At 36.8% G+C, this 70,422-nt stretch overlaps 6 protein-coding genes across 14 annotated transcripts; 2 read left to right on the top strand and 4 right to left on the bottom strand.

Moving 5' to 3' along the window:
- The first annotated feature begins 28,147 nt into the window (after positions 1–28,147).
- LOC112723376 (protein FAR1-RELATED SEQUENCE 5) lies at positions 28,148–35,661 on the top strand. 6 transcript variants are annotated; one of them, XM_025774719.2, is made up of 8 exons: positions 28,148–28,614; positions 29,380–29,461; positions 29,584–29,666; positions 29,781–29,857; positions 31,116–31,254; positions 32,249–34,627; positions 34,715–34,763; positions 35,358–35,661. In XM_025774719.2, exons 6-7 carry the CDS (start codon positions 32,255–32,257, stop codon positions 34,757–34,759), a joined length of 2,418 nt encoding a protein of 805 aa, XP_025630504.1. In that variant the 5' UTR covers positions 28,148–28,614; positions 29,380–29,461; positions 29,584–29,666; positions 29,781–29,857; positions 31,116–31,254; positions 32,249–32,254; the 3' UTR covers positions 34,760–34,763; positions 35,358–35,661. The 6 variants fall into 6 exon arrangements, 2 of the variants coding, with proteins under 2 accessions (XP_025630504.1, XP_025630505.1); XM_025774720.2 differs by lacking the exon at positions 35,358–35,661 and adding an exon at positions 34,870–34,911; XR_011868064.1 differs by lacking the exons at positions 32,249–34,627; positions 34,715–34,763; positions 35,358–35,661 and adding an exon at positions 31,835–32,185.
- A 3,560-nt stretch (positions 35,662–39,221) lies between these two features.
- On the bottom strand, positions 39,222–42,255 carry LOC112723374 (protein NPGR2-like). Its single transcript, XM_072207743.1, has 5 exons — positions 41,823–42,255; positions 40,976–41,057; positions 40,771–40,853; positions 39,636–40,656; positions 39,222–39,544 (listed from the first exon to the last, which is right to left on the bottom strand). Exons 4-5 carry the CDS (start codon positions 40,530–40,532, stop codon positions 39,386–39,388), a joined length of 1,056 nt encoding a protein of 351 aa, XP_072063844.1. The 5' UTR covers positions 40,533–40,656; positions 40,771–40,853; positions 40,976–41,057; positions 41,823–42,255; the 3' UTR covers positions 39,222–39,385.
- Positions 42,256–44,403: 2,148 nt separating this feature from the next.
- LOC112723373 (homeobox protein knotted-1-like 2) lies at positions 44,404–49,083 on the top strand. 2 transcript variants are annotated; one of them, XM_025774716.3, is made up of 5 exons: positions 44,404–45,320; positions 46,689–46,809; positions 47,851–48,194; positions 48,279–48,415; positions 48,825–49,083. In XM_025774716.3, exons 1-5 carry the CDS (start codon positions 44,844–44,846, stop codon positions 48,856–48,858), a joined length of 1,113 nt encoding a protein of 370 aa, XP_025630501.1. In that variant the 5' UTR covers positions 44,404–44,843; the 3' UTR covers positions 48,859–49,083. The 2 variants fall into 2 exon arrangements, with proteins under 2 accessions (XP_025630501.1, XP_025630500.1); XM_025774715.3 differs by having other exon boundaries at positions 48,822–49,083.
- A 945-nt stretch (positions 49,084–50,028) lies between these two features.
- On the bottom strand, positions 50,029–51,434 carry LOC112723371 (uncharacterized). The gene has a single exon (XM_025774714.3). The coding sequence runs from the start codon at positions 50,653–50,655 to the stop codon at positions 50,212–50,214; it is 444 nt and encodes a 147-aa protein (XP_025630499.1). The 5' UTR covers positions 50,656–51,434; the 3' UTR covers positions 50,029–50,211.
- Positions 51,435–51,590: 156 nt separating this feature from the next.
- LOC112723370 (uncharacterized) lies at positions 51,591–57,666 on the bottom strand. 3 transcript variants are annotated; one of them, XM_025774713.3, is made up of 11 exons: positions 57,362–57,666; positions 54,264–57,119; positions 54,078–54,176; positions 53,774–53,943; positions 53,543–53,611; positions 53,311–53,463; positions 53,048–53,211; positions 52,786–52,933; positions 52,432–52,554; positions 52,244–52,331; positions 51,591–52,150 (listed from the first exon to the last, which is right to left on the bottom strand). In XM_025774713.3, the coding sequence occupies exons 2-11, from the start codon at positions 57,115–57,117 to the stop codon at positions 51,930–51,932; spliced, it is 4,089 nt and encodes a 1,362-aa protein (XP_025630498.1). In that variant the 5' UTR covers positions 57,118–57,119; positions 57,362–57,666; the 3' UTR covers positions 51,591–51,929. The 3 variants fall into 3 exon arrangements, with proteins under 3 accessions (XP_025630498.1, XP_025630496.1, XP_025630497.1); XM_025774711.3 differs by having other exon boundaries at positions 54,078–57,119; XM_025774712.3 differs by having other exon boundaries at positions 54,078–57,532.
- Positions 57,667–68,369: 10,703 nt separating this feature from the next.
- On the bottom strand, positions 68,370–70,246 carry LOC140176283 (uncharacterized). The gene is made up of 3 exons (XM_072206228.1): positions 69,824–70,246; positions 68,852–69,748; positions 68,370–68,768 (listed from the first exon to the last, which is right to left on the bottom strand). Exons 1-3 carry the CDS (start codon positions 70,244–70,246, stop codon positions 68,370–68,372), a joined length of 1,719 nt encoding a protein of 572 aa, XP_072062329.1.
- Between the last annotated feature and the right edge of the window lie 176 nt (positions 70,247–70,422).

Here is a 70,422-nt window from a genome sequence, read left to right as displayed (position 1 = left end):
TATACGAGATCTTTATTTCTATCTACATTTTAAATGATTTGTGCATTTAATTTAGATATATCTGAAAAGGATCTCGCTAGGGAGACAATGGATTATTTATACATACTATCTAGAATAACCATCCAAGTACTAGCGATAATAAACATCTTCCGCTCTAATACCATGTCATGATACCACTCATCCCAAAAACTTCAACTGATGAAAAAAGGTAACACTAATAATTATATCTCTAATACTCCCTAAACTTCCATTGTACACATTGTATAAATATTCCATTGGCTCCTCATACTTTCCCATCTGAAAATTGTAATTCTTCGCCAACTTACTTTACCGCTTGATTCTTATACAAAATGACATTGCTATAATATGTTATATCTCAATAAAGAGAACCACCCACATTATTGCATTGTGCGTCAACTACTTGTTTTGTACCAAACTGAAAACAAGAGTGTTATTTTTACCCTTTCAATGTATAACATCATGTTGTGAGTTACATACCCATAATCTAGTTATTAGAGGCTACATATTCCATCAGTAAGTCCTAAAGTAATCTTTTGAGATTGATCACATATTCTAAGATAGTTTCTGAGATTTTAGTTATATTAACTACATATCTAAAATTGACAAAAGTAACCCACATTTATCTCTAGTATTGTGATGAGTCTCTATTAGTTTTTTTAACTATGTTACGTGTATACTAAAATCAATTATTAGTATAAAATATATATTAGAATCAAATACACATTGTAAATAAATTAAAGAGTAAAAGACATATCGGTCCTTGACCTTTTTAAAATTGGACATTTTCGTCCCTTAAGATTTGAAAATACTTTTAAGCCCCTCACCTTGTAAAATCTGGGACAATTGAACCCCTCCGTCGATTTGGGTTGAAAAACGTCACCGGAGAAGGCTGATGTGGCTGGGGGAGTGTGACCTGTCCGTTTAGGTTGCTGAGCTGGAGGGGATACTAAAAATCGAAGGACAGATCGATCCCTCACCCACAAAACGATGTCGTCCCCTTCCCTGAGCCCTATTTGATCGAAAACCTTGGAGGAAGACATGGGTGTTGATGCTGCGATCGTCCATGATGAGTGAAGGGAGCTCTTCATGCACAAGACCTGGAGAGGAATCTTCATGGGCTGTGCCAGGAGGATGTGAGCGAGTTGGGATTGCGCCCAAGTGCTACTGTGGCGTCTACGCCATTATGTACAAGTCAAGAACGACCAGTAACCCTAATAGAGTGTTTCTTGGGTGTCCACTGTTCAAGGTAAGTGAGCGATTTTTACAATAGTTGGATTATAGTGTGCTGGGTGTTAATGGGTGATTCACTGAAATTTTGTTCCAGGCTAAAGAACCGTATTGCCGGTACTTTATCTGGCTGGATGAACATTTGAAAAAAATTAGGGCCGTCGAGTTTGAAGCCTTGGGTGCGGTGGATGAAGCTGATAGAGTAGCCATTGAAGAACAGCTGCTCCGAAATAAGGATATTGAGAAAAAAGTAGAAGAGTTGGAGAGGAAGCTGTTGTCTATGGAAAGCCAAAAAAAAATTGAGTTTGTGGCATATAATTGTGATTGGTGTAGTAGTTGTTGTTGTAGCTGTATGTATGTTTAGGGTGTAAAAATGATTGATGTTCATGGAATTGGTTGTAATGGTTGATGTAAAAATGGTTGATGTACATGGAATTGATGTAAAAATGATTGACGTACATGGAATTTGTTTTGGTTGCTGTATGTATGTTTTTTTGGAATTTCTTGTTGCTGCATGCATATAATTTAGAACATTCAGACATTATTCCAGGCATTAAACAAGATAGTAATTTCGGATAGATTAAAAGCAAAACGTTAGAATGACATTGTATCTGATTTAATCCAAAACATAGCTAAACAGCATGAGTTAACTCCAAAATATCATAATTTCTGGTTGGCATGTAAACAAGTTTGCCAAGATTACTTTGCTAATAAGCATTGTCTAATGTCATGCTAATAACTAGCCAAAAACAAAACACAGAAATCATGCTGCTTTGTTCACTTCTTCTGAGGCTTGAGAATTCTCTTTGTGGCACTGGTAGCTGCTTTCATGGTCTCCTTCGAGGGTCCCCCGCTGGTTGGAGTTTTTTTTGTGTGTGGTGTTGGATTTGTTGGTGGATTTGCACTTGTTGGTGGTCGAACAATTGGTTGCTTGGGTCTGAAAGTATGTGCAGCAGCATTGAAGTCTGGTTGGTCCATTCTTGGTACCTGGGATGGAGGTCTGAATGGAGTCTGTGCTGGAGCTGAAGGTTGGGCCATAAATGGTGCAGGAACTGGTGCAGACCCAGCTGCCTCCCCAGCACTAGGTTCACCCAATGTTTCACCCTGTGATTGATTTTGATCCTATGTAAGAAAGACACAGCAATGTAACCAAATGGGGTAATTAGTGCTTAAGCAGTATCAATTATGTATTACTGACTAATAATAAGAAGCATAAAATGGAGGGGCTGATTAGTGCTTAACCAACTGAGGTCTAAAGCATTTTTGGGTGCCGGCTTACCTCTGGTGGAGGGGCTGATTGTGAAAGGGGAAGCAGCACCAGAGCTTGTGAGTTGTCAACTGTCTTCTTGGGTTTCTTCTTCTTTGGTTTCTAGTTCGGGTTGCTTGGAGCTCCTTTACAAGTTTTATAATTATGCCCTTTCTCGTTGCACTTGCTACATGTAACCTGGAAGCTTCTTTTCAGCTTTTCTCCTTGCATATGAGCCTCAGCAGGGTCCTTGTTGCGGTTGTGCACCTTTGGCCGCCCAATAGGCCGTTTGATAGGTGGCGGGGCAGGCCTCAACTGCTCCGTTGTGGTCCAGAATTCTTCACTAGGAACGGGCTTGATGCAATGTGCATACGTCTTGTGAATGGACTCCATACACAACCATGGATGCACGTAATCCTCAACCTGGTCATGCCTCTTTCTGATAGCAGCAATAGCATGTATGCATGGCATGCCTGCATAAGCAGCAAAAGTTACATGTAAAGCAGCATAATTTTACATACGAGGAAAACATATTAGTTAGGGTTAAACTCTTTACCAGTCAATTGCCAGGTGTTGCATGAACAGGTGTGCTTGATTAGATCCACGTCCACTTTCGTCTTCTTTCTGGTTACCTCAAACCTTTTTCTTTCATTGTCCCCCACCCACTCAGCTATCCACCTACTGCTTGGTTTTATTTTCATCTGCAACCTTTTCTCTTGAACTGGTGCTAACTTACCCCTATGGTGTTCTAACAATCTAATGTGCTTGGTCATCATTCTCATTAAGTAGCACCTAATCTCCTCACACATTGTCAAAACTGGTTTTACTCTGTATTTTACTACCTTTGCATTGAACACTTCACACATATTATTAGTCAGGTTATCCACCTTGGGTCCATGACTAAAATAGGCTTTAACCCAGATGGTAGGTTCAAACTTCATCAAATATTCCCATGCCGCATTGTTAACCCCCTTCAGCCTATCCATTTTCTCCTTGAATTCTGGTTCAGTTGTACACCTAGCACACTCCCACACAATGTCTCTAATGTGCATGTCTTTGAACCTATTAATAAAGTTCTTCCATATATGCATGACACAGTTTCTATGATGTGCCCTTGGCATTACCTCTTTTAAGGCTGGCAGCAGGCCCTACTCATTTCCACCAACAATTAAACAGCATTATAGGCTAACCTAACAAACTATACAACTAAGCACATTATAAGCTAAGTCAATAAACACCAAAAAATAAACAGCAAATAGGTTAACTCAATAAACACCAACATCTAGACATGTTATATGCTAATTCAATATACAACAAGATATAAACAGATTATAGACTATTACCCTAAACATCAGCAACTAAGCAGATTATAGGCTAATTCTATCAACAACAACAACTAAGCAGGTTATAGGCTAATTCTATCAACACCAACAACTAAACACATAAAGGAGAGTAAGAATGTTACCTTTTGCTGGTCGGACATAAAGTTCCAACCGAATTGGGAGGCATCACCCAGGTCTTCCTGAAGTTGTGTAAGGAACCATTTCCATGATTCCTTTGTCTCAGATCTTGCAACAGCAAATGCCACAACATAGAACTGATTGTTGGCATCCTGTGCCACTGCTGATAGTAACTGGCCTCCATGGTATGTCTTAAGAAAGGCCCCGTCTAGATGGATGAAAGGCCTACATCCACTCTTGAAGCCTTGCTTACAGCCCTCGAAGTAGATATATATCTTGTCAAAGACAGGAAGGGACTGAGGGATAGGCTTCACATCAATTCTTGCTGTTGACCCAGGATTACTCTTGAGAATCTCCATCCCATACTCCCTGAGCTTTCCATACTGTTCTTTTTTGTTTCCCACTAGCCTTTCCTTGGCTTCCTTTACTGCCCTATATACCATCTTCGGATGCACAACTAAGTTAAACTCTTCTCTGAGAAAATCAGTTGCCTCATTAGTTGTCATATGAGGTTGACTTCCCATTCGCTTTTCCACCTTCTTACTGATCCAGTGTTGATCAGCAGCATTACTACCCAGATCTCTTGCACATGTGTGCTCAGACTTGTAAGTCTTAACCTGGAAGCATAGCAGTGTCTTGTTGTAAGATAGATGTGCCAGCCATGGACAGTTTTCACCTCTGCATGCAACTCTCACCCTTTCCTTATCATTCTTTATCCACAACAATTCTCTCCCCTCAGCTATGAACATATCTTTCACAACCTCTTTGAAGCCATCTATGGTTGCAAACTTGGTACCCACCTCAAACCTCCCCTCTCCAAATCCATAGTCTTCATTAAACACTGGAAATTCATGCTTGTCTCCCTCATCCTCTGATGACACTGGTGTGTGAAGGTCCTCATATGCATACTCATAAACCAGGTCATCATCATCTGATTCCTCTTCATTCACATAGAGCCCTATTGGAGGCCTGTCATTGGGCTGCACAGATGGAACATCTTCTTCAGCATGCACAGCAGCACCAGTTTTTTTGGGCTTGTGATGAGGAACACTTCCTTTGGTCTTGGCTGTAGGCCTGGTTCTTTTGGGCCTCGCACTAGGCCCAGCTCCTTTCGGCTTGGCAGCTGGCATGGTACCTTTGCCACTAGGCACAGCTGCAGTCTTTCTCCCAGCACCTCTCTTGTTCCCACTTGACTCTGCAGTCTTTTTTGGCATCACTTTCTCTTTTTCTTTCACAGTGCTTCTTTTCTTCATAAGATCATTCTCCTCATCACAACTACAGGAGTCATCATCAGAACCAGTTTCAGTGCCATTCGGAGGAGGTTCATACAACTCGTCCTCCCCACTACCATTCCCATCCCCTGCTGTCGATGGTGATGACTGAAGCTCCCGCATGATACTGTCCACATCAACTGCATCATCAAATTCTTCCGGCCCCTGTTCTGTAGCAGCTTCTTCTTCCACAATCTGTGGCTCATCAACAGGGTGATCGAAGTAAATATAGAACTCGTTGATATTTGAATTCTTCAACTTGTTCTCTCGCATTTCATTGATTCCAGCATCCCCCCTCAGTATGTGCAGTCCAGACTCAAGATCATTACTGGTTGGGTCATACCAATAGACTGCCCTGTATGTTGCATACCTCAGACCCTTGAATAGTGTAACCAAATCCCCAAAATTCACAAAGTCCAAATCCATCTCTGGAAATTTCTCAACCTTCCCACCAATATACTCAAGAGTGCCACCGGGTCCTCTACCAAAATGACCTCCATGGTGAAAAACAGGTACAGCATATATATCAACCATCTGCATTATGCACAGATATAGCAATCACACATTAAACCTTAGATCAAGTGCCTGAGAATTTGAAATCAGTTAAATCCCTATAGAATTTTTTCCAGTCTTTTCCCCGAAACAGAGCAAGCGATCATCACTAACCCCAACCCCATGCATTATATTCTACCAAATACTTAAACAAGAACGAACAGTGTGATTCGACTAATACCCTTACCTCTGTAGCAGAAGGCACCTTCTTGCAAGACGAAGCCTGTCAAATCCTTCGCCACCCGCAACGTCCACTGAGCACACAACACCTTCTCAACGAGTTGAAGACGTTCTTTTTTTTTGGAGGGAGAAAGAAACTGTTTGTCTTCAGGTAGGGTTTTCAGTAATTACAGGCATGGTTTCTGGGTGTTATGGGAATAACAATATGTGAAATGGGCTCAGGGATCGATCTGTCCTTCGATTTTTAGTACCCCCTCCAGCTTAGCAACCTAAACGGACAGGTCACACTCCCCCCAGCCACATCAGCCTTCTCCGGTGACGTTTTTCAACCCAAATCGACGGAGAGGTTCAATTGTCCTAGATTTTACAAGGTGAGGGGCTTAAAAGTATTTTCAAATCTTAAGGGACGAAAATGTCCAATTTTAAAAAGGTCAGGGACCGATATGTCTTTTACTCTAAATTAAATCACATATATATTTATATACAAATACATTAATAGCTAATTTTAATAACTGATTTTGGTATATAAATAGTATTTTTATAATTTTTTATACGGACATTGTGATTTTAAAATGTGTGTGCCATAAAGTTTGAATGAGTATTATTACACATGGAGAATATAATGATAATATATAGTATCCCAACTGCAGAATGGATCTATCTTAGAGTGATAACGTTAAAGGTTCATAGAATACTAATTTCCACATAGAAGAAACCACCCCTTCAGTGTTAAAGTTAAACCTTCACTTCGGGGAATTCCATGCGAAGCAAAACCACATATATAGTTGCAATGCTAGTCACATAAAATAGCAAAGACGCGTTAATGTGATATACAACACAAAGTGACAAAGCAACATATATACGAACAATAAATATTTACTATTTTTTACTAGTATACCAGTATTTAGTTGGTAATAATTTGCATATATATTTACAGAAATTTAAACATAAAAAGTATATAATTTATACACATAAATCAATACAGTTTGTATTTATATTTTTTAAAATTTAAAATTAATAAAATTTATTTATTAAAAATAATTTAGTGTTTGGACTAGACATATAACGATAAAAAATATATATATATATGCTCAAATCTCCAGTGTTCTTTTCACTGAGAAAAATTAGAGAGACTTGTATTGTTCTCCCTTGTGATCTATGTCTCCTTATGATTAACCTTCCACTTATATGCTAGAACCCTCAACACTAAATTTAATTTCTCTCGAAATTTACGTGCTCGGAATAAAACCAAAATCTGAATTTATTTTAATTTCCCTCCTCTTGATTTCTTCTTCATCTCTCTCTCTATATATATATCACATTAACTAACTTCCCTGACAAAGATTTTGGTTGTAATACAAGTTTGAGAGGAAGAAAGAATAATAATGGCGACTGGAGCGTCTCAAATGATGATGGTTCGGGGGGTTATGGAAGGAAGCATATCAACGAAGGACAGGAATGTTGAGCGCAGGCCATACCATAAAAACTGTGGCTGTGAATTGCACAACTCTAACCCAGAGAATGGTGTTTGCCCTCAGCAGAGATATCGATCCATCTCTTTCAACAACAAAATTTCATGCAAACACTCTGGTTCCTTGCGTGCCAAGTCTTCCAATTTCTCTTCCAAAACCGAGGCAATGACAATGAAAATAGCTACAGCTATGTTGCTTAACTAGTGTTACTCCTCATCATTATAATAAAAGCAAGGAGTAATGCTTGCAACTTAAGTTGTTCTTTCTAGCAATTAACATTTCTAATGACACGTAATAAACCTAAGGAAACAACTTTGTTTCTACGTAAATGAGCATAAAAATAAGAAAAAGGAGAGGCCTGATAAAAATATTCTTGGTTCTGTTCTGTTTCCACTTTAATTTGCTCTCCACCATTTTGTGCTTTTATGATTTCAGCCCTATTCACATGTCATAATAATTAATCATATTCCCCAACCTCAAACTCAAAATAATCAATTAAAAGTAAATAATTAAATTAGCATTTGAAAGATCCCATCATTTCTATTTTAATCTCCAAATTTTTTTTTAATTAAACTCGTTTTAAAAATATTTTTAATTAGAGGAGTGCTAGGGGCAGCACTTTTGTTAAATTTTGGTCAGTATTTAATCATCAAAAGAAAATTGAATGATTCTACACCATTAGATGCAATCTCACACCATTAAAAACATAATTGATAGCTAATTGATGGCTAAAAACTACAAAATCTACTGGCCCTAGACTTTCTCTTTTAATTAATCACGTTAGTTTTTCTATCTATTTTAACTAACACAGTTAAACAAAATTTATGTGATCTGTTAAGTATCATCTGAACAACACTTGACAATTTTATTTAACAGTCCCAATTAAAACTTTTAAAATCAAATCAAATTAATCTCCAAAATTCTATAATCTTCTGCATCCAGCCATGGAGACAACAATGCAGCTACTCCAAAATCAACAAACAAGCATATATTATAAAAAAATTCATCACGTAATGGAATGAATAGTGAGACTCGTAGAAAGCTAATAATAATTCCTAGGGCCCAAGGGATTGTTCTCCAAATCTTAAAAGCAAGTTTTTGAGAAGCAAAAGAGGGATAACCAACAATTTGTAGTGTCTTCTAACTACAATTTCAATAGATACAAAAAATCTGGATCGCATAGCTCTAGCAAGAGCAACTATTACAAATAGGATAAAGTATATTTTTTGTCTTTTTTGTCTTTGAAATTTGATAAAAATTTTAAAAATATTCTTAAGTTTTATTTTATTTTAATTTTATTCCAAAAATTTTCGATTTGCATCAAATATACCCCTGACGACTAATTTTTCAAAAAATTTAAGACTAATTCAATAACAAGTTCATAAGAACAACCCTCAACACAGGCAAATTAAGCATAATTTTCATACATTATTGTTAGATTAATCTAAAATTTTTTAAAATTTAGCCGTCAAGAATATTTTTTATGCAAGTCAAAAATTTAAGGGACAAAATAAAACTTAAAGGTATTTTTAAAATTTTTACCAAATTTCAAACACAAAAAATATACTTTACCCTTATAAATATTACAAATTCTATTTCAAAATTTTTCCTATTAAACTCAAAACAATTGAAAATATGCCAAATTTAATATCTGTTTTTGAAATCAAAACCTCTAATCAAAATCAAAATTAATACATTGCACGAGTAAAACGGTGAACCAACCCAAACAAAAATATGTCAAATTCAATATAAGCTTTTGACTTAGAAAATCAACAACCACCAATCAGCGAGAAGCCTAACAAAAATATGGCTTTGCTTGACGATTACAAGAACGATGAGCTCGACTTGAAATTTGGCCCTAATCACCAAAAATTTATTTACGATCATTCCCATCATCACTGTATGCCAAGCCAGACCTAGACCTCATCCGTGAACTTACAAACAAATCCGACAAACTACAACAAACAATGAGGATCGAAGCTTCTTTGTCTTCTCTTAAACGCTAAGATAGAGAGTGATGGTTTTCAGTGGCTAAGAGAAGGGGGTTAAATCTTAGCCCTTTTTTTACTCAATAATACTTGCTGGTCTTTGAAACAGTTTCTGGAGATTTTTGCCTTTTTGTCTCGTACCCAGCCACGAGACTTTTTTTTTGTCTCGTACTTAACTACGAGACTTTTCTTTTTGTCTCGTCGATCAGCACGAGATATTTTCAGTTTTATCTCCTGGGCAGCAGAAACAGAAGTGGAGTAGAAAAGAGAGAGAATTACACCAAGATATATCCTGGTTCAGCTGCTAAGTGCAAGGCAGCCTACATCCAGTCTCCATCATAACAATGATGGAATTTCACTATAATCATTCTTGATTACAAACACCAATTCTCCCTAGGAACTACCCTTCCTATCCGGGACAAGTCCAGAATCTAAACTCAATCCTGAACTTGACTTGGTCACTGCCAAGCTTTCCAATTGCTAAGTGCTGACCCAACTTGCAAGGGGATTCCCACAGAATCATGAAACACAACACAGATGTACAAAGGATCTCTAAGGACATCTATGGCTTTTTCTTTTAATTTTACACTCTCTGCCTTTTTCCGCTCTATGGCTTTTTCATACAAACCTCACTGTTTGCCTTTTTCCATGAGACTCAAGACAGACAAAATTAAATAGAAAAATTACAAAATGAAGAACATTAAAGGAGAAGAACTTCTGTTAGTTTAGGTAGCTATGTGAACTCTGTGCCTTGCACTCTCACTCCTTCTCCTTGAATCAAACCCTGACTGTTCACCCTTACTTATAGGGAGAAGCCTCCAAAGTTGATTCCAAACAAACCAAGCTAATCTTCTTCTTCTTCAAACAGAACCGGTTCGGCCAGAGAGAGAGAGAAGAGATAACTCATGCAAAACCCAACATGCAATTACCTCTAGTCATTCTTTGGTCACCAATCTTCATCAATCCGAGCCCTCCATCTTTTCCTTGCTCTCCAAGATGAACCCCTGTCCCTTGATGCTTCATGATGATGATAGCTTTATCTGCTCCAATCTCTGCCTCCTCCATCACGTAGCCACTGTAGCTACCTCCTGTGGTGGTTGAGCAGAATCAGAGATAAGTCATCCCTCCAAGGATCTTCTTTCTCTGACCGAGATCTTCTTCAATCATTTTTGGTATGGAGAAGCCAATATCTCTTCACCAAATCTTACCACAAGTGAATGAGAATCTTAGCCAAAGCATACTTTTAGTTTGCTTTTTTCTTGCCATCATTGTGATGGTCTTGTAGCGTGCATCTCCTTCTCTTCGGTGGCTAGCTTTGGCTTCCATGGTTTGCTGTGTAATGACCGAAAGAGAAAAAAGAAAAAAGAGAGAGAAGAAAAGAAAAGCACTTAAGTAATCTTGACAAATTAATTAAAAAATGATTTGCTTTTAGTGAAGCTAGGAAAGAGAGTGAAATGAATTAATTTGTTTCGAAACCCAAGCCTAGAAGCGTGTAGAGCACTTAAGGTTATCACATCATTTCTTCACTTTCTCTTTCCATTTTCCAATGTCTGCATTAAGTGAAATAAAACAAAATTTGAAATCCATCCAAAAATAAGTTTGATTTCCGTGGAAGCATGCATGGATCTCCTTCTCTCTTTTTATCAATTTTGGACCAAGTTAATGGATCTTTCCATCAAGGTTGCTTTGGGCTAATTAAAATCAATTCTGGCCCAATAACAAGAATAATAATTCAGCCATACTTCATTGACTATTTTTGAACCAATGCTAGATAAAAATTTCACACTTGAACTTGCAACATTTTTTCTTTTATTTTCGGCCCAATATAAAATCTGCATCACGAAATTATTAATTAAATAAGTATGAATTAAAATCAATTTAATAATTTTGTAAATAATTATATTAATAATGTTTAGTCATCATAAAAATTAGTTTAGAGTTTTCCAAACTCATCAATCTCCCCCTTGATAACAAACATTATTAAAATTGAAATGGAAAGAAATTAAAGATTAAAGTATAGAATACTCCCTTTGAATATTTGAATTTCTCCCCCTTTTTAATTGTCACATGGCTCCCCTTTAATGTATACTATTTTATCAAGGGAAGCTTTATACCTGTAACAATTTTGATCAAGCCTAAGGCAACAATGTTATTCAACATATTCATTATGTAATGTTGAATGACTTGATTTATGAGCAGAATTGAATGATAATCAAAACTCATTTGTTATCAATAATTTGATTTTATGTTCAATCACTTACAAAACATTTGATGCAAGCAAACATTGATATTTCCTAAAGTTGCTTTTCAAGTTATTTTGAAAGTAATTTCCAAAGAATAAATCAGAGCAACTTAATCATAAGGAAAAATTTTCTAATCAAGCACGATCATCTCAAACCATAGCAACTATCAAACTTCATATATCACAACTTAAAGAAACTGCCAAAAATAAAACAACAATTATTTTATCAAGGTAAGACAAATGCATCACAATTATAATCAAACAAGCATTTTACCAAGATAAACATCAGGCAGCAGCAACAATCAAGATAGAACTAATGAATTATCAACATGCATTATCAACATCAAATGTATCATCTCAACAAGACATTGAAACAAGGGTGATCATGAATCCTCAAAAGGATTTTATCCCTGTTTTATTGATTTCAATTTTTCTGCACCATTTCTCTCCCCTTTTGGCATCAAGGGGCACCTGCAAAAAAAAAAGACACAGAGAGCAAAATATCCAATATACCCAAAATGTTAAAGATATGTCACCAAGTCATAGGTCCAACAGTATCCAAACAAACAAAATAGAGTATCAAATTGAGCCTAACATGCCAATATCAAATACTAAACAGATTAATCATCAGATAAATGAAGCTCAGATTCCTCAGCCCCTTCTTCACTTGCAACTCCCAACTCCTCCTCAAGGCTCTCCAGCATCAGACTTGCCCTGTCCTTGCATCTCATCCAAGCCTTTTCATTTTCATAGGCTAGCTTGCGTGCCGCCTTATGGGATTGCACCATGAGCTCCGACATGTTTGAAAATTCTGTGAGAATTTCTTTGATAGATTCGGTTGCTTTGGAAGACTCAGGCCGACTGTCATATTCACTATCCGAAGCCACATATTTCTTCCCTTTGGTTCCTTTAACAGCTCCTCCTCCTTTAATCATAGATACCTTGTTTTCTACAGTCTCATTTAGGAGATCAATTTTAAAATATTCAAAAATACTTATTAAAAACATTCCATAGAGCATATTCGCCTTTTTGGTGCTTTTAACTGATTCCCACATATGTCTGATCATAAGGAAACCAAATGATATAGGAGTTGATGTAACAAGAGCAAAAATGATGAGAGAGTCAGAGAATGTTACTCTATTATGGGAGCCGCTTTGAGGGGTCAGGATGTGGGTGATGATCCTGTGAAGTAGAGAGTTGGTGGAACCGAGAGCTTTGTGGGTAGGAGTAGTCTCATCCAAGCCAGAGAGATTTTCACAGATGTGTTGAAGAACAATCTTATAGGTAACGCCGACCTGTGAGTCCCACTTCTCGGCCATATATGCTCTCGGCCCTTCCTCTTTGTAGCCTAGAGCCATCCCAATAGTTCCAGTGTCAAGAGTTATGTGAACCCTCTTCACATATGAGTGGATGGTGCCATCAATCAGTCGCATGTTGGCATAGAATTCACAAACCAAACCGGGGTAAAACCAGTTTCTGGATGTGGAACAGTGGAGTCCATTGAAGAAGTTCAAAAAGAGAAAAAACATTTATCCCTTTGTTGGTGAGAGAGTCAAGATTGACTAGATAGGTTGCACAGAGATGACATTTTTCCAGAACCTCTTTGTGGAATTCATATGAAGCACAGGAGTTGAACCTGGCAGGATCATAGTGAGAGTGTGGTTTGTTGAATTTGTTCTTGAAATCCAAGGACTCCAGGTTTGCGGGTTCCTTGGTGTTGTGCAGCGCGAACCCTTTTGTTTTCTGAGTACTCCTTCCGGGTGTGGCTTTCTTCGGAGGAGATGGTGGTGGTGATGGAATCGGTGAGGTGTGTGATTCTTCCTCTTCCTCTACAGGAACTTTCTCTTTCTTCTTCCTTGAAGAGGTTTTAGTGGCTATGACTTTCCTTCGCATGGTGTCTGTTTGTTTTGAGGGTGGTGAGGGAGAAGATGAGGATGTAGAATGGATATGGATGTGGGTGTGAGATTGTGGTGTGGACGGTTTTTGAGAAAATAGAATCCTTTCACTTTTTCTAGGGGCAGTTTTCTTTTTCATGATAATGAAAATGGAGAAGTGGAAGATGAGGGGTTGAATAGAAACCGAAATGAGTGAGGGAGGAGGGAGGTTAGGGACGATGCGGAGTGGAGAGAGAATTAGAGGGAGTTTAATGACCATTAAGGAGCGGTTAATACCCAAGGAGTTTCTCTTTTATTTGAAATAAACTGAAAAGTGGTTTCCTATAATCAAGGGATTAGATGAAGAGAAAGATTTGATTTGACAACATCCTATTTCAATAAGATTTGATGAGGCAACAAAAGAAGATTTTGATTTTCATAGAGAGAAACTAACAAAACGGTCAGAGTGGGGTCCAGAAAATTTGGTGGGACCCATAAGAATTTATTTTGGCGCAGTCTCCCCCTTGATCACAGCCATTCCAACACACTCTGATTTTTATCTCCTCCTTTTCTATGAGACAAAACTTAGCAGAATCAAAATTTCACAAGTTATTAATAGAACTTAAATCAATTATTCCCAAACTTTTTCTCAAAGTGCAGAATCTGTCTTCACAGAGGGGTTTTGTAAAAATGTCAGCAAGTTGGTCTTCAGATTTTATAAATTGAATATCAATGGTACCATTTTGCACATGTTCTCTAATGAAATGATATTTAATTTCAATGTGCTTGGTTCTTGAGTGCAAAACATGATTTTTTGAGATGTTAATAGCACTCATATTATCATAAAATAAGGGTATACTATCGATCTTTAATTTGTAATCTTCCAACTGCATTTTTAACCAAATTAATTGTGAACAACATGCAGATGCAGAAATATATTCAGCTTCAGCTGTGGATAGAGCCACTGTGGCTTACTTTTTGCTTGACCACATGTTGAGTGAGCTTCCAAAGAAGCAACACATGCCGGATATACTCCGTCTATCCGCTCTATCTCCCGCATAATCTACATCACAAAACCCTACTGCACAAAAATTATCAGATTTAGGATACCACAAGCCATAATCACTAGTTCCCTTAATATATCTAATGATGCGCTTAACGGCTGAAAGATGGGATTCTTTTGGGTGAGATTGAAACCTTGAACATACACCCACACTTTGAACAATGTCCGGTCTAGAAGAGGTAAGGTACATGAGTGAACCTATCATTCCTCTATACCTTGTTTCATCCACATCTTTGCCATCATCATCATTTTCAAGTTTTGTGTTTGTATGCATTGGTGTACCCATTGGTTTGGAATTTTCTAGGCCAAACTTTTTGATAAGTTTTTTTGCATACTTTTCTTGGTGAATAAAGGTACCACTAGGAGTTTGTTTAATTTGGAGGCCAAGAAAGAAAGTTAGCTCTCCCATTAAACTCATCTCAAACTCACTAGTCATGAGTTTTCCAAACTCTTCACACAAAGACTCATTGGCCGAACCAAATACAATGTCATCCACATAAACTTGAACTAGGAGAATATCATCATTAGATGTTTTAATGAATAAAGTTGTGTCAGTGGTTCCCCTTTGAAAGTGATTTTCTAATAGGAAGGCACTAAGCCTTTCATACCAAGCTCTTGGAGCTTGCCTAAGGCCATAAAGGGCCTTTGAGAGTTTAAAAACATGATTTGGAAAATCTTTATGTTCAAAGCCGGGGGGTTGAGCCACATACACTTCTCTATCAATAAAGCCATTAAGAAAAGCACATTTAACATCCATTTGAAACATTTTGAAACCCTTATAGGCAGCATAGGCAAGAAGCAACATAATCGCTTCCATTCTAGCTACCGGTGCAAAAGACTCATCAAAATCTATACCCTCTTCTTGATCGTAACCTTGGGCCACTAGTCTAGCCTTGTTACGAACAACTTGTCCATCCTCACCAAGTTTATTTTTAAAGACCCACGTAGTACCCGTCACTTTCTTACCATCCGGATGAGGTACTAGTGTCCAAACCTCATTCTTGTCGAATTGAGCAAGCTCTTCTTGCATTGCTTTGACCCATGATGGATCTTCAAGAGCTTGTTTTACATTGTTGGGTTCCATTTGTGATAAGAGAGCAAAGTTGCTTGGTTCAGATTGTCTTTTGGTTGAGGATCTTGTTGTAACACTTTGAGAGGGGTCACCAATGATGAAGTCATGAGGATAACCCCTCATGGACTTCCATTCTCTAGGCTTCCGGATTGGTGTTGAGCTTTGATGAGCTTCTAGTAGTCTCACTGTTTCAGTTTCTCGTGCTGGCTCAGGAGACAGAATGAAAATGTCTCCTCCAATCTGACGAGACAAAACTGGAATGGCAGATTCTTCATTTTGAGCAGACTTGGGATTTTCTTTACTTGTTCCAGCTTCTTCACAATCTGAATCATTATCTATCATAGAACTGGGAATTAAATTAGCATCACAAAAAGTAACATGTATGGATTCCTCTATTGTTCTATGTTCCTTGAGATAAATTCTATAAGCCTTGCTAGTGGTGGAGTATCCAACAAACATCCCTTCATAGGATTTTGGATCAAACTTACCAAGGTTTTCTTTATTATTAAGTACAAAGCATTTGCATCCAAAAACATGGAAATACTTAATATTTGGAGGGGTCCCTTTCCATAGCTCATAAGGAGTTTTCTTCAACCCTTTTCTAATAATGGTCCTATTCAAAATGTAACAAGTTGTATTTACAGCTTCAGCCCATAAAAATTTTGGAATCTCATTCTCATAAAGCATGGCCCTAGTCATCTCTTGAAGGCTTCTATTCCTTCTCTCAACCACCCCATTTTGTTGAGGGGTTCTAGGGCATGAAAAGTTATGAGCAATTCCAAAGTCATAACAGAATTTTTCAAAATCTTGGTTTTCAAATTCCCTTCCGTGATCACTTCTCAAATGGGCAATTTTTTAATCTTTTTCATTTTGAATTTTCTTGCAAAGGGTTGAGAAAGCATGAAAAAGATCAATGTGTAACATCTCTAATGGCCTTTTGGTTGAGATTCAATCTTTTGATTTAAAAGAGGATTTTACTTGTTTGCCCAATTGACAAGCATCACAAGTAAGATCCTTATCAAATTTGATATTTGGAATTCCTCTAACCAGATTTTTCTTAACTAGCTTAGAAATTTGGTACATGCTAGCATGACTCAACTTTCTATGCCATAGCCATTTTTCAGATTCAAGAGAAGTAAAACATGTTACATTTTGTTCTTTCAAGTCCTCAAGAGTCAATCCATACACATTATTGCACCTTTTAGCTTCAAATAGAATATCCCCAGTTTTTTCACAAACAACCAAACACACAAACTTTCTAAAAATAACTTCAAATCCTAGATCACACAATTGGCTTACACTAAGTAAATTATGCTTCAAACCATTTACAAGAAGAACATCATTTATACAAGATGAAAAGCTTTTACCAACTTTCCCAACAGCCATTATCTTTCCTTTAGCATCATCACCAAAAGTAACAAATCCTCCATCATATTCATCAAGCTTTATGAAGAAGGTTGTCTTTCCGGTCATATGCCTAGAGCATCCGCTGTCCATATATCACATATTCTCCTTCTGTTTGGATGCTAGGCATACCTACAAAACAAGCTCAAGTGACCTTAGGTATCCAAATTTTCTTGGATCTTTTCACATTAAACCATCTCTTATGTCCTAAGCCATTGTAATCAAAAACAACTTTGTAAACTTTATCACCAATCATCCTTTCACAAAAAAAATATTGAATGGGAAAGTGTCCATTTCGGTTACATAGCCTACAAAACCTAGGAGTTGCTGTTTTGTTAAAACTTTTTGGGTTTTGAAATCTTGTATCGTTGGAAGATGAAGCAATGTTTTCAAAATAAGGTTTCTCAACAGATTTATGGAATCCCAAACCAGCTTTATCATAAAGAGGTTTTTGACTAGCCAAGATTTGATTCAGATTTTCAGAATTTTTAGTGAACTTGGCTAAGTCTTCTTTAAGTCTTTTGACCTCTTTAAGCAACTCTTCATTTTCTTTAAAACAGTTTACATATGCAACAACTGAATGGTCACTTTCACAACTTCTAAGTTGGGCTTTTAACTGCTTATTTTCTTCAACAAAATCACAGGCAGTTTTGGCCTCCCTTACTTTATCTTTGAGAAAACTATTTTCTGCTTTAAGGATGGTGATTTGTTGTTCAAGATCTTGGTTATCCAACAAGAAGCATCTTATTTTTTCAGAAAGATGATCTATCATAAGATGAAGAGATTCAGTGTCAGGGTTAGGAATGATTACATGTTCAATGTGGTCAGCCATAAGACATGGTTGAGACAAGGTTTCAGATTCCTCATCATCTTCTGAATCATTTTTCAGATCTTCCCATGATGTAATCAGACCCTTTTTCTTTCCTTTCTTTGGCCTTTCTTCCTTCTTCAACTTAGGGCAGTCGGACTTGAAGTACCTCGTTTCCTTACAGTTGTAGCAAGTCACCTTGCTGAGATCTTTCCTTTGTTTTCTTAAACTGCCTCCTTTACCTCTCTCCTTGAGCTTCACCATTTTCCTGAATTTTTTGGCAAACAACACAAATTCATTTTCAGAATCACTGGATTCATCATCCAGGGGGTTAGTCACAGATGTAAAAGCAATTCCTTTCTTTTTTGAATCTTTTTTCAAATATGTGTTTTCAAAAGCAAGAAGATTTCCTCTCAAGTCATCATATGTCATGGAATCAAGACCACTACTCTCAGAAATTATTAATGCTTTTGTTTCCCACTCTTTTGGGAGACATCTTAACACTCTTCTCACTAGCACAGATTCAGGATGCTTGATTCCTATAGCATCCAAGCCGACAATGATGGTGTTGAAGCGCTCAAACAGTTCATCAATGGATTTTCCTTCCTTCATTGCAAACATTTCATACTCTCTGTTTAACATATCTATCATGGCTTTCTTTACAATGGTGGTTCCTTCATGAGTAACTAGAAGTTTGTCCCAGATTTCCTTTGCCATTGTGCATCGTGATACCCGTCGGTATTCCTTGAAACTGATGGCACAGTTGAGTAAGTTGATGGCCTTGGCGTTGAGCTCAACCTTCTTTCTGTCTTCTTCGGTCCAGCTTGCTTCTGGTTTAGGAGAGACAACTCCTTCGGCACTTGTTACGGTTGGATACTGAGGACTTTCCAGGATAATCTTCCAAAGTCTGTAATCCACTGCTTGCACAAAGATCTTAATTCTCTCCTTCCAATAGGTGTAGTTTTTCCCATTGAGAAGAGGATGTCTGTTGCTTGACTGTCCTTCTGTCAGGTTGTAGGACACCAGATTTGAGCCACTGTTTTCTGCCATCTGGATCTTTTCTCCAAGCTGCAAAGCTTGATCTCTTTGAGACCAAGCTCTGATACCAATTGATGGTTTTCAGTGGCTAAGAGAAGGGGGGTTGAATCTTAGCCCATTTTTCACTCAATAATACTTGCTGGTCTTTGAAATAGCTTTTGGAGACTTTTTACTTTTTTGTCTCGTACACAGCCACGAGACTTTTTCTTTTGTCTCATACCCAGCCACGAGACTTTTCTTTTTGTCTCGTCGATCAGCACGAGATATTTTCAGTTTTATCTCCTGGGCAGCAGAAATAGAAGTGGAGTAGAAGAGAGAGAGAATTACACCAAGATATATCCTGGTTCAGCTGCTAAGTGCAAGGCAGCCTATATCCAGTCTCCATCACAACAGTGATGGAATTTTACTATAATCATTCTTGATTACAAACACCAATTCTCCCTAGGAACTACCCTTCCTATCCGAGACAAGTCCAGAATCTAAACCCAATCCTGAACTTGACTTGGTCACTGCCAAGCTTTCCAACTGCTAAGTGCTAACCCAACTTGCAAGGGGATTCCCACAGAATCATGAAACACAACACAGATGTACAAAGGACCTCTAAGGACATCTATGGCTTTTTCTTTTAATTTTACACTCTCTGCCTTTTTCCGCTCTATGGCTTTTTCATACAAACCTCACTGTTTGCCTTTTTCCATGAGACTCAAGACAGACAAAATTAAACAGAAAAATTACAAAATGAAGAATATTGAAGGAGAAGAACTTATGTTAGCTTAGGTAGCTATGTGAACTTTGTGCCTTGCACTCTCACTCCTTCTCCTTGAATCAAACCCTGACTGTTCACCCTTACTTATAGGGAGAATCCTCCAAAGTTGATTCCAAACAAACCACGCTAATCTTCTTCTTCTCCAAATAGAACCAGTTCGGCCAGAATGAGAGAAGAGATAACCCATGCAAAACCCAACATGCAATTACCTCTAGACCTTCTTTGGTCACCAATCTTCATCAATCTGAGCCCTCCATCCTTGCCTTGCTCTCCAAGATGAACCCCTGTCCCTTGATGCTTCATGATGATGATAGCTTCATCTGCTCCAATCTCTGCCTCATCCATCACGTAGCCACTGTAGCTACCTCCTGTGGTGGTTGAGCAGAATCAGAGACAAGCCATCCCTCCAAGGATCTTCTTTCTCTGACTGAGATCTTCTTCAACCATTTTTGGTATGGAAAAGCCAAGATCTCTTCACCAAATCTTACCACAAGTGAATGAGAATCTTAGCCACAGCATACTTTTAGTTTGCTTTTTTCTTGCCATCATTGTGATGGTCTTGTAGCGTGCATCTCATTCTCTTCGGTGGCTAGCTTTGGCTTCTATGATTTGCTGTGTAATGACCGAAAGAGAAGAAAGAAAAAGAGAGAGAAGAAAAGAAAAGTACTTAAGTGATATTGACAAATTAATTAAAAAATAATTTACTTTTAGTGAAGCTAGGAAAGAGAGTGAAATGAATTAATTTGTTTCGAAACCCAATCCTAGAAGCGTGTAGAGCACTTAAGGCTATCACATCATTTCTTCACTTTCTCTTTCTATTTTCCAATGTCTGCATTAAGTGAAATAAAACAAAATTTGAAATCCATCCAAAGATAAGTTTGATTTCCGTGGAAGCATGCATAGATCTTCTCTCTTTTTATCAATTTTGGACCAAGTTAATGGATCTTTCCATCAAGGTTGCTTTGGGCTAATTAAGATCAATTCTGGCCCAATAACAAGAATAATAATTCAGCCATACTTCATTGACTATTTTTGAACCAATGCTAGATAAAAATTTCAGACTTGGGCTTGCAACATTTTTTCTTTTATTTTCGGCCCAATATAAAATCTGTATCACAAAATTATTAATTAAAGGGGTAAGTATAGTTTTGGTCCCTAAAGTTTAACGCCAGAATCGAAACCGTCCTTCATCTAATATTCGTATTAAAATCGTCCTTAACGTTTTTTTTGTATTAAAATCGTCCTTTTTAATAAAATTTTTTATATTATTCCTAAACTACCCCTATTTTAATAAAAAAGTTATAAAATTTAAAAAAAATAAAAAAAACATGTTGGGAGGAGGGGAAACGCGTCGAGGAGGGGGGGAGGAAAAGGGTAAGGGGGAGGGGAGGGGAGGGGAGGGGAGGGAAAGGGGAAAGGGGAAGCCAGCCCCTCACCGCCGCGCACAACGCCTCACCGCCGCGCACAACGCCTCACCGCCACGCCCAGCCCCTCACCGTCTCACCGCCCAGCCCTCATCTCTTCGCCTAACCCTCACCGTCGCGCCAGTCACCCATGCCAGAGGAGGGAGATCGGACAGAGAGAGACGCGAAGAGGGAGAAGGACTCGCGTTGCTGCTTTTTGCCGCCTAGCCGCTGAGGGAAGCCAACGCCACCGTCGCCGCTGCTCCTCGCCGCCTCGCCGCTTCAGCTTCTTGCGGTTATGGGTTCTAATGATGAGTTTGTCGGTGATTCTGCTTGGCCTTTTGCATCTGCTTCTTTGTGCTTTGAATTTCTGATTTGGCTTTGTGCTTCTCTGTTGAATTTGTTGATTTGGCTGTGTTGATTTGTTGATTTGTTGCTTTCTGTTTCTACTTGTGTTAAATTTGTGCTTGAATTTATTGATTTTCTGTTTCTGCTTCTCTGTATGGAGGTGGGGTGGAGGTGGGGGTGGGGGAAGGGAAGACGAGGAGGGGGAGGGGACGCGGGGTGGGGGGAAGGGAACGGGGAGGGGGGAGGGGACGCAGGGGTGGGGGTGGAGGTTGGGGGAGGGAGAGGGGGACGGCGGCGGCGTTGGTGGTGGTGTTGGTGCTGGTGCTGGTGCTGATGGTGGTGTTGGTGGTACTGTTGGTGGAGGCTGTGGCGGTGGTGTTGGTGTTGGTGGTGGTGGTGGTGGTGGAGCATGTAATTGTGTTGGTAGTGGTGAGGGTATTTTTGTCCAAAAAAAATAAAAAGGACGATTTTAATACGAAAATTAGATAAGGGACGGTTTCGATTCTGGCGTTAAACTTTAGGGACCAAAACCATACTTACCCCTTAATTAAATAAGTATGAATTAAAATCAATTTAATAATTTTATAAATAATTATATTGATAATATTTAGTCATCATAAAAATTAGTTTAGAGTTTTCAAACTCATCAGAGAGAAACAAAAATTGTAGTTTGGCTTAGAGTGAAGTGCAGTGAGTTTGTAATATGTGTGCAATTGAATCAAGCATTGTTTCATTTCTTTAAACCACGTGGTTTAAATCTCAAATCCTCACCCTAAAAATGATGTCTTTTTATGTGATAATGTGCGAGGTCAGTTTTTGTTAACAATGTTAGTGAGGGAAGTGACAGAAAAACTAACGTGATTAATTAAAATGGTTTAGGAACGAATTTGATTAAAAAAATATTTTAAATATTAAAATAGAGATCACGTGATCTTTTAGGTAGCGTTTATTTTGAGGTACTGAGACAAAGACTGAGAGACTGAAAGACTGAGACTCAGTATCATGTTTGTTGGTTCAGAGACTGGTACTAAAATTTCTGTCTCTGTCTCCAAAATTTCAGTATTTTTAGTACCTCCAAAAAGTGAGAACACAGGAGACTAAAATTTTTAGAGATGGAGACTGAAACTTTAATAACATTTTATACCTAAAATATCCTCACTTTAATTAATTAATTTCAATTTTACTCTTTGTGCAAATTAAATTAGAGTTTCATTCTTGTTTCAATTTCTGTCTCCCATTTTGCATCAAACAGAATACTGAGATTTATTTCAATCTCTGTCTCTTAGTCTTTGTCCCTCAGTCTCAGTCTTTCTGTCTCTGTCTCTCCACCAAACGCTACCTTAAGAACTAATTTGATTATTTCCTCAATCAATTAAAAAAAAAAAACATATATGCATGTATGTATTCATAAATATATTAATCAAGCTCTATAATTAGTAGTAATAATAACTTGTAGTTTTTGAGGAAGATTCTCAATTTGTAGGAATCTAGCTTGTAGCCCTTCTAGAAATTTAGCATAATTTTAGAAGCCCTTGCTTTGTAGTTTGTAGCGGTCTATGACTCTATGTGCAAATATATCTGCATCGATAAGCCAAAATTAAATTGAAACAGAGTGTGAACTACAGTATGAACAAGCCAATAGAAAAGTGAAGTTGAATATAATATATTTATATAGGAAAAAGACAACAAATTAATACTTCCTATTTATGAACCTACAAGAGCTACCTGGGAAAAAACGTTATTACTTCATAGACGAGAGATTTTTCTTTGGGTTTCTCAGTGGAAATTATGACACTACTATTTTGCATTTTTATTCTCTTGATTACTTCAGGATCTCTCCCCCTAACCCCAACTCTCTATAAAAGCAATTAAACATTGCGATGTATCTAAATACATCATGCATACACACATACACAATTCTCCCAAACCTTACTTTTTTTTTTATTTTTATCAAAGATAGGAGACTCGAACTCGCAACCTCTTAATTGAGTATGAGAAAACTATGCCATTTGAGTTATAACTCATTGGCTCTCCCAAACCTTACTTATATGCTCGTAATTAGGTCATATTTAATATGTACTTAGAAAATATTTAAAATATAAATAATTTTAAATGTTTTAGAGTACATATTAACTGTGTTCTAATTAAAAGCTTATAATTGTTTCTGCTTAGATGCATAATAGAGAGAATATAATGTATACCACAAAATCTATGCTGACAAGAGTTGAACGAGTTAAAGCATGTGGTTACCCTTGTGATCTGCTTGGCTTTGCTCAAAGCAATTAAAGCATGATGCATGACATTGACATTCACCAAGAGAAGGTAAAAGCTTTCATTGCTCTTTCTCTCTCGATCTCTCTCTCTCTCTCTGTCTCTCTCTCTGTGACAGAGACAATGTACATAAAAGGTTTCAAAATCTTGTTGCTCGTATTAAATCAAGAAGGAAAAAAAACAAGCCCCAAAGGTCACGGATTTGTTGCATTAGAAAAGTAAGAGGTAAAACAAAAAATAAATAAATAATTATTTACTGGAAAATAATTCAATACTTACTACTATATTAGTGTTGGCTATATTTCTTGAAGTGGCTAATTAATTAAAACCTCCCGGGCCTGCTATGCTATTTCTTTTGTCTTTTTTTCCCTTATAGATTATGGTTGGAACTCTTGAAACCTTTAACAAAAATACTATTTTTTCACTAAAATCAGCTATCAAAATTAACTATAATGTATTTATATATAAATACATATATTTTATAGCTTATTTTTAATATGTATTTTATACTAATGATTGATTTGGTCGTTAATTTTAATGTACATATAGCATAGTCAAACCTTTAAACAGGTGTGGATTCATCCACATCATTCTTAAAAGCTAATAAAAAGTGTTACACTTTTTGTTAATTAAATAAATTATAATATTTATTTTATTTTATTTTATTTTATTTTATATTAATTATTTATATTTAGAAATTAGACTTTAGATATTTAGGGTTAAAAAAGTTTAGAACCCTAAAATCTATAGTTTAAGATATTTTATATTTTTTAAAAGTAAGTTAATTTTTAAAAAAATGTTTTCTTTTAAATGATTAGCATTTGTTAATTTATCTTGAACAATTAAAAAAAATAAAGCAACTATATGGAACAGTTGTTTTTCAAAGACCGATTCGTTTTTGGTTGCCTACGGTATTTTTCAGTCCGACAAGTCAAGGACTAATCCGTTTTGGTTGCCTACGGTATTTTTCAGTCCGACAAATCAAGAATTAATCCGTCGCGGATCGGAGCTCCATTTAAGGATCTGCCGCTGGCCAATTGATTGCTACATGCACAAGGCAGGATTCGAACCTCCAACACTTGTTTAAGTGGTCGAGTGAGCTGACCACTCAACTAACCCAAGTTGATTTGCATGCACAATAATACTTATTTAAGCGGACGAGTGAGTTGACCGCTCAACTAACCCAAATTGGTTACCATTGTATTGTTTTGATGCACATGTTTAACCAAAAATACGTATAATGGGCTTGGTAAATCTGGAAAGTTGGGCCCAAATTACGAACCGGTCAAGAATAAGATCCAAATCTCCAATCCCAATCTAAACTGCAACTGCATCATTCATTTTCATCAAATATCTATTTGGGACCACAAAACAATGGCGCATGAATTCTGTTCTGTGTCCACTTCAGCTGCCGGCAGTGCACTTTTTTCCTGTACCACCTCCTTACTCCATTCATTGAAAGATACAGCTTCATCAAAAGGGATGCCAAAACAACATTAGTATTTTAATCACCAAGACAAACAAAAAGAAACAAATTTTGCATCATATTTGATATTTGGAATTGAATATTAAGTAATATATTATGAGAATTTCGCAGAATTGAAGAGAGGTGGAGTTGGGATTTGGGAACTGGTTCTCTCCTCTGTAGTGTTTGAAGTTAAGAATGGCGTGTGGGGCCCACAAGGAGGGCTTGGGGGGACGTTAGGCCCGCACTCCTAAATCTTGGAAGGGAACGGTACTATGTTAGTGGTCCATGAATGGTGAGGCTGACACGTGTCACCCATGGGTGCTGAGGTCGCTTTCGGGTTGGGTAGTGGCCAGCCCAAGTTGAGGAACGCCAACGCCTCTTGTGGGCCTTGTGCCCACTCCCACTGCTCACTGCCACACCCTCCTGTCACTCTTCCTTTGGTTTTCACTCCCTTCTCACTTCTCATCCTTCTTCACTTTTTCCCTTTTTGTTTTCCCAATAATACTTCTTTTTTCCAAACACAATTACACAAATTCAAAGCTTTAGTTTATTTTCTATAGCTAAAAAATATTTTTTATTCTTAAAATTGGTTAACAATTTTAAAAATATTTTTTAAATTTTATTTTAAAATTTTTTATTTGTATTAAATATATTATTGACAATTAAATTTTTTAAAATTAAAATTTTTATTTATATTAAAAATTATTTTTTAAAATTATTATTAAATTAGTCTTAAATTTTATAAAAAATTAACTGTTAATATATATTTGATATAAATAAAAAAATTTTAAAATAAAATTAAAATAAAATAAAATTTAAAAATAATTTTAAAATTTTTAACAAATTTAAAAATAAAAAATATCTTATATCTTTTCCTAATGTATCCTTCTATATTGATTCAATCGACACCACCAGAATTCATAAGTACACAATTAGCTAGAACTTAGAAGAGTAGTAAATATATGTATTGTGGTGTAAAATATCATCTATTTTTAAGGGTGTGTTTAGCACACGCGTTGAAAGAAAAGAAAAGAAGTACGTTTAATTTTATTGAAAATTTCTATTTTTGGTTTAACAAATTTTTTATTCATGAACGTATAAGTGATAGAAGAGCACTGATTTTTTAGTTTTTCCGTTTCATCAAGAGACTTTTAGATTTTTAGCCATCAATACTCAATCTTTATTTATCTGTTACCAACTTTATTCTTTATGCATATTATTGTATTATTTATGGAAGTCTTATTATTTTTATTTATATGAACTCTTTTTTTATTATTTATACTTTTTATTAATTATTTATTTGATATTATACATTTTTATCATTATAATTTTTTGTATTATTTTTATTATTTTTTATAATATAATTTATTGATCCTATTAGGTAAAGTAAATTAAATAAAAATTAATTATAAATAATAATAATAATAATAATAATAATAAATTATAGCATACAAAAAAATAGTACTAAAAGTATTAAAAATATACTATATAAAAAATATCATAAATTTTTTTTGATTTATTTCAATTACTACTAAGGTAAATATTTAATTTTTTTATTATTCGTAGTACTCTCTAAAATTTATATTTTGTTAGTTTTAATTAAAATATATTTTATCAATTTTTATATATTATTTTTATTTTAGTGTATAAATATTAATTTTATTATAAAATTAATTAATAAGATCTATTCAAATGTCTAAATTAAAATAATAAGATAATATATAAAAATTATTTAAGTTGATGTCTATTTTAATATTTTTTTATTTAAAAATAATTTTGAGTAGTGTAATCCAAATAACATTTATTTTACTATAATCAATTTTGATATAAAAATTACCAAACATAAATTACCTTAACACAAATTTATTTCAAAATCAAATTTATAAAATCAATTTTATTCAAACTAAACGTTTGTAAACCGTAATCTAAACACACACTAAATATTTGAATACAATTGCCATTGGATGAAAGAATATTTGAATGAATAGCCATATGGTGTCAATTTATTGAAGGAAAACAAAAATTATCAATGATAGGAATATTTATCACCGAATATGATGAATACATTTTTTTTATTATTACCTTGTTCTCGTCTAAATAAAAGAGATAATTGATCCAAATCAAAATTTTAAAATATTTTTAAAATAAAATTTGAATATGAAAATTTTGATTAAAAATAATGAATATTTTTGCTTATGATACTAATCATAAAATTAATTATTTATCAACTAATATCAACCATTTTTTAATTTTATTTTTAACTCATAATTTTATTTTTAACTCATAATAGTATTCATAAATTTATTATATCTATTATATATTATTAATTTTATAACTAAAATGTGCTACATATCATTTTCTCATCACAATTAAAATCAAAGCTTTCCTTTTAAAATTAAAAAGTTCTCCTCTTTTCTTTTTTTTTCTTTTTTTTATCTCTCTCATTCCTTCATTTACTCTATCTCTCTTATAGATTATTGTCAATGATTAACTATAAATTTGACAATCAAAATATATAATATGATATTCTATTATTCTCTAATTGCATTCGAATTAAATCAAAATTAAAAATTAAAATATTAAAACTAAAATATAGCTATATTACATTTATATTTATATATATTACTAACTAATTTAATAACCAAAATATGTCACGTGATACTATCTTATTAAAATTTAGAAAAATATTTTCTTCCAAAATTAATAAATATCCTTTTACATTCTTTTATCTACCTCTCTCTCTTTTTTCTATTTCTCTCTATCCTTCCCACTTTATATATAATTTATAATTTATATTTTATATTAATAATTTGACAAGTCAAAATGTGTCATCAGATATTTTTCAGGCCAAGGATTCCTTGCTCCCACTTTTGTGTGGGAGTATGATTAACCTACAGTAAAATAATTACAAAATGTACCCCGTTTTTTTTTTTTTAAAAAATTTATTAATTAAATTTTGATCCCTTAACTTTTGTTATTTACACTTTTTCCCTTTATCTCTTAGTTTCAGATTCAGTTTCACATTCAACGAAGAAGAGAGGTCTGCTAGGGTAACGCCATTTTCTCATCTTCTTCTCTCTTCTCTCTGGTTCGCCTACCCTCGCTGCCACAACACGCATCGTCCGCCGCCCCTCCCTGCGTCCGCCGCCAAGAGAGATCTGCTAGGGTAACGCCATTTTCTGATCTTCTTCTCTCTGGTTCGCCTACCCTCGCCGCCACAACACGCATCGTCCTCCGCCGCTCCCTGCGTCCGCCGCCACTCCCTGCGTCCGCCGCCAAGAGAGGTCTGCTAGCGTGACGCCATTTTATCATCTTCTTCTCTCTGGTTCGCCTACCCTCGCCGCCACAACACGCATCGTCCGCCGCCGCTCCCTGATGACACTGAAATAGGACAACTTTCCTCAACCCCACTTCTTGTTGAGGACGACAAACCCAGCAAGGTATACTTTTTCCTCTGCCTTCTTCTCAGTTCGGTTTGATTCTTTTAGAATAGTCAAGATGATGAATTTTGAATCCTTAGGTTAGATTCATCAAAGCCTCCATAAATGCCTAGAATGTTACCATTTTGGTTCTCAAAAGAATGGCTTCTGCCATTGGTGCCATGTTCATAAGAAATACTGCCCCCTTCTGGTTTACTAATATTGTCACTGTCTATGGAAGAAATTAGTTTCTTTCTTTCTGAAATCTGCAATTGATGAGTTGAGATTGGCCATGTAAACATTTGCTATGAAGCACAACATAAGCATAGTTACAGTAGCCTTCTAGATGAACAAACAAGCATATATAGTACTCTTGGTACATCCATACTAAATATATCTAGATACATTGAATTGTGAGTGTACTGAGTTTTCAAGGTGACAGATATTTTGAAACGGATAGAGTAAATACAACACTACTTTAGGATAAAGCAGAATATACCTGTTGATGTAGGTCCCTTTGCAAAGCAAGAACCTTCTTCCTCTTTTTCAAACAGATCAAGCATCATGCATTGCTATTGTTGTTATTATTTTGCAGGAAAAAGCTATCACGGTGATTTCTCTTCACTTATTTTTATGAATGTTAAATAAGGGAAAACTTCAGATGTTGAGTAATAGAATTACCAAGAAATAGTGTGACAAAAAAGGAAGTAAACAGAATATACTTTCATAAATTTTATTTTGTAGCAGTGGAAACTCAAGTTTCTCTCTTTTTTGTTTCTTTTGCAGGAAAAAGTTTCAGGCCCTTCTTCTCGCCTTGCTGCTGCTCCATCCGATGTTGCCTCATCAGTGCCAGGAATGCCTTACAAAGGTCAGTTTCCATATCATTTTTCATTTTATTTACCTCTAAAAATATTGTGTATCTGCATTTCCTTGCTTTAGTGTTCAAGCATAAAGAACCTCCTCTGAACTTTGCAGTGTGTTTTTTTGCAGCAATTGGAGGTCTAATAGGTACACTCATGGAGCAAAATGCACAGGCCTTCAACCAAATCTAAAAAAATCTTGCTTCTCATATGGTGAGTCAAGAGTGTTTGTAACTTTTGAACAATCAGATTCCTTTTATAAGTTTATTATTATTATTATCATCTAATCAAGCTTTCTCATCATTTGCCTCCTGTAATGGGTGACAGATATCTGAGGTTGTCAATACTCAATTCCACGAAAGATCTGATAGATATCTGTCGGAAGCACAAAATTGGGGCAATTGGTAAATTTTAAATTGCTTTTGTTACTATATTACCCTATTGGGCTGCATGTCATTGTTTTCATGTCTTATCCTAAAAAAATGCTAGTCATTCCTCATTTGACAAGATGTTGATGTCTTTCCTGTTCAGTTCCTATGCTGATACTGAATTTTTGTTTATTATCCCTTTTTTCTGGTTCACGCGTTCTAGTAATTGGTTAGTGAAAGCTGTTAATGCTATCTTATAATTGAAATTTCTTTGGTTTGTGAAAGTTGTCCTAAATTCCCCCATATTCTAACCACATTGAATCTGTTGGTCAATCAAATGGAATAGTTTCGACAGCTTTCTCTTCCATGAGTATTTTAAATTTTGATATTATTACTTTTATCCCAGCTTAGACTTTAGTGTAAGATGTGAGTGTGTGTGCGTGATTCCATGAAAAATCTGATAGATATCTGTCGGGAGCACAAAATTGGGGCAATTGGTAAATTTTAAATTGCTTTTGTTACTATATTACCCTATTTGGCTGCATGTCATTGTTTTCATGTCTTATCCTAAAAAAAAATGCTAGTCATTCCTCATTTGACAAGATGTTGATGTCTTTCCTGTTCAGTTCCTATGCTGATACTGAATTTTTGTTTATTATCCCTTTTTTCTGGTTCACGCGTTCTAGTAATTGGTTAGTGAAAGCTGTTAATGCTATCTTATAATTGAAATTTCTTTGGTTTGTGAAAGTTGTCCTAAATTCCCCCATATTCTAACCACATTGAATCTGTTGGTCAATCAAATGGAATAGTTTCGACAGCTTTCTCTTCCATGAGTGTTTTAAATTTTGATATTATTACTTTTATCCCAGCTTAGACTTTAGTGTAAGATGTGAGTGTGTGTGTGCGTGCGTGCATGTTTTATCCTTTAATACCTTCTAAATGATGAATATTATTTTTCAAAATTTGTACTGATTTTTCATCTGTTAATATATGGCTATTTAAAATTGTCAGACTCTTAATTCCATTTTCAAAAAATTTTTTTTCTTTGATATATTTTAAGTCTCTTCTGCCTTATGAGTTTTCCATATTAGAAGAAATAGTGGGAGAAGAAAAACTGGTAAGAAAAAACAAATGAAGAATGGGTTATTTAACTGTAAATTTTTATAGTTATGTTTTCTGTGCTCCTATGAATGCACTTCATGCTCAATTTTATATTGGCAGCAGGGTCATTTTTATTGTTATATTTTAATCTCTCTTGTCTATTCTCTCATTTCTGGATTTTTTTTTCTTGTAGTGTTTCATGTATTCAGTCTTAATTAGAGCTTGATCATTATTTGTATCCCGGATAAAGGTGATGAATCAGGGCCAATCATACTTCATCTGGATTCTTTGAGTCTTCACTCTAGCATATCACTATTTGATAACATCAAAAGGTTAGGATGAAGTAGCACTTGATTTATTGTATACCATATATGTGACATATCTAGTTCATTTCTGCTCTGGTTATTAGTTCTTAAACATATCACAGCTTCCATATCTTGTGACTTCAATACCATCCTATGTTACAAGTAGGTGTTTTTCTTATGTTCTTGTAATTTGTAAGCATATATGTAGATTAATGTAAAATTGACCTCACCATTGTTTTATATTATTCATTCAACTTGGCCCAGTATTCTTAAAATGTATAGTTACAAACAAGCTATCTAAATCCATACGTATGCTTATAGAGAAAATCATGTGTCACAAAATGGTCCTCTGGCCTTCTATCTTAATGACATGATACAAGTTTGAAAACTTAAAACATATGCAGATTTTACAGTTTGAATGAAAGGACTGAAATAATGAATAGTTATTAATTATTATAAGGATTGTACTGTTGTTGTATTTAATGGTGCCACTGAACATGGTTTGTCCAAGTTAGTTGTCATGTTGTTCCAAGTCATTATTTCAGCAGGAATGGCATATGCATATCTAATCTTGCGAACAATCTATTTCTATGGATTGAGGTGGCAGCCAAGCAAACTTTGTGGGGTTCTCAAAGGGAAAACAATGTGTTCTTCAGTGGCCACGAGCGGCGGGGATTTTGTGACATGGGATCAGAAATATAGATAGATTATAGATAGAGGATATATACTCTTTAATATTTTGTTGTCCTTTGCACCCACCGCATGCATAGCTGGCATTGCCAATTGTTCTTGTCTTTCTGTTTTTTTTCTTATAGTTTCACCATTAGATTTTGGATTCACGCTTCTTCATTTTCCCTTAATACAATAAATGAAACTCGTGTCCAATTCCATGATTCCTAAGATTGACACTATTGGATTGATTTCAATTTTAAAAGATTGTGATTTGTGATGGCTGGTACTCGGTGTTTGGCAATTTATTTACAAACTTAAGTTTCATTTTGAATTGTGTATTGGTGTTTAGGAAGTTATGGGTCAGGAATTTTCTCATGAAGGGGTTAATAGCGAGCATACATCATATGATCAGTATGAGCAGGAGGAAGGAAAACATGAGGAAGTTGATGTGGATTATATGGATGAGGACGACACAAATGTGGAACCAATGTTCGATTATCACGGCTTCGATGAAGGGTATAACATTGACTCACTCGAAGACATTGGTATGATTGAATTTTGGAACATCAGGGATGAAGATGTATGTCATTTTCACTTTTCTGATGTCGACATTGCATTTGAGTTCTACAATAGATATGCAAGGACAAGAGGCTTTAGTGCTCGGAAGAACAGGACTAGGAAGAGTCGTGCGGGCGCACTTAAGTTGAAGAATTTTGTATGTCATCGTGAAGGATTTAGACCGCCAAATAATTACGGCATCGGAAACCTTAAGAGAAAACCTACACCCGAGACAAGGTGTGGCTGCAGTGCAATGATGGAGATTCGTGTAGATGCACCTAGCGGTCGTTGGTTTATTTCTTATTTTTCTGATGAACACAATCATCCGCTTCTGGATCCTCGGTTGACTGGATTGCTCCCTGGGCATAGATTCATGTCCGAGGCTGATATTGGCCACATGGTTAACATGAAAAAGGGTGGGATTAGTGTTGGGCAGATATATTGGGCATTAGCAAATCAGGCAGGTGGCTACGAGTATCTCTCTTTCACGCAAAGGGACATGTACAATAAAATAGCAAAGCAGAGGCGCCAATTACCCGGTGATGCATATGCAGCTTTGAAGTATTTAGAAGATCAAGCAACAAATGACCCTTCTCTCTATTTTAATCATCACATGGATGCCGATGGTACTTTGCGCAATTTATTCTGGTGCGATGGTCTCAGCAGGGCCGACTACTCATTATTTGGCGATGTGCTGGCGTTTGATGCTACCTATAAGAGGAATAAATATATGTGTCCACTGGTGGTATTTTCTGGTGTCAATCATCACAATCAAACAATTATCTTTGCTGCTGCTTTAATTTGCGATGAGGAAAAAGACACATACAGGTGGTTGCTACAACAACTGAAGGTAGCAATGAATGGGAAAGCACCTGTTTCGGTGATCACGGATGGTGATCTATCAATGAAGTTCGCCATTGAGAAAGAGTTTCCTAATGCACATCATAGATTATGTGCATGGCATCTGATTCGCAACGCAACAAGTAACATTGGCAAGCCCCAGTTTACATCCATGTTTAGAAAGTGTATGCTAGGCGACTATGAAATTGATGTATTTCGTCAAAAGTGGTTTGAAATGGTTGAGAGATTTGGTGTCGAAAACAAGAATTGGGTCCTAGATATGTATAAAAAGAGACATTCATGGGCAACTGCACATATAAGAGGGAAGTTTTTTGCTGGTTTTCGGACTACTTCTCGGTGCGAGGGATTAAACTCGATCATTGCAAAGTATGTCAACTCAAGGTACAATCTGGTTGAGTTCATTCAACACTTTAATCGTTGTGTCGACCATATAAGGTGGAAAGAGGTCCAGGCTGACCTCGCCTCTGTGAATGGGAGACCCATTATGCAAACCTGTTTTCAACAGTTAGAGAGGAGTGCTGCGAATGTTTACACCCTATCAATATTTCATATGTTCCAACCAATCCTTGTACGGGCTGCATCAATGAAGGTAATAAATATGAGGCAAACTGGCTCTTATGTGATTTACTCTGTCGGTTTGGACCAAACGCCAAATGAGATGTGGCGTGTATTCTGTTGTGACATTGAGATGGAATTCAATTGTTCATGTATGAGAATGGAATCATTTGGCATACCTTGTGAACACATAGTTTGCGTCTTGGTGCATGAAGATATAGAGGAGTTGCCAAGGTCATTAGTCTTGCCTCGGTGGACCAAGACTGCCAAAGTGGGTTTGCAAAATGCGGTTGGGCTTCATTGGGATTCTTTGATGCTAAGTCAGTACGGTTGTTTGATGGATTGGTTTAGGCAACTAGCCAACTTTGCTTGCCGAGATAACGAGAGATTTATCTTTACACGGGAAATGGCTATGAATTTGTTGAAACAATTTAAGGAGGAAGATGCTGCACAAAAAGGGGGGGTCAATGATGCAGATAGTGTAAGAGATGGTGTGCAAGTGGATGCTTCTGGAGCTGGGCTCGCAACCAATGATCTCGGACATAGCATGCCAAGGGACCCAAGAAAATGTAGGACAAAAGGGGGGGCTTCACAGTCCAATAAAAGAAAACATCGATGTGGACATTGTGGCATGGAGGGCCACAATCGAACAACTTGTCGTGTTCGTCGTGGCATCTCACAGTCAGAAGGCCTTGGAAATGACACATTTGATAATGACTCGGATGACCACATGAACATTGAAGATGACTCATTTGTAAGTATCTTTACCAATGAGGTATGACAAAGTTTTATTTGCTGCTTATTAGCTAGTACTAATAATATTATATTGCTGATATTATAGGTATATGATGAGAGTGCTTCCTACAGTAGCAATGAGGTGCTGTAATAAGGTATGGTTAATGCTTTAATTTTATGGTATCCTCTAATTTTTAGTTGATTTGGGATTGGTGTAATTTTTAATTTATTTCTGTTATATTTAATCTTATTCGAATTCAGCTTTTGCGATGGTTGATGTTGTTCGTGTTTATAACTAAAGGCTTCGTACTCTTGTTATGGCATCATAGAAATGTGAAGCATTTGCTTTTTTATTCCATCATAGAAATGAAAAAAGAAAAAGGTATCTTGGTTGATATATGTGGAGATCATATCTCCGATGATCTGTCAAAATAAATGGAACTTGATTTGCTGTTAGATTTTGTGTTTTCTAGTAAATGATGACTTAAAAGTAACTGTTGTTTCTGTTGATCCAAGGTGAACCATATGCTTGAGGAAAATTATATGCTTTTACTATTTCTAGGCTAGGATGTTTTCATCTCTGATGATATGATTTTCACTTTACACTTCTGCGCTTGTCATAGTATTGTTTAATCTATAATGCTTGTCATAGTATTTAAAATATTAATCTATAATGCTTGTCAATTATCTAAGTTGAGACTTGTTTCTACATTCTTATTCTCATTTGTTATTTTCTTTGCTCTTAGCAGAACAGGAGTACAGGGGAGCTCACCCTTTTGAACATTTACCTTTTTTCAATTGCTGATTCTTAAGATAGCCAACTTAGAATGGGTAACTGGGGGACTTGAATGGGTAATTTCGGAGAGTGATGTAATTTTTTTTTTTTTGGGTATTTTAATTGATTTCATGTAATCTTTTGTTTTGGTAGTAACTTAATGCAATTTTAACATTTCAAAAAGTTTTTATAAGGTATTGTATAATTAGGATCAAACAAGTGAACAACACTGATATAACTTTAAAATAATAGTTCATATAATATAATATTATACGAAATATACATCTAAGCAGCATTAAAGACCCAGAACCCTAAAATTTTAAACATGGATATTGCAAGGCATTCATGAAAGATAAAAACACAAATCACCAACTACCAGCTCAGCTGGCTGTCAACCAAAAACCTTTGATTATTAATTTTCTTCTCAATGAGTAAACTTCTGTCTTTGATAAATAAATTAAAAAAAAAAACTGAACCAAACACTGGCGTCACTGGCTAGTATAGGTTTGCATTTTTTTAAAAGTTTAATTATTTTTTTAGCTACATTGTTAATTAAGATTTACGCTCCCTTTGTAAATCTATGTCAAAAAATGAAATTATGTTTATTCCATAGATTAATAAATTATAATCTAAAGTATTTAGTTTCTCAAAAATATATGTAATGTCAGTTTAATTCTCGAAAAATTTGTAATATCAACTCAATCCATCAAATATTATAAGTAACATCACCCTAATTTCCAAACATATTTATGGCATGAAATCAGTTCATAAAAAATGTGACACCTCTAATCTATTTGACCATTTTTTTATGACATCAAATAACTTTGAAAACAATTTTTTATTCTTTACACTAAACAAAATAGAGTTAACCACCAAAAATAAATTCTAAAAAGAAATTTTAAAATGATAAATAACCTTTGTCAAAAATAGTCTAATCATAAATAAATTTGAAAAATGTTGTTTCATAACATTTATTTATGAATTATACCACTTTTTTATTTTTTCGGACTTGATGAATTATACTGAATTTTTTCTTTTTTATATTGTATTATTAGGTGTGAAATTCTTTATAATAAACCAAACTATATGTTAAACATTGCTACTTTCATTTATAAAATAATATTTGTTGTTACAAATTGTCAGTGATGTTTTGCTTTTTATAATTAATTTTTTTATTATAAAACGTCAATGATGTTTTGTGCTACTATCACAACCATATAAAACACTAAAATAATCAAATATTTTTATATTTCACATTAAAAAAGTTAAGAAAAATTATTGTAAAGGATCGTTAGAAAGATTCAATTATTAAAAAAGACCTTTAATATTAAAATTATTAAAAAGGACTAAATCTCTTTATAATATTTAAAAAGAAGAACTGAATTTTTTTATAAAAAACAAATATATCTTTTATTATTTTTTATTTACTTTTTATAATTTTTATATTAACAAAATAAAATTATAGTAATTTCTATTATTTATTTATTTATTTTTTTACTTTTCCAATCTTTTGTCTTTTTTTTTCATTGGGTAAAAATTACAAAAATAAAAAATAAATAAAAATAAATAAATAATTAATAAAAATTAATAAAATTTTAAGAGAAATAAAATTTATCAAGATAAAGATTATAAAAGTTAAATAAAAAAATAATTAAAAATATATTTATTTCTTTATAAAAAGATTTAGTTCTTCTTGCATTATAAGTACAACCGCGCACTTGAAAGCAATTGCATCATTCTCTTAATACACAATCAAGTACCAGTGTTACGATGCAACTCATTAAAGTGTTAACAACTTTGATAAGAGAAATTTATCTAATAGTTTTTATTATTCTCGAATCCTATAACAAGTGAACAAGCCCAATGAATTCGGTGCATGTCTAAAGGTGCTTTCAATAAAATTAATGCTGGGAGATAAATATAAAAAAGAAAAAAAATAGCTAAAGTATTCCAAATTTTTTTTTTAAGTTCTTAACAGGAGAAGGAAAAGGTAGTACACAACAAGAGTGATAAAAAATATCTAATAAATAAATTCGTCTATTTTAGTAAGTCTAAGAAGAAGATATAAATAATTCTTTTCAATTTAAATAAAGATGTTATGGGTGTATCATAAGCCACCATAACTGAAACCTCTCGTTAACATCTGACCGTATCTTATTCCAATCTCCGGTGACGAAATCTAATGCTAAATACATTCTACTCCTTTCTTCATGCAGCTGTAATTTATTTTACCAAACGTTAACACATGTATTAGTGTAATTAAAGATGAAAATTGTCTATGTTAAAAGTTACCTTTGGAGGGACCACAGGAGTGAATTCCTGTTGTAAATCCATCCACTGCATAACCCATACAGCTGAATCATTGCTGTGTGAAAACGTATCATGCAGAACAACATAAGGAAGTCAAAAACAGTATATATATAATATTAAATTAAATAACCAACAATTTGAATAATTACCTATTTGAGCACCTAGGAATACCTATTGCTTTACGGACTTCCCAACCCTCAAAACTCACTATTTCTTGTATACCACATTTTGCATACTTTTCTGAAAATATTATCTCAGAAAGAGCCACTCCCTGAAATAAGAATAGTGTGCTTTATTATTCGAGGTAATGTTATTATTAACTTTGTTTCTATAGTAGGAGAACTTACTATATTTCTAATATGATGCTTGCGTGGTTCATCATCTTCAACCTTACAGTGAGAGTCTAAATGATAAAGTATTTTGTCAGGGATGCTCATTACCATTAGATACCAGTGATCATTATCCTTGATTGGGACATATATCTGTATAACAAATACGATGTAATATGTATAAGTCCAAGTTTGAGTACTTTTTATTATAATAAAAATATTCCAATAATTAATAAAAACTTACAAATTGAAGGTCACGGGTTGGTGGCATATAATGTGCATATTTTTCTAGTAGGTCATGATCTTCCATATGTAACGTAATGTCATCCGGGAATGTTTGAGCACAATGGTTATTTATTTTACTTAGTTAATATCCAGAAAATCAAGATTTTGACTTACTGCAAATGATGGTGGAAGGGACCAAACATTTTTTAATTTGGACATGCTGATATTTGATGTTATCTTCAATGCCATCAGCTTTATTACCAGTTCAGACACTTGCTTTCCAGGTACGAGACAGAACAGATCTTCTCTAGTTACAGTTGTATCGTGAATATGAACCAAATCCTCTCTAACACAAAGCCAACACGTTAGCCACAGAGAGAACTAAAATTAAAAATAAAAGATTAAAAAAAATGCTCACGCTATATCATTATCAGCAGCAAAGATGTATATAGCCATGTTGACCAAATCCTCACTCAACCTCATATCTTGTGGTGGTTTGAATGAACAGTTAAGATTCTGCACAAAACGTAAAGATTATCCATAATATACATATTTAAATACTATGCCAGTAAATTTTTTTATCTAAATCAAATACCTTTGGGATAGAAGTGTTCTTGAAAGCCATTTTTTTTTGTTTCGCAGTGGTCGTTAACCGTTCTTTGTCTATGGTGAAAGTTAAAGGCCCTTTGCGTACTCTAGTTTCTGCCATCTTGCTTGATAGTTGACCTTTGTGCTCAATTTTTGGCATTTTAGCTGGTCGTGCAAACGCCATATTTTGGATAGATGATGGATTATTAAATCTTGCTAATTTGTCCTTTTGCCTTAGACACGTACTCGGAAGTTCTTGCACAGTTTTATTATTTTATCGGTTAATATAAATTATTCATAACCTATATATTTTATTTCTGTAAATAACGATGATATATACAGAGAAGAAAATGTGTTTCTATTTTCTTATTAAAAAACAGAGAAGGTGAGTGCAATATATAAAAAAGTGAAATGAGAAGTGAGAACAGGTTTGATCTGTATATTAATAAGCAATTCGACCATTACAAGACAATGAAAGTGGCATCATCTGCATAAATATTATCCTACCCAAGTTCAGAATCCTTGTCCCAAATAAGCTTTTGTTACTATATTACCCTATTGCATAACATCTAGTAGAAGAGTATAGTTTGATGGCCCGAGATTTTGAAAGGCAGGCCTCTGCGTCACGCCACTGTGAAAGGCTGATGTATACATAAGCAAGATCATGCCATACTTCAACTTCCAAATTCCTAATCTGATCTCTTTTGTCCTGTCACCAATGGTATGGAAAAGGGTAAGGACCTTAAAGCAATATGACTATGAAAAAGTATTTTGGGACTGGAAAAATTAAGAAAACAAACCTTAAATAGCTTATTCCGAGAACCAAAACTTTTACTATGAACTTGAAGAACAGCAAGAAGCTGAGTGTATGTCTCAATGGCACTCTTTAACTGGCCCTGAGCGATCTGAAGTTTCGCCTTTGTTCGTAACAAATCACCTTGATCCCATTTCCCAGTCTGATCCAAAGCAGCATTGATAATAGATTCAGCATCTAAGAACCGCTTTTGTGCGGATAATACCCTAGATAACAGTAACCAACCTTTAACATTAGAGCCAACTTCAAGTTTTACAATGCACTTAGCATAATGAAGTGCAGCATCCAACTTCCGTTGCTCAGCGTATTCTAAACTCAGATGGTATAATACAACAGGGTCTTCCATTCTGCTCAATTTGCAGGCAGTTTCAAGGGTATGAAGTGCCTCAGATTGTCTCTTAGCCCTCTCAGCATCAGAAATGGCCAATTTCGAGTATGCAGAAAGTGTAACACCAAGTAAGAAATTGGCCATATTTTCTAACTGATTACATTTTCCATCCAAGTTCTCAAGTGCCATCCGAGCAAAGCTTACCCCAGGGTCTTTTGTAACACTGAAGTTCTCGCAACAAATCTTAGAATCCATTAACAAACTTGGAACATGTCTTGGGTCCTCTCTATTACTCAGCAGTTTTCTAAGAAGATCCAGCGCTTCCACGTTCTTCCCTGCTCCGTAATAACAAAGAGCTAAAGCATAGAACCTCTCCTTTCGATGGATAGTTCCAGGAAGCAATTCTTCCAATTGATTGGCTAAAATCATCAAATCTCCAGAAACCAAAATTGAAGGATCCCACTCAATTCTATTTAGAGTGACTTTTCTTAGCAAAATCATTAAAAGAAGTATAGCCTCTTCAATGTTGTTTCTAGGCACAAACGATCCATCCATTTGGTCCCAATAGGGTAATATAGTAACAAAAGCAATTTAAAATTTACCAATTGCCCCAATTTTGTGCTTCCGACAGATATCTATCAGATCTTTCGTGGAATTGAGTATTGACAACCTCAGATATCTGTCACCCATTACAGGAGGCAAATGATGAGAAAGCTTGATTAGATGATAATAATAATAATAAACTTATAAAAGGAATCTGATTGTTCAAAAGTTACAAACACTCTTGACTCACCATATGAGAAGCAAGATTTTTTTAGATTTGGTTGAAGGCCTGTGCATTTTGCTCCATGAGTGTACCTATTAGACCTCCAATTGCTGCAAAAAAACACACTGCAAAGTTCAGAGGAGGTTCTTTATGCTTGAACACTAAAGCAAGGAAATGCAGATACACAATATTTTTAGAGGTAAATAAAATGAAAAATGATATGGAAACTGACCTTTGTAAGGCATTCCTGGCACTGATGAGGCAACATCGGATGGAGCAGCAGCAAGGCGAGAAGAAGGGCCTGAAACTTTTTCCTGCAAAAGAAACAAAAAAGAGAGAAACTTGAGTTTTCACTGCTACAAAATAAAATTTATGAAAGTATATTCTGTTTACTTCCTTTTTTGTCACACTATTTCTTGGTAATTCTATTACTCAACATCTGAAGTTTTCCCTTATTTAACATTCATAAAAATAAGTGAAGAGAAATCACCGTGATAGCTTTTTCCTGCAAAATAATAACAACAATAGCAATGCATGATGCTTGATCTGTTTGAAAAAGAGGAAGAAGGTTCTTGCTTTGCAAAGGGACCTACATCAACAGGTATATTCTGCTTTATCCTAAAGTAGTGTTGTATTTACTCTATCCGTTTCAAAATATCTGTCACCTTGAAAACTCAGTACACTCACAATTCAATGTATCTAGATATATTTAGTATGGATGTACCAAGAGTACTATATATGCTTGTTTGTTCATCTAGAAGGCTACTGTAACTATGCTTATGTTGTGCTTCATAGCAAATGTTTACATGGCCAATCTCAACTCATCAATTGCAGATTTCAGAAAGAAAGAAACTAATTTCTTCCATAGACAGTGACAATATTAGTAAACCAGAAGGGGGCAGTATTTCTTATGAACATGGCACCAATGGCAGAAGCCATTCTTTTGAGAACCAAAATGGTAACATTCTAGGCATTTATGGAGGCTTTGATGAATCTAACCTAAGGATTCAAAATTCATCATCTTGACTATTCTAAAAGAATCAAACCGAACTGAGAAGAAGGCAGAGGAAAAAGTATACCTTGCTGGGTTTGTCGTCCTCAACAAGAAGTGGGGTTGAGGAAAGTTGTCCTATTTCAGTGTCATCAGGGAGCGGCGGCGGACGATGCGTGTTGTGGCGGCGAGGGTAGGCGAACCAGAGAGAAGAAGATGATAAAATGGCGTCACGCTAGCAGACCTCTCTTGGCGGCGGACGCAGGGAGTGGCGGCGGACGCAGGGAGCGGCGGAGGACGATGCGTGTTGTGGGGGCGAGGGTAGGCGAACCAGAGAGAAGAAGATCAGAAAATGGCGTTACCCTAGCAGATCTCTCTTGGCGGCGGACGCAGGGAGGGGCGGCGGACGATGCGTGTTGTGGCGGCGAGGGTAGGCGAACCAGAGAGAAGAGAGAAGAAGATGAGAAAATGGCGTTACCCTAGCAGACCTCTCTTCTTCGTTGAATGTGAAACTGAATCTGAAACTAAGAGATAAAGGGAAAAAGTGTAAATAACAAAAGTTAAGGGATCAAAATTTAATTAATAAATTTTTTTAAAAAAAAAAAACGGGGTACATTTTGTAATTATTTTACTGTAGGTTAATCATACTCCCACACAAAAGTGGGAGCAAGGAATCCTTGGCCTATTTTTCATTACAATTAAAATAAAATTTTTTCTTCTAAAATTAACAAATACCCTATCTCATTCTTCTTCTTTATCTTTCTCTCTCTCTTTTTTCCCATTCTCTATTTTTCTTACCTTTGTATTTTACAAAAAATAAAATTAACAATATAATATAATTCAAATAAAAAAAAATTATTATACGCATATTTTTTATTTAGTTCTAATTTTTTACTGTTTATCTTTTTAATTTATATTTTTTCTTCTTTTTCTTCAAATATTTATTATATATAATTTAGAGAAAATACTAATGTGATTAAAAATTAGAATAAAGATTCAATTATTTAAAAAAAAAAATTTGAATTAATTTTATAACTATCAATATAATTTTTTTTATACTAATATCTAATTATATTTTTATATACATATATAGAAAAAAATATTATTTTTAAATAGTAAACATAAAAATTAACTATTTCTATTTGTGCAATAGACTTAACACCTAATTAAATATAAAAATATACACGTTAACTTCTTTCAAATTTTAGATAACGAATGTTAAAATTAATTATTAGTAAAAGATTAAACTTTTTCATATGAAAATAATAACTAAAAATTTTATTATTTATTTTTTTTATCTACGGAGACCATGATCTTCTTAGTCAACGGAGACTTTCGTCTCTGACGACCTTTTTATAAAAATAGTTTAATGCTATAAATATTTTGTGTCATAATCTATAATATAAGTACAGATGTTTAAAAAATTTATATTCCTGTAATATTATTACGGATAAAAATACTAGTAGAAACTAAATTAGACCTTTATTCCAATTATTTGCTAAGTATAAAAATATTGGTTAATATATATTAATTCTCCAAATTTTCTCCTTGTGTATATATTGGAACGGAAATGTTTGGTAACCAAAGAAAATCAGCAAAAAACAGCCATAACTTGCCTTATTTAGCATTTATTAATTGTTGCGACAATTAATTAATGCTAAATAAGGCAAGTTCTGACTGTTTTTTTTTTTGTCTATCTAGCATTATCCATATTGGAAATGGGAAAGTCTAGGGCCAGCAATTATTAAAATTTGGCTAGCACTTAACCAGCAAAAAGAAAATGAATGATTTTTTACCGTTAGATGAAATCTCACACTATTAAATACACTATTGATGATTAATTAAGAGCTACAACTCACAAAATCTGCTGGCCTAGCACTCCTCAATTTAAGAAGAAATGTAAATTTACTTATTTATTTTGGAGGTGTAAATACTAAATAGGATTTTCTCGAGTTTGTTGCATTGTACGGTAAAGGGTCTGATGGAAAACGAAAACGATGCCTGGCGCACAGAAGGGGAAGAGAGAAGAGGCAAGAGGCAAGATATGAAAAGTAAGATGTCACTTCTTCCCAGCAGTGTATGTATGTGTAGTGTAGTAGCACTAACTAGTAAAGTAAATATCTGCCATCAACACCACAAAGGGGCTTCCTTGCTGGACCTCAAAGGTTTGTTTCTGTTTTTCCCTTTTCCACCTTTATTATTATTATTTTCTATTCTCGTCCCAATCCCTACCATGCACTTAGCCTCCCCTATAATCGCCTATTTTAATACCCATATAATTACCCATTTAGCACTCCCCGTGATCTTTCCTCTAAAGAAAAAACAACACGTCAACGTAATGCTGTTTCATTCTTAGCCTTTTTGAACACGATATCTTAATCTATGTAACAAGTAGGGTATCCAAATTGACATAAATGGATTTTAATTCGCTTAAAGAAAAAGGATTACTATTATTTATTTTAATTTGTTGTAGGTATAAACGAATAAAAATTAATAATACATATGTCATGTAGCTGCCTCTCCTACATCATTGATGAATGGATCTTTGTCTTTATCAGAGGAAATCACCAATCACCTCACACCACAAACCCTACCACGTTATCACCAATCCCACCGTTGGATTGATCTCTGTGTCAACCCTTATACTTATAATTTCTCCTTTTTAAACACTAAATTGACTCATTATTATCTATTATCATTGGAGAGAAGATAACAAAAGATTCATTGAACATATATAGGCTTTTCACAAAAAATAATAATAACAAAAAGTAGAAGGAGTAGTGGACTTAATGCACAAAAATAATAAGTAAATTTGATGCATTATTATTACTTAGTTCTTTCTCTCTGTATATGCTTTTTTCCCTTAAAAAGTGTTTTCTCCAAACCTCTTCCATCTTTTTCTATCTTTATCTTCATCGTCACCACCACCACCAACAACTACTCCTCTCTAGTTTTCACTGCAGAAATTCTCTAGCTAGAAACTTCCCCTCTTTGACTTCATGCCGAGTTTGGATCTCAGTAGTGCAAACTAATAAAAGGATAATCGAGAACAAATGCAGTCATCGTAATAATTTAAAAAGACGAAGAAGGGCTTAATAATTGAACGGAAATGGCTTTCCACGAGCACCATATGCAGCACGAGATAGCGTTTCAGCGCTTCACCGAGGAGCAAGAACTAACAGCAGAGAATAGGGACATGCAGCAGCAGAGGGCGGCGGGGGTGGTTGCGCCGCCGACGTGGCTCAACAACCCTAGCAGTCATCATCATCGACAGCAGCAGAATTTCCTGCACCAGCTGCAACCACCACCACCACCACCGGAGACAGCGACCACGACGGAGAAGAGCATGGATCGGAACACAAGTTTCGAATCGTCTGATGAATTGAGGGAATACAAAGCAGACATCTTAGGACACCCGCTGTACGACCAGCTTCTGTCGGCTCATGTTTCTTGCCTGAGAATCGCCACACCAGTTGACCAGCTTCCACGGATCGACGCGCAGTTGCAGCAGTCGCAGCGCGTCGTTGATAAGTACTCTGCCCTCGCAAACCCTGTCGTTGATGACAAGGAGCTCGATCACTTCATGGTAATAATAATAGTAATCATTCTTTTTTTTTTTTTTTTTTCTGTCAAATTTAAACCTAATACTTCCTTTTCCTCTTAAATGTCAAACCTTTTGTGTTTTTTTTTTTTTAATTACTATTTTGCTTCTACCAAACTTAGACGGTTACACCTACTACCTTTCATGAATTCTTGGGTTTAACGAACGATATATCACAATCTATTATTATTATTATTATTATTATTATTTTGAGCTTGAGGTTTATCCGGTGATGGGGATTTTGATAATTGTTAAGGTGGATGTGAATAAATGAATCTAATTTAATTTAATTTTGGATAACGATTGAGGGTTCTAATTATATGATAGTGCCTTCTCCAATTCCTAGACCTTCGATAATGCTGCAGACTTTATGACTTTAATTTATATGGAATCTTTTCTGTTAAATGTTGACATGTTGGTCTTTTTCCATGGTTCACTTTTCTTTTCTCTGAAAATTGGATGGCTCACTTGCTAAATTCTTATAATGGAATAAGTTCCAAGATTATTATTACCTGTATACTGAAACTGAACTTTAAGCTTTCGATCGATGATTACGAAGTTCTTTCAAGCTTTTTTTTTTTTTCCCTCATATCAAATGTACGTACGTTTCTGGCAGTACATTAATGAGAGAGGTATGGGACCTTGCTGATTCGGTACGTACTAACTATTAATTAAATTAATTAACCGGTTATGGTATTATTTGTCCCCTACCATATGGCACTGCCGATTCAATCTACCAACTACATAAAATAATTAATGTTACTAGTAATATTGAATCATCATTTATATTCTTTGTAATAATATTAACAATGTTTGTTCATGCCAAAATTAAGTTTGTGATCACTTTAAGAATTTTCAAATTCAGAAAGGTGGAGAAAAAGTGGATGAGTGGATTGTTGGGTGAGTAGCTAGAATATAGTAGATTATATAGTAGGTATTTAAACAGACACACAATTTTGTTAGTAGTGTGCAACTAACATAGTTTAATATTAATATGGTGTTACTAACCAGCATCTGAAAAGGTGTTATAAAGCATTGATTGATGTATATCAAGCTATGAGTTTTTAATAAATGCAATTGATAAAAAAATTCAAACCTTTCTAACTACTCTTGATTCTTTAAGTAGTGATGTTAGAAAAGTGGATATCAAAATCTTATATTAATATTCATCAGTAGAGGTTTGGTTTTGTGGGGTTTATTATTATGATATGATCCTAATAATCATGTAGCAATATAATATAATACAAGCAAGTAATAATTCTTTCCAGTGTTGGTTGGTTCTGAAGAAGAATGCTGTATTCATGATGATGACGAAGATCCTTTTTTAAGGTTTGATTGTACTTTTATTTGTAGACACATTATGTTCTGCTGCTATGTGCGTTCAAGGAACAGTTGCAGCAACATGTCCGTGTTCATGCCATGGAAGCAGTGATGGCTTGTTGGGATCTCGAGCAGTCTCTACAAAGCTTGACCGGTAAGCTTTAATTTAAGCATCATCACATTCATCCCAATCATAAAGTGTCAACATTTGTTCTTTTTATTTTTCTTATACTTTAGTTAATAGTATCCAACTAATAGTTTTTAGAAGTTTCAAATGAGTTCTAATAAAAGTTAAAAATGAAAACTCAATCTACACGTGAAGTTGATAATTGAAAATGGTTAGATAAAAATTTAGTCAAATAATTCAAATTATTTAAAGGCTCTCAATTATCAATTACACGTACTGTACCTAAAATTTTACTTTCAGATATTTTAATTTCTAATAAATATTTATAAGAATTCATAAATTAATCTATAGAACAAATTGGTTTTTTTTATCATTTTAAAAGAGTGTAATTTGTTTTAGAATAATATTTTTTATCTAATTATTTAAAAATAAAATTTATTAAAAACTTATTTATACAATATTTATATTAAAATTTTGATTAATAATAACAAAAAAATTAATTTATTGAACAAAAATAATGATAAAAAATGTTAAAAAGATAAAAATTTGTTGAGTAATAAAATGTACTATATAGTATATACTAACTTTGCTATTCACCTTATTATAATATCTAAAAAGTAATGTCTAATTTATTAAAAAAAATTAATATTAATATTTAATTTAAAAAGTATAAAAATAAATAATTTTTAAATATTTAAAATTTGTTATAAAAAATAAGTTAGACAAAAATTAAATACAATCTATTATAGGTAATATATAAATATAGAGAAAGTCTGGGAGGTTAATAGATTTTGTAATTTTTAGCCATCAATTAGTCATCAATGATGTTTTTAATGGTATGAGATTGTATCTAATGGTATAAAATTATTCAATTTTCTTTTAATAGTTAAATGCTAGCCAGAATTTAACAAAAGTGCTGGCTATCACTCTTCTTATATAGAATTCAGCTTCTTCTATTTGTTATATATAAAAAAAAAACAAAGAGAGAAAATGAAATGTGTATTGTCAAAGTACATATTTATTTCGATTAGTTTGAGGGAACCCTAAAGGTGTAGGAACATGGAGCAGGTGTATCTCCTGGGGAAGGAACGGGAGCAACAATGTCGGACGACGAAGATGAGCAAGCGGAGAGCAACGGTGGCGGCGGTGGCGGGGGGAACCTATACGAAGGAAGCTTTGACGGTGTTGATAGTCTTGGTTTTGGTCCTCTTGTGCCGACTGAGAGTGAAAGATCGTTGATGGAGCGAGTGAGGCATGAACTGAAGCATGAACTCAAACAGGGTTACAAGGAGAAGATCGTTGACATCCGAGAAGAGATTCTCCGCAAGAGAAGAGCTGGCAAGCTTCCTGGTGACACCACCTCCCTTCTCAAAGCTTGGTGGCAATCACATTCTAAATGGCCCTACCCTACTGTAATTAATTATTAACCTACCTTAATTAATTCTACCCTACTTAATTAATCTATGTGTTTTATAATTTCAAATTACTCATTGCAGGAGGAAGACAAGGCCAGGCTGGTGCAGGAAACTGGATTGCAATTAAAGCAGATAAATAATTGGTTCATAAATCAAAGGAAAAGGAACTGGCATACTAACCCCTCTTCCTCTAGTAACTCTAAAACCAAGCGCAAGAGGTATATATTTTTACGGAAATATTTGGTAACCAAAGAAAATTAGCCAAAAACAGCATAACTTTTCTTATTTAGCATCTATTAATTGTTGCGACAATTAATGAATACTAAATAAGGCAAGTTCTGCATGTATTTTTTGTCTCCCTACAATTACCCATATTTTTAAATGAAAAGAACAAATTTAGGTGAAAACTCATTTGCAGTTACTTTCATGTAAAGTTGATACTTAAAAGTCATTAGATGACAATTTAGTCAAATCATTGAACGATTCTCAACTATCAACTTTACATGAAGAGAACTGCATTTGAGATTTTACTGCAAATTTATCCTAATCAAGTAATCATCATGTTAGTTATGTTTATATATGCTGATGATTGCTGTAGTGAATGAATATTATTAATTAATGCAGCAGTGCAGGTGAGAGCAGTAACCAAAGCTTCATGTGATGAACCAAAAGGAAATTAAGATATATACATACATATATATATATATCTATAACATTATAATGCTAGTCTTCGATTGCTTGCTGGGATTCTTAGACCTTAATTAACGTCCGAGGGCTACTGATATGGATGTAAAAGGGGATATATATCACTCTTGAATATTTTTGCTTTAAACACAGTAAACCCTAATATTGATGTACATATATGACTATATATATTTTCTGCCTTTATGCTCGTGCATACCTCATATATAGTTCATATTTCTGGCTAGCTCTTTATCTTTTAAAAAAATCATTTTATTATAATTTAGGATGGAATAATTGACGAGTTTAATTATACTAAGAGAAATTCATTACAATCCAGCTGGTAAACAAATAAACGATATGAGCATATATGCTGCAAAGTCTATTCTATGAACCTGATGATAATATTGGTGAATTCTATTATTCCCAGTAAGAATGTGCATAATTGCTAGTCTATTACTTGATGTGTTATATTCACACTTTCGTCTATTTTATTTATTTAAATATTTAAAAATATAAGATAATAATTAATTATATTTTTATTTTTGTCTTATATTTAAATTAATATTCATTAATTCTCTATTTTTTACTAAAAATGTTGATCCACTAGTGTTCTCCTAAATATTATTCATATCATTTCACTTTAAAGGTTGTAGATTTATTTATTTTGTAGGTGAAAATCTTTTAGAAAATGAGTTTGTATTTAAGTACAATTTATATATTTTTTATATTATTATATTATATATATATTAAAATCATTCATTAATATAAAATATATATTAAAAATATATTAAATAACACTTATATTTATATAATAATTAATTTAATAATTGATTTTTTTATATGCGCATAACATTTTTTCTTAAACAATATAAAATAGTTTGTAAAGTAGAGTTTCATAATTCCACTATAATATAAAATATGTAATTAATTAAAAGAAAATTAGTTCCGGTTTATTTATCTAAGCTATTTGTTTTTGACTTGGCATAAAACAAAAGAAAAGAATAAATGAGCATTTTGTGAACAAGTGGTTCCCCACAACGCGTTTACTTTTAATTTTCTCACGCAATCGTTTTCTTCCATTATCTTCCATTAATGGCTTGAATTGAATCTGTTCTATCGGTTAATAAGGCAAACACCGTGCAACTGGTTTTGCTGATCAAGAGGTGGTAGCACGTAAAATTATGAACAAAAAGAATATAGTGATCTTTACATATTGAGTTGAATCAAATGAATTCAGCTAACTATATAGGAAAAATACGAATAACATGTGAACAAATTTTACTGAATGAATCAATCTTAAAATTAGTATACACAGAATTTTATATTAATATCATGACTCATTTTGGCGGCGACCAACAGGAATAGGAGCAGAAAATCTGGCTGAGAAACTTGGAGGTATGTGATCTTCATCTTCGCTTTGAGCTCCACTATTGAAGTTAAGAGCATAACTGTGTTCATCATATTGAAACCTCTGCTTTTGATGCTTCTTGCCATACCCACTTATCTTTCTTATGAAAGTTTTCCACTTTGGACCCGCAATCACTTCCGAAGCCTCCTTCACCTTCCTTAACTTTTCCATCATCCATGGTTCTCCTTCGCCGCCGACGCCCTTTTGCTCCGCCAGTAAACGCTTACCTTCTTCGTCGCCGCGCCACCACCTCAAGCTGAGACTACGAAAGCATCCGCATCCGCATCCGCTAACATCTTCCAGGCCTTCAAAACCTCGTTCGTGCTCCATTTCCATCACCAATGGTCTTCCCTCGTAAGAACCCATGTATATTGGTATTCGTGTGTGGCTGCGTTGCCTTGTTTATTAGAGGAAGGATTTATATGGCAGAGGGTGATGATTAGAAGCAAGAGGAAGAAAAGTCAAAGAAAGCGTAGGAGACATGTTTGAACTTTGAATTTAGAAGGTTCCAAGCAAATATCCAATGAAAAGATAGAGGTACTCTCGGAGATGCTATTTTAAAGTCTACTCTATTACGCGATCTCTTCCGCATTTTATACACTGACATTACTCAAATCATGAAATGTAATAAATTAAATATAGCCAAGTAGTGAAGTAATGTTACGAGTACTTCAATCCCAACAGGGGTGGTGTGGTGTGATACTGTGATGTTGTTCGTTCTGCCTCCCCGCGTAGATTACGCAATGTTTTCTTACGAGCAAAAAATTGAATAATTTGGGAAATGGGTTCAAAAGTTAAGCCCAATAGCCACGGCCCATAAAAAAATCTTTTCTATATGTGCTGGTATTTTCTAATCTTATGTTAGTTGATTATTTATTGTTTTGTGCATTGAAGAAAAAGTATTTTAACGCAAATTTAAGTATTTAACCAAAGCACACTAAGTTGAATTTCCATGTTTTTCTCTGAGCAATCTTTTTTTTTTTTTTAACATATCCTTTTATTTGATTCAGTCTAGTAACTAAATTGACCTATTCTCCAGGAGAAGAACAAGATCACTTACAGCTGGAAGTGCAAGACCAAAAATAAAAGAATAAAACAGAAAGCCTGAGTCAAACTAACTTATTAAAGTAGATATCTTGAGCTTATGAATTTAGTGAGTCGAGCTCAAACCTGAGATTTGAGTCTATTGGATCATAAATTAGCTCAATTATAATAGAGGAAACAAAGGAAGAAAACAACAAGCACAGTTGAGATACGGACTTCGGCACAATTGTAAAGCATTAAATAACGATCCATCACCCTTATTAAAAGGAGTAGTAATTAATTAAAAGAAATAATACCGATGGTTTAAAAATGTTCAAGTCTTTACAGTATCCGTATTTACAAGCCCTATCAAAGTGTGAACATATATTTTTCTTTTTCCAAATAGAAATGAATAATTCTATATTGTTCCCCTTAAAGAGTTGTATCATGTAGTAAGATAAAAGTGCAATATAGCTAAATGCCTGATAGCCCCTAACAGGATTGGTGTATCAACTCCTTGAACCAACAAAACCTTCCCTATCAATAAGTATTGCACACGATGCGTTGACAGAGTTAAATAATTGGATGGAACACAAACCAGAGAAATCGAGAAGAAGTCATTTCTGCACTTGGCTCTGCAAGGAAGAGGGTTGCTGCTGCTGTTGGGTTTGACCTTTGGCAGTGATCTTGGTCGCCATGGATCGCAATTCATTGGCAATCTCAGTGAAGCTAGGTCTCTCCGATGGTTCTGAGGACCAGCAAGTCTCCATCAGCAACCTCCATTTTGAATCGCAAGATTCCGGAACTGGAGGGCGCAAAGTGTTGCTCACAATACCACCTGAATTATATTTGGAATAACCATGATGCAACGGCTCAATAACTGAAAAGTGAGGTAGCTAAATCTAATGTGTGGATTCAAACTGCGGATTACCTATAATGGCACCATAATGCAAATCAGCGTATGGCTCTTCTCCAGTTAAGAGTTCCCACATCACAATACCAAATGAGAAAACATCAACCTAAGACCAAATGCCAATGCACAAGCATCAATTTCAAAGAGTGACAAAACACGAAGAAAGTACCAAAATACATCAATGGTTCGTCAGATAAAGTATAAACCTTCTCCGAAACAAGGCTACTGCTCCCATTCAGCAGCTCCGGAGCCATCCAAGGTAGAGTTCCTCTCACACCACCAGAGATCAGCGTCTGACGCTTCACTTTGGAAAGACCCAAGTCACCAACCTGATATCAGAAGCAAAGCTGTAAAAGAACAATTTATTTCTCTAAAAGGAAGGGGCATTGTCAGATTTATAATTAGTTGTTCCATGCTAAAAGTTAAGCAATGTTATACTCATACATGAAACGAAGTACTAAAGGCCCTAAAATCAGTGAAAATAAAACTCAGGCCATAAAGGACGGTTAATAAAGCATAGCTTCGAAGTCAAATTCCAATGATATATCAAGCATTTAAACCTTGCATATTGGGCGGTGGGGATCTCGGAGATTCACAAGCAAGTTGTCACTTTTCAAGTCAAAGTGAACTATGTTTTTTCCATGCAGGTACTCCATACCAAAGGCCACATCCATTGCAATCAAGAGTCGCTTGCGCTTGTCAAGGTTCCTGTATGATGGGTATTAGCATCAAACACTTATCATTCGGGAAAAACATCAAATCAGGTTAATGCAAAGGAACCAAGAGATGGCGCATACATAGAGAAAAGCATGCAGATATTACCTCCCATTCTTCAGCAAGGCAGTTCTTAGAGAACCATTAACCATATATTCAGTTACTGTTGCCACAGAACCTCCTGGGCCATCAAGGACAACACCATAGAATGCCACCACATTTGGGTGGTGCAAGTCAGCAAGCTTGATTGCCTCATTCCAGAAGTCAGCTCTCTGATGTATAAACAGATGATCAATGTAAACCATTTCATTAGTCATGGAAAAAGGGCAGGGGAAAAGGGAACTCAAAACCATTATCAATGAAAAGCAAACCATTCGCTCTTGCTCTGAAGGCTTTCCTGCAAAACACCTATCAGTAATCCGCTTGATTGCAACATCAGTGCCTCTCCATTTTCCATGATACACAGTCCCAAATGTACCAGATCCTAGTTCTGTAAGCTCTTCAAGGTCACAGTTCTTTATTACCTACAAAGGTTCCAAGTGGAAGGTGTTAGGTAAGCTGAATTGGCATAGAAAATGAAATATAACCAATAAGACAATCAACCTGCAATCCTCCAACATCTGATGCTGGAAAGCCAAAATTTGTCGTTTCTGGTTGCTTGCTCTTGATGCTCTATAGGGGGAAAAAAATATATGTTTATATTTATAATCATAATAATACTAATAAATCAGCAGTGGGGAACAGGCGGAGAGAGTAATTTATTCTAGAGACAATTCTGCAGCTACACAACAAAGATGAGTATACAAACACTGATGAATATGGAATCATAATCACCTGAGTTTCAGCAACATCTATCAGATTGTTTTTATCTTCACCATCCTCTGTGTTTTCAAGGTACATATTGTCCCTTGCATGCAAGTCAGGATTTGAAGGAATTCTTGAGTGCAGAACAGAAGCTGCTACATCTTCAGCAACAGCTTGTAGTTGTTGATCTTCTGCTGAACCTTCATTAAATAAACCAAAACACAATGCGTATGTACTGTTAGCTCCACAACCATAGATGATATTAAAAACAGAAAGAAAAACAAAATCAAAGGGAAAAGAGGTAAAAGTATAAAACTTTTCACATGTTACATACCTTTGGCAGATCGAACATGTTCTAAAGGTAAATGCTGTTTCAAAGACTGGTAGAGGCCATCATCAAATTGTGCTCCTAAATTTTGTTCGCCAGAGTTGCCTGGAAACTCACCAAAGTCATGCCCATGAGAATAGGTTTCTTTCTTCAAAACAGCTTTGTTAGGTCTAGCAATTGGAAAGAAGGTACCATGCTGTATATTCCAAGGATCTTGATTGCTGAAAAGTGAGTTTGTCGAATCCTGAATATCTCCAAACCTTACAGATTGTGATATTGATGAAGTTGTTTCATCCTTGTGGTGGTTTGCTATTTGTGACTGATGATTCAAACCAGGAATGCCCCAAACAGGGTGTTGTGCAACCTCATTGTATTCCCCTGGCCTAGAATTATGGGCATACAAAATTTCTGTAGAAGAAGGCAGCATACTAGGAACCCTAGCAATCCCGCTAGATTTATCAACCGGCTGAAAGCAGCGATCATTACTCACATGAACTTCAGGAATGCATACGTTGAGGGTGTCCATCCTCCCATCAATAGGTTTCAGATGGTCCTGTGTAATCTTATCCACCAACTCTGACTTTGGTACAACACCAGAAAGCTCAGTAGTATATTCTTTTGGAGATCCTTGGGCCATGCATTCTGAAGTTTGTGTAGCTGTCCCATCAACTGTAGAAATATTGTTATGGCCAGTTTTATTCACAAGCACATCCTGTTTACCCGAGTGTTCAACTGGAGACATATGCCGGTGGGCAACATCATCAATATAAGATAGTGGGGAACTTCCCATGAGCCCATCAATTGGAGACAGTGTTGGAGATTGTTTCCCCCCTGTCCTTCCAATGGTTTCGTACATAGTTGAATTTCTGGGATAATCAGAACCATCTAGCTTTTGCGTAAAAATCCTAACTCCCTCAGGTTGTGGCTCAAGATTTTGAGGAGGTGCAGTTTTTTCAGTACAAGTTAGTCCATCTGGGGACTCTGGTTTTCTAATAACCTGTGGTTTGGCCTGGGACACTTGTTCAGCAATACCTTCCCTCGACATAACATTGTTTGTAGCTTGAGCTCTTGAGTTGTCCTCCATGGGGAGACTATGATAAGCTGGGACTGAATCAGGAATTGATCCTGCACCATTAATACGTTGATCTTGAACCACTGAATCGGAATGTGCATGAGGCAGTTTTGTTTGGCATAATGAACAGTCCTCCACTCTTTGGCTTTTCTCAGGGACCATCACCTGTTGTTGGGGTAATAACCCATCAGAGTAAACAACTTGATCTTGTGAAGGAACCTGAACCCAGCCATAATTACCTCCAACGATGACAGAAGGGACTCGATTCATTGGAACCTGGTAAGTGTTGTAGCCTTGCTCAGTGGGAAGCTGGAAAATTCTCATCCCTGATGTATTTTCATCATTATACTGCTCTGAACGATTTTGCTGCAGTTGCATCACAGGTTGTGGTTGGACGACATTTGACCTCACACCAACATGAGAAGGCATGCCTTGTTGAGTAAATGTCATTTGCATGCCAGGAATGACCTGATGAGATGCTGAACCTGGATTGTTATCATGAAACTGTGGTTGAGTGAAGACTTGCCCTGTCTTCCCTAGAAGCTGAGCATTTCGAAACCCTGTCTGTGGAGGCATCTGGACATAATCTGCATAATTCATAACTTCCTGGCGCAAATCAAAAAAGGGCTGTAAATAAGGTGAAGAATATGGAACTTCCATTCCACTTTGCTGCAACCCAACTGGCTGCTGAGACATTGTAGCAGGTATAGACCTCTCTAGGTCGACCTCATTATGGAAATATGGTGCGTGGGTTGGAGTCCTAGCAGCCGACATGCCCATCAAAACTGCAGAAGCTCCACTGGCATCAGAAGCCATCAAATTTGAAGGAGTGTCAGAAGAAGCTGCTACATTTCCCTTAGGCACTGCACTTACATCACCAGAAATTAAACTATCAAGGGTCTCCGAGCCACTCAAATCAGAATTCTGAGTTGATGCTGCACTTGTAACGCTCTCCTTCCTAGTGATTCCAATACTAACATCATCTGCAATTCCATTCACGGCCTCGACATATCTCTGACCACTATCCTGCAAGTCTGCAAAGTGCATCCCGCCGGAGATTTCAAGATCAGCAGCAGAAAAAAGGAAAACCCTCAATTTAGCAGAGCCGTCAGGGGACCTCTCCATCAACTTTTCATACTCCTCCATCATATGCTCAACATCATCGGGGCACGAAACTGAGACCAGTGCATCAAGCTCCTCCTCAGGGAGCTGATACTTTATAACCACAGGCTGCCCATAAGTATCAACCATCTTCTGCATCAAATCATTGAATCTCACATCTCTCCTAACACTAATAATCCTAGTCTTCCCTCCAACATATCTCAACATGCCATCACTAGGCCTCGGCAAAATCCTCCCGCCAAAGCTGCACAAGAACTTCACTTTCCTCCCAGAAACAGATTCATCGACGCCGCCACCACTACCGCCACCATCCTCAACAACATGATCAGCCCGGTGGCCAGCAGTATGGCCATAAGTAGCCTGATCAGTGGCGTTGGCAACGACCCTGTTAATCCTAAGACCACCGTAGGCAGGAAAACCATTACCAGCATCATTACAAGCCTTATCCATTGCGCCATTAGTCCCCACCCAGTTCCCCAAATTCAAAGTAGCATTGCCAGGTGCAACCCTATTACAACAACTATGACCATAATTATACCCAATGGCAGGGTTCGCATTGGGATGGGCAATGGACATGGCGGGACGTAAACACCACGTAGTGCCAGCGGTGGAGGGCACATTCCCGTAGCTCAATCCAACGAGGGTGGCGCCGTCAGAGACTGTAGGTGAGTAGAAAAGAGGTACCTGCGGCGTGCCGGGGCTTCCCATTTCACGACCCGAATTGGGGGTGGGAGGTGTGGTGGCTGTGGCGGTGGTCGGCGGTGAAACGAAGTGCTCCTCCGCCATAGCCAAGTTCGTAGCTACATTCAGCGGACGCAGATCTTTTGTTACGGAATTTTGATCAAACGCCATACCTATACACACAAAAACAAAAAAAAAAACAAAAAAAAAACGAAATAGATATATAATAAATAACAAATAGTCAAGGTAAAAAAAAAAAGAGTTACGGAGAGATTGATATGAGAAGCAATGCGGATGAAATGAATGGAACGAAGAAAGGGTCGTGGATCGAATAGTGCATTGGGTGAGTGCGATTAAAACCCTACTAAGCAAAATTGGGGGAAAATTGAGAGAGAGAAAGAGAGAGAGAGAGTACCAGAAAATGAATTGAAGATTTGCAGTAAGAGTGATAATAGATAAAAATGAAATAAAAAAGAAAAAGAGAGAGAGAACAGAAGGAAAAGGGCATAGTCCGAATATGGAAATGGAAATAGAAATAGAAAGAGGAGAGCGTGACAAGCGTAAACAATCAACTTCTACTCTCCCTTCCTATGCGCTTCTTTTTTCTTCTTTTAATTTTATTTAATTTTATCCGAGCTCTGTTATGGAGTGATGATGTTTCTTTCTCTATCAAGTTCGACACCCCTTGCTTCCTTCAATGGATTCAGAATCTCTGTTTTTATTTTTTCTTTTTTAAATAATACGTCACCTATGAAATTCAGTTGGAGCTGGTCCGTTGGTACTACGTAACAATCATCTCGCAACCACGTAGGTATACACTTTTATTTATTTTCTCACTTTTTTTTGCCGGGAAAATGACGCAGAATAGTACAGTTGAAAACGGCACCGCATGAATGAGATAAAAGAGAAGGCTTTTTATTATTTAATTTTTGTTATAAGCTTTTAGATCGATTTATTTATTTATTTATTTATTTATTTACATTTCTACATCTAAATTACAACATCTATAGTATTTAAAAACAAGATAGATATGCTGTGATCATGTACTATGTTCAGTCTTGTTCATACCCTGGCCCAATAAATAGGGCCCAAGATCTAAGCAAAGAAGCCCAACCCAAAGGGTTGGCCCTCCTCCAGTATCAGCCTTCGTCCCAGAAGTCGGTACTAAACACGACCTGCTCTAAAGAAGTCGGATACGAGGGTTAGCTGGTAGATAACACTCATTCGAATGAGTAACTGCCCCTAAAAACTCTCTAACCAATTCATAGAGCCATATCTTAACCTCCCTAAGATATGGGAACGGCTATCCACCTAAAAAGGTGGCACTACTCCAGCGGTGGTTATTGGTTCACCACTATAAATACCCTGACATCCCTCAGGTATCACTAAGTTCCAATACATTCTCAACTTGCTCACACTCTGGCTAACTTAGGCATTGGAGTGTCTTTGCAGGTACCACCCCCCATTCTTCCACACGCACAAGTCGGACGGAGGAACACCGAGTTTCAGGTTCACTCGATAGTCACCTCCCTCACGCGTTTGGGCCAACCAACGTCATCCGGCCCACTAATCTCTGGTTACCCACCGTAACATTGGCGCCGTTGCCGGGGACCCGAGAGATTAACCAGTGATGGCGGAAAGATCCCCTGAAGAAGGTCATGTGGAGACAGATTCTGATCAAGAGAATTTGAACACTGGAAACAATGAAGCAGATCAGAACCTCCACCAGGAAGCCAATGATCAAAATAAGGAAGGCACCTCCGGAATCAAAAATCCGAAGGTGAACTCCTCGGAGGGGCGCGAGTCAGAAAAAGAAGGACCCCCTCTCGCTAGTGAGCTTATGGGATTAATCCATAGCCGCCTCGAGCAGCTAGAACAGGAGCGGGAACGACAAAGGGAAGCTGAAAGGAACCTAAAAGAGGAGATGGAGCGACGAAAAGAGTTAGAAAGAAAACTCTTAAAGTTAGAATCCTCCCTCAAAGGTCGGAATTCCCACGACGATAGAGAAGATTCTCCCTTAGGAGAGAAAGATCCGTTTAGCGAGGACATAATGAGGGCAAAAGTTCCGAGAAACTTTAGAAGCCCCGATATGGACCTATACGATGGAACCACCGATCCAAAGCATCATCTGAGCAACTTTAAAAGTCGGATGTATCTGACCGACGCTTCTGACGCTACGCGATGCAAAGCTTTCCCGACAACCTTGTCAAAAGCAGCGATGAAGTGGTTCGACAGTCTCCCTCCGAGGTCAATTACCAGTTTTGAAGACCTCTCAAGAAAATTCCTGATGAGGTTCTCCATCCAGAAGGACAAAGTAAAACATGCACCAAGCCTCCTGGGAATAAAACAGGAGGTCGGGGAGTCCTTACGGGCCTATATGGAAAGATTCAACAAAGCATGTTTGGAGATTCAGGACCTGCCCACTGAGGCAGTCATCATGGGGCTAGTCAATGGTCTTCGAGAAGGACCCTTCTCACAGTCCATATCAAAAAGACACCCCGCCTCTTTAAATGATGTACAGGAAAGAGCTGAAAAGTACATCAATATGGAAGAAAACGCTAGACTAAGAGACCCGAGGTTGCGACTCGGACATCCTCCCTCAACGAAAGAGAGGGAGAGAGAAGCTAAGAAGAAGGAAGAACTCGGCCTCGATAGGCCAAGAAAATACCACTCTTATACTCCACTGAAAATTCCTGTAGTGGATGTATACAGAGAAATTTGCAATACCGAAAGGCTGCCTCCCCCCAGACCCATTAAGAATAAAAAAGGGGGGAGTTGACCTCCTATCCGACCTCTCACAAGTCTTTGACACCCTAAGGTCGCACGGGATGAGACTAAATTCTGCAAAGTGCGCCTTCGCAGTGGAGGCAGGAAAATTTCTAGGATTCATGCTAACACAAAGAGGGATCGAAGCCAATCCCGACAAGTGTAGAGCTATCCTAGAGATGAAAAGCCCGACTTGTTTGAGAGAGGTCCAACAGCTGAATGGCCGACTAGCAGCTCTCTCCAGATTTTTGGCAGGATCAGCATTAAGATCCCTTCCACTGTTCTCCCTACTGAAAAAGGGACACCAGTTTGAGTGGACTCCCGAATGCGAGGAGGCGTTCCAGGAGTTCAAAAAGTTTTTGAGCCAACCTCCTATCTTAACCCGACCTATAGCCGGAAAAGACCTCGTCCTATACCTATCCGTGGCAGACAAGGCTGTTTCAGCAGCCTTGATAAGAGAAGACGAGGTCAGTCAACACCCAATCTATTTTATCAGTAAAGTTCTACAGGGCCCTGAGCTAAGGTATCACAAATTAGAAAAGTTTGCCTACTCTCTAGTAATAGCCTCTCGAAGGCTACGACCTTACTTTCAGGCTCACACAATAAGAGTCCGCACGAACCAACCCATGAAGCAAATCCTCCAAAAGACGGATATTGCAGGAAGAATGGTCCAATGGGCAATAGAGCTCTCCGAGTTCGACTTGAAGTACGAAACTCGGACGGCGATTAAAGCCCAGTGTCTCGCCGACTTCATTGCTGAATATGCAGGGGATCAAGAGGACAAACCGACTACCTGGGAACTCTACGTGGATGGGTCCTCCAATAAAACAGGAAGCGGCGCAGGCATAATATTGGTAGATGAAAGGGGAACCCAGATAGAAGTTTCCCTCAAGTTCGAATTCCCAGCTTCAAATAATCAGGCAGAATACGAAGCCTTGATCGCAGGATTGAAGCTGGCTGAAGAGGTCGGTGCTATGAAAGTGATGGTATACAGCGACTCCCAAGTGGTGACCTCCCAAATAAGTGGGGAATATCAGGCAAAAGACCCAACTATGAAAAGGTACTTGGAGAAAGCCTCGGAGCTCCTGGGGCGCTTTGCAGAAACCGAGGTGAAACATATAACTCGGGATCTAAACAGCAGAGCAGACGCCCTATCCAAGCTAGCAAGTACCAAGCCAGGAGGAAATAACAGAAGCCTGATTCAAGAGACTCTCCAGGAACCTTCAGTGGTAAAAATGGAAGACACACTAGAAGTCCTTGAAGTGGTCGGATTAAACCTCGGATGGATGAACCCCTTAGTCGAATACCTAAAATTCGACATCCTCCCTAAGGAGGAAAAAGAAGCCCAAAAAATCCGAAGGGAAGCACAACACTATACCTTGGTGAAAAATGTTCTCTATAGAAGGGGGATATCAACACCATTGCTAAAGTGTGTGCCGACCTCAAAAGCCACCGAGGTGTTGGAGGAGGTACATAGTGGAATCTGCGGGAATCATCTCGGAGCCAGGTCATTGGCCAGGAAAGTGATCCGAGCAGGATTCTACTGGCCAACCTTACAGAAAGATGCCACAGAATTTGTGAAAAAGTGCCAGCCATGTCAAATGCATGCAAATTTCCACGTGGCTCCCCCAGAAGAGCTCATTAGTATCACTTCTCCATGGCCCTTTGCAAAATGGGGAATGGATTTGTTAGGTCCTTTTCCCCAGGCGCCATGACAAGTTAAATACCTAATAGTGGGAATAGATTACTTCACAAAGTGGATAGAAGCAGAACCACTGGCCACCATCACTGCACAAAAAAGTCGGAGGTTCCTCTACAAAAATATAATCACAAGGTATGGGATACCTTATTCCATTACCACAGATAACGGAACCCAGTTCACCGACTCCACCTTTAGAAGCCTGGTAGCCAGTATGAAAATTAAACACCAGTTCACCTCGGTGGAACACCCACAAGCCAATGGGCAAGCCGAAGCAGCCAACAAAGTCATTCTGGCAGGGCTGAAGAAAAGGTTACAAGAGGCGAAAGGGGCTTGGGCTGAAGAGCTCCAACAAGTACTATGGGCTTACAGAACAACCCCCCAATCCGCCACTGGAGAAACACCCTTTCGACTAGTCTATGGCGTAGAAGCCATGATCCCAATAGAGGTCAATGAGCAAAGCCCAAGAGTGATTTTCCACGACGAGATCAGGAATATACAGGGGCACAAAGAAGAGCTCGACTTGCTCCCTGAAGCCCGAGAAGAAGCTCAGATAAGAGAAGCAGCGTTGAAACAAAGGATGACTACAAGGTACAACAAAAAAGTCATTCGAAGGAGTTTCACCCCTGACGACTTAGTATTAATCAGAAACGACATTGGAATCAACAAATCGGGGGAGGGAAAACTCGCTGCTAATTGGAAAGGACCATACAAAGTCAAGGAGGTCTTAGGAAAAGGCTATTATAAGGTGACCGACTTAGGCGGCACCGAGTTACCAAGGTCATGGCATGCTTGTAATATGAAAAGGTACTACAGTTAAAAGCGAACTCTACTCCCTGATGTACTCTTTTCCCAGCTTCATGATTTTTTCCCAGAATCAAAGGGTTTTTTCTGAAGAAGGGTTTTTAACGAGGCACCATAGTAGGGACTAAGGGAAATAAATTATCAAAAGCCCTTAGTAGCAACAAGGTACCTCCTCGATTAATAAAGATCTTTTTTCATTTTAAATATCTCTTTCAAATTCCCTTTTTATTTTCTTTCTACGAAACGCGCCGATTTAAGCTCGACAAAACGTGAAAATCCCATGAACCGACCTAGATGGTCGTCAGGATAAAACGACGAGGTACAAGTCGGCGTAAAGAGGCTATAGAAGTCGACCATGATAAACTCGGAAGCAGTCCGACTCATAAGTCGGAAAATGAAGCCGAGTAAAGTTAAAATGAATCGCAAAAGTAGCCTAAGTCACGAAGAACTCAATAAAACAAAATTGAGTACTAGGAATAACGAAAAGAGATAAGAAAAAATAGTAAGGCTGCCTTGAAATTCAGAAAAGCAGGCAAGCCTCAAAGAAAAGTTTTTCTAGAAAAGATCAAAGAGTCAAAAGAACCACGAACAGAAAAAGCATGCGCACATAAGGTAACTCAAAACCCTTATCCAAAAAGGGGCATCTATTTAACGCCAAATTAAACCCTTATTAAAGGGCATCATTGTTTTGTTTACGGCCTTAAAAGGCCAAAAAATTGTTCAAAACACCAACAAATAAATATAAAGAGTTTAAAAAGAGGGGCCCACAGGCCGGGCCCCAATAGCCAAAATCACTTTTTAGAGGATCACCACCAGCAGAGTCAGGGGGAACGCCAGGAGCAGGAGTCGAAGAGGAAGTCGGGAGAATGGTAGAGGAACTCGGAGCGTCCTTAGAGCGAGGAGGGGACTCTACGATCCTCTGCCCCCGAGTCTTTAAATCAGACTCAGATTCCACTATGGGGACAGGAGGATCCACGATGGCACCATCAATAACAATCTTATCAGGGTCCAAAGGAGAAAGGTCCAAGTCAGGAGCAATAACTCCGACCTGTTCCTTGAAAATCCTCCAGGCCTCATCAGCACCATCCGCAATAGAGTCCTCCAACTCGGTGTAGGCCTTCCGAGCGTTCAGCAAGTCGTTCTTTACAGACACAAGATCAGCAAATAAACTATTGTAGCTGGCTTGCGCTGCTTTCCTCAACTCCACCTCCATGTTGCATTGGGCTTGCAACTTCTGCCCCTTCTCTCGGAGGCTGTTCCTCTCCTCCTCCAGTTTGGCGACTTTCCCCTCCAACTCCCTCTCATGCTCCTGATATATGCGAAGCCTACCCTCCAGCTCCTCGACCCTCGAGGTCGTCCCTAAGGAGCTGATGGGAGTCTTCTCAAATATATCCAAGAGTTTGCCACAAACCCCCGCCGTCTTGAGACTCTCCTCAACCACAGTGGTAAGGTAGTGCCAAACAGAAACATCATCCATACTCATACGAGCATGAGGATAGATGTTCTTTCGGACGAACGCAAGAGCGTCCGCCTCACCAGAAGCGCCGGACTCCAAGGCCTTACGCTTCTTTAGCTCTGGTTCGGGAGTAGGTCGGGCGGAAGGGGGTGGCAGAGAGGAGGCAGAGGAAGAAATCACAATAGGTTGGGAGGAAGTCCCAACATTCCGAGGAGGAGGAGAAGGAGAGACAACCGTCCTAACACCTCCAGACCTGGCTCGAGACTTTGCCTTGGCTTCCTGAACCCTCTGGTAAGACTCTTGAGCGTTTTTCTTTGCCATCTCTGCAAAAACAAATTGGTAGCTAAAATCAGACAAAGTCGGTAAAAGAAATTGCAAGTCGGAAATAAGCAAGAAACGCAAAAAGCTACCTAATTGTGACTGGACAAAGGCCGGCGACCCCTGGAGAAATTTTTTAGTATCCAAGTATGGGGCCCTCCCCCACACTTCTCGGAGGAACCCCACAATGGCTGCCTCTACCTCATTTAGGTCATCTAGACCATATTTCTCGCAGGGGGAGGCCTCCAGCCAATATAAAGGAAAACGGGGAGAAGAATGCTCATCCAGGAAAAAGGGGTGGTGACCCTCTACAGCTTGCACTTTGAAAAAGTAGTTCTTGAAGTCGTGAAAGGACTCGTCAAAAAGGGTAAAAAGCCTCCGACCTTGTATGGCTCGAAAGGACACCCACTGTTGCTTATTATTTAGCCCACTGAAGGGCTTGGTCATATGGAAAAGGTAAAAGAAAATCCTCGGAGAAGTCGGAAACTCTAGAGCCTGGCTGATAAATTGATAAATTTTCAGAAAACCCCAAGAGTTGGGGTGAAGCTGGGTGGAAGCCACTCGGCAATGACGCAATACAGACATTTCAAACTCTGAAAAAGGGAGAAAAACGCCCAAACGAGTGACCATACTCTCATACATAAAAAAGAAATGAGGGGCCGTCTCGTCAGCCCTCCCGAAACAAACCCGGTATTCTGGACCCGGGACTATCAACTCATACTTCGGCTCATCTTCTTCAGAAGTACAAATTCTATAGTGAGTACGTAAATGGGTGATAAATTCAGTGTCAACTGAGGGCTCCTCCCCTAGGACTGTAACATCGACCCACTGGGAGAGAGCATCTACGGAAGCCATTTCTTTTTCTTAAAAAAGGGTGACAAGAAACCTACAAAAGAAAAGGAAAATCAACACACGGTCTCTAAGGGAAGGGGTGTGGAACTAAAGCCTACAAACCAAATCTACCTACAAGATAAAGACACGCAAATAGAACGCATGTTACAGAAGGGGAAAGAACTAACCTTTATCCGGAAATAGAGGTTGGAAGCAAAAACCTTCGAAAACACAAGAATGCAGCACGAACGAATGCAAGGGAAATTTGAAAGATCGCAGAAACGAAACAACGAAAGAGAGGGAAAGTATTTATAAGAACGTTAGGGGCATAATGGTAAAATTGGGGCGATCATTAATGAAGATGCACCGTTACCAAGGCCATTAAAACCCTACGCACGCCCCTAACGGACACGACGCTTGATTAGACGTAACTGTCAGAACCAAAAGGTCACGAAAAACCACGTCGATTCTTAAACCATCACGTCGGTCCTCTTGCAAATCGGCCACAACCCCGAGTTGAATACTCGAACCCAACTCTTAAAAAGAAATTGGGCTCGAGTAGGGGCACTGTTCATACCCTGGCCCAATAAATAGGGCCCAAGATCTAAGCAAAGAAGCCCAACCCAAAGGGTTGGCCCTCCTCCAGTACCAGCCTTCGTCCCAGAAGTCGGTACTAAACACGACCTGCTCCAAAGAAGTCGGATACGAGGGTTAGCTGGTAGATAACACTCATTCGAATGAGTAACTGCCCCTAGAAACTCTCTAACCACTTCATAGAGCCATATCTTAACCTCCCTAAGATATGGGAACGGCTATCCACCTAAAAAGATGGCACTACTCCAGCGGTGGTTATTGGTTCACCACTATAAATACCCTGACATCCCTCAGGTATCACTAAGTTCCAATACATTCTCAACTTGCTCACACTCTGGCTAACTTAGGCATTGGAGTGTCTTTGCAGGTACCACCCCCCATTCTTCCACACGCACAAGTCGGACGGAGGAACACCGAGTTTCAGGTTCACTTGATAGTCACCTCCCTCACGCGTTTGGGCCAACCAACGTCATCCGGCCCACTAATCTCTGGTTACCCACCGTAACAAGTCTCAATAGGGATCATATATCCTCTCTTCTCATCCCAAGGAGCACTCCTAGGAGGTGGGGAATGTAATTAGGATGGGCAAGAGAATAAAGAAGGATAGAGTTTGAATTTTATTCTAATTTTATCTATTGATTGAAATTTTTTTTTAATTTTATTTTCGTTTATTTGTGAGTTAAGAATTTTTTAATTATAATTTTATCTGTATTTTAAAATTTTAAATTTTATCTTATTTTATTTTATTTAAAAAAAACTTTTTAAATAAATATAAAATCTAATTATTTTAAATTTTATATATATTAATAAAAAATAAAAAATTAAGTTTAAATTAAAATTAAAAACAATAAAATTTAAAAAAAAAGCAACATAAAATTACAAATAACATTATCATCAAATTCTTAAAAAACAATACTTGGGTCTTAAAGTTTTTGAATGATATAAGTTTTATGGGTAAAGTACTAAATTGGTCCCTTATATTTGGGCGTAATTCTGTTTTGCTTCATAAGGTTTAATGTGTTCTATTTGAATCCAAAAAAGTTTCATTTAGCATCAATTTAGTCCCACAGTGAGGTCAAAGTTAAATAATTAACGGAATGTCCTACATAACAACAGTACAATAACAAAATCGATAATTTGGAGAACAATACAGACTCCAGAGGCACAAAATCAACCATGGATACATCAATACATTTATTTATTATTTTTCTTACAATATAAATAAAATATTTTCTATAAAACTAAAGAGAATGATAAATAAATGTATTGATGCATCAATGGTTGATTTTGTGCCTCTAGAGCTTGTACTTGTTCTCCAAATTATCGATTTGTTCTTGTACTGTTATTATGTGGGACATTCCGTTAATTATTTAACTTTGACCTCACTGTGGGACTAAATTGATGCTAAATGAAACTTTTTTGGATTCAAATAGAACACTTTAAACCTTAAGGACTAAAACAAAATTACGCCCAAACATAGGGGACCAATTTAGTACTTTACCCTAAGTTTTATTTTTATCTTATGTTAATTTTATAAATATACAAATGCTCTAAATTATCAATTTAAGGAAGAAGGGACAAAAGTACACCTGAAAGTTCATACGCTGGAAATAAATACACTTGAATCGTTTAATGAGTCACGCATGCACATTAATTATAAACTCCGGCGGACAGAATCACCATTCCGGCCATCAGCGTGTGGCGTGGTTAGTGAGAGTGGACAAGTGGCTCTATTTTATCCTTGCTGGCACGTTAAGAGTTAGTGAGCTGGCCAATTAGTGCCAACTCAGATAAAATATTTTATTTTAATGTTTAATTAGGCAAAATTAACCCTGAAACCCTAACACCTTCATTCTCCTTTATCTTCAGAAGAAAGAAGCTCTGTGTTGAAACCCTAACACCTTAACCAATAACTAAGAACATGGACTCACTCAAGGAAAAATCAAGCTCTTTATCCCTAAATTGTGGCAGCGCTGTTGGTGGCGGGTCTTCGTTGTTGAGGAACAAGAAGAAGAAGAAGAAGTTTGAGTACAACAACGGCAAGTGTTTGCACGAATTTGAAGCTGTGGTACTCAAGTATGGAATACAGTGGAATCCAGACAGATTGTTTCTGCGTTGTCCTCTGTGGGGGGTAGGTTTCGAAATTGCCTTTCTTGTTACTGGCGTTATCCGTTTGTTTCGTTCTTCACCCCTCCTTGGATTGTTGTGTCTAATCTTCAGAGTGTTGAACATCGTTGTGAGTATTTTGTTTGGCTGGACGAAGTAGAAGGAAAAACAAGAAACGTGTGGGCAGAGGTTGTATCTGAAAAAAGGCCATTGACACAATCATACAATAAGATGAATGAATTTACAGAGTGTTCCAGCAAGTTGGAAGAAGTTGTGCAACTGTTATAGAAGACAGTTGATATGATTAGGGGTGAAATAACTTGTATTAAGAATATGGTTATGGGTGTTTGTTTAGGGTTGGGTTTTTGGACATTGTTGATGTGATGATATATTCTCAGAAGTGAGGATCCTGTACGTATAATAACTTTCAAACTGTCAAAGTTGCATTGAATAAATAGAAGAAAAAAAAAAGGTCTCCTTTTTTGTGAATCACATTTTGTAATTGGTGTAACATCAACCATTGACATAAGAGAAAAATGTAAACATGTGAGAATTTGGTTGAAAATAAGCAATTCATAAACAAGCTAACTCATACAATATCCAACAACATCTTGTAAAATCAGAAGTCTTTGCTTCATTATAATCACAAAATAGGCAGAGTAGTTACCATAATCATTGAGTTTTCATACAAGCCAGAAATACCTGATTAACAAGCAAAGTCACAATGTATATAACATAACATACCACATACTACTAGATTGCAAAAAAAAGTCCCAAGGTTTATGCTGATAAACAAAACAGCCTTCCCCACAAAAAACAAAACATGCACATCAGTCTTCAATAAAGGTTCTATGTCTCTGTTGCAGCCCCTTGCATGGTCCCACCTTCACTTGGGCCAACTTGATCAGTTGCTGTAGCTGGGTCATTGCTTCTTCCAGGAACTCCTCTTGGGACTAGCTTTGATGGTCTTGGCCCCGGATTTGGTTGGTGCCTCAGAGTTGGAGTTGGCATAAACTGTTCAAACCTCTGCCTCATTGCTGGGCTTGCAGCATTCATGGTTTCAGTGGAGACCATAGGTTTAGACTTGGGTCTTGGAGCAGTAGCAGCATCATTAGGGTTCTGTTGTTGGGGTGGTGGTGGCTGTGCAGGATTATTAGTAGCAGCAGCAGCTTCCTCTGCTTCCATAGCTGCAACCTCATCATTCATATCAGCATGCTTTTTTTCACAACCCCTACTATTGTGGCCACTCTACAATATATAAACATGAGAAAATGAAAATATAACAGTATCAGTGATCTCTAGAACAAACTCATAAAACATGATATTCATACCTCTCCACGATATTTGCAAATGATTGTTTCATATCTCCTTTTAAGCTTATGTGGGTTAGAATTTAGCTGTGCCTCATTTTTCTCCTTTCTTCTCTTTTTTGTTGGTCTTCCAATGGGTGTCTTATAGTGAGGGGGCAGTGGAGGATAGCCTTCAGCTTTATCCCAAAATTCTTTGCTTGGTACGGGATTGATGTTATGTTGGTATGCTGAGTTATATGCAGCCATTCCCAGCCAGTTATGGATCTGGTCTTCTGGCCTACGACCCCTCAGAGCAAGTGCTGCACAAGCGTGTCTGCAAGGCAAGCCTGTGAGCTGCCAAAATCGACAGGTGCACTTCTGATTTCCCAAGTCAACAGTAACCTTAGTAGGATGCTTCTCAACCTCATAAATTTCTCCACTGTCATCCCCTGCCCATATGGGAGTCCATTTATTACTTTCTTCCTTCTCTCTCTCAAGCCTGCTAAGTTGTCTTGGTGCAACAGAACCAACATAGCCACTTAGAGACTTTTTGTTCCTCGCCATAACCCTCATGATATGAACTATGACTTTCTCTAACATTGTTATGATTGGCTTGCCTCTGTATTTGAGAATCTTACCATTGAAAGTCTCACAGTTGTTGTTAGTGACATTGTCCACCTTAGGCCACTCACTGAAATGTGCCTTTGTCCAAGTTTTTGGGTCAAGTCGATCTAAGTATTCCCAGGCAGCATTGTTGATTCCCTTTAACCTCATCATTGTAGCTTCAAATTCAGTAACAGTGGTGGCTCTACAACATTCCCATACTGCTCCTTTCAACTGTTTATCCTTCCATCTTTTAGTGAAGTTGGCCCAAATGTGCATTGCACAAAACCGATGATGCACTCCGGGCATAACCTGCTCCATGGCTGGTATCAGACCCTGCGTTCACACAGACAACAACAATTAACAAGCTGAGTGATACAAATCAACCAGGAAATAATATTTAACAATTACCTTCTGTTGGTCACTCATGAATTTCCAACCATGCACCCTATAGTTCCCCAAATCACGATGCAGAAGTTCTAGAAACCATCTCCAGTTATCTCTTATCTCTGAGTCAATGACTGCATATGCAATGGGAAAGATCTGATTGTTAGCATCTTGTTCCACTGTTGTAAGCAATTGCCCACCGTAGTAACCTTTCAGGAATGTGCCATCAAGTCCAATAAATGGTCTGCAACCTTGTATGAAACCTTTTTTGCAAGCGTCAAAACATATGTATAGTCTCTTGAAGATCGGGAGGGAATCAGGCATAGGGGTAGTGTCCATATTAATAGTTGCTCCTGGATTAGCTGTCAACAAGGCAAGTATGTAATCCCTCAACTCAGCATACTGCTCCCTCTCAGAGCCCTCAATATTCTCCCTTGCCTTCTTCATTTCCCTTTGTATTTTTTGTAGTTGATGGTTACATTGAACTCTCTTCTAAACCATGCCTCAGCTTCAGATATTTTAAAGTCCCTTTGGTCCCTCAACTTCTCCTCCAACTGTTCAATAACCCACTTTCTATCAGCTGACTTGTTGGTGTGGCTTCTTGCAAAAACATGTTGGTTGAC

Source organism: Arachis hypogaea, chromosome 11, assembly GCF_003086295.3.
Source record: "Arachis hypogaea cultivar Tifrunner chromosome 11, arahy.Tifrunner.gnm2.J5K5, whole genome shotgun sequence".
Lineage (NCBI taxonomy): Eukaryota > Viridiplantae > Streptophyta > Magnoliopsida > Fabales > Fabaceae > Arachis > Arachis hypogaea.
The sequence above is the reverse complement of the archived record's forward strand: the minus strand, read 5'-3'. Positions and strand labels throughout refer to the sequence as shown.

What these genes read in the sequence shown, in the direction of transcription:
- LOC140176283 (XM_072206228.1), bottom strand. Translation starts at nt 70,246, where the DNA reads ATGAAGAAGGCAAGGGAGAATATTGAGGGCTCTGAGAGGGAGCAGTAT. An exon ending in TCATGAGTGACCAACAGAAG is followed by an intron (nt 69,749 to 69,823) that starts GTAATTGTTAAA and finishes GTGTGAACGCAG; the next exon opens with GGTCTGATACCAGCCATGGA. An exon ending in TTTGCAAATATCGTGGAGAG is followed by an intron (nt 68,769 to 68,851) that starts GTATGAATATCA and finishes TATATATTGTAG; the next exon opens with AGTGGCCACAATAGTAGGGG.
- LOC112723374 (XM_072207743.1), bottom strand. Translation starts at nt 40,532, where the DNA reads ATGGATGGATCGTTTGTGCCTAGAAACAACATTGAAGAGGCTATACTT. An exon ending in CTCGGAATAAGCTATTTAAG is followed by an intron (nt 39,545 to 39,635) that starts GTTTGTTTTCTT and finishes CATTGGTGACAG; the next exon opens with GACAAAAGAGATCAGATTAG.
- LOC112723370 (XM_025774711.3), bottom strand. Translation starts at nt 57,117, where the DNA reads ATGGCGTTTGATCAAAATTCCGTAACAAAAGATCTGCGTCCGCTGAAT. An exon ending in ACATGTTCGATCTGCCAAAG is followed by an intron (nt 53,944 to 54,077) that starts GTATGTAACATG and finishes TATTTAATGAAG; the next exon opens with GTTCAGCAGAAGATCAACAA. An exon ending in CAGATGTTGGAGGATTGCAG is followed by an intron (nt 53,464 to 53,542) that starts GTTGATTGTCTT and finishes GAACCTTTGTAG; the next exon opens with GTAATAAAGAACTGTGACCT.
- LOC112723373 (XM_025774715.3), top strand. Translation starts at nt 44,844, where the DNA reads ATGGCTTTCCACGAGCACCATATGCAGCACGAGATAGCGTTTCAGCGC. An exon ending in AGGAGCTCGATCACTTCATG is followed by an intron (nt 45,321 to 46,688) that starts GTAATAATAATA and finishes TTTTATTTGTAG; the next exon opens with ACACATTATGTTCTGCTGCT. An exon ending in GTCTCTACAAAGCTTGACCG is followed by an intron (nt 46,810 to 47,850) that starts GTAAGCTTTAAT and finishes AACATGGAGCAG; the next exon opens with GTGTATCTCCTGGGGAAGGA.
- LOC112723376 (XM_025774719.2), top strand. Translation starts at nt 32,255, where the DNA reads ATGGGTCAGGAATTTTCTCATGAAGGGGTTAATAGCGAGCATACATCA. An exon ending in ACATTGAAGATGACTCATTT is followed by an intron (nt 34,628 to 34,714) that starts GTAAGTATCTTT and finishes CTGATATTATAG; the next exon opens with GTATATGATGAGAGTGCTTC.
- LOC112723371 (XM_025774714.3), bottom strand. Translation starts at nt 50,655, where the DNA reads ATGGGTTCTTACGAGGGAAGACCATTGGTGATGGAAATGGAGCACGAA.